The following is a 64,505-nucleotide window of genomic DNA, read 5'->3' as shown; positions in this document are numbered from 1 at the left end:
TTAGTATATATTTATACTCATTCTTTAAAATATATTTTTTTTTTTTTTTTAAACCCTGTGTAGATTATTCGCCCTACTCATATATCTTCTTTTTAATATTTTGTTGTGTTTTATGTACAACGTCAGAAGGAACTGGGCCACACTTGTAATTGTCAAAATTAGGAGTAAAACCCACAGTGCTTGAATATCTTCTGTGTGATCTACAATTTTGACGTTGTTCACGACATTAGCCGTGTTGTCTTTGGTCTGACTATCGTCAGATCCGAACCAACCCATAGTTGTTAATTGAACGATTATTATTATTTATTTTTATTTATTAAATTTTGATTAAAATTGTATATTGCTATAATTTCTTCCTACACGTATGTCTGTCCAAGAAAAGTTAGTTAGAGGGCATGTGTACGGTTTACAATGTTTTGCTCTATATAATTCAATACCGTACACATGTTTTTAGTAAAAGCCTAACAGAGATTAGTATTTTTCAAGCAGCGTTTTCACGCATCGGCTTGAGGTATTTATTCTTAATATTAAGGCAGATTGGGGCATTGGTATTAAATACAGCCTCAACTGCGTTATTGCGCACCACTGCACAATTTGGCTTCAATCGCTTCCAGATTTTTGGTTTGGTTAGTTTTCTCTTCCTCCGTAGTTGCCGTCTTTATTAGGTCCTTTATTAATCTCCGTTGTTGAAGAAGCTTGATCCTTTTGCCGCTTCTTTTCTTCTTTATTTTTGGTTTCGGCTGTCTTCTTGCCCTATACTCAGCTATTGTGAGTGGGCGTGGTCCATCGTTTGGACACACCTCTAGTGCCTCTTGTAGAGTAGGTGCGTCCCTTTGCTCGATAGGAGCAGAGTCCTCCAGTTTGCGGCTTCTGTTGTCGTCTGGGTTTGATCAATTGTCACAATTTTATTTTTTAATGGTCACTGTTCGCATTTTAACTTTTATATATTTCTTTTTATTATTGTTTTACAGGCTTAAGTGACCATGTCACGGTCGCCATGTAATAATTGTAATGCATTTTTGTGTTCTTTATATTACTTTTATTGAAATAGAGATTCAGTATGATATCAGTAAAATTGTAACTTCTGTTAAGACTCATTAATATTCAATTAGGACATGTTGAAGGCTCTTTGACGACTCTTTTACGACTGCCTTGTACTTGGTCTTGAAGAGTCCAAGCTAGCCAAATGCAATCCGTCTGCGCCGGCAGAGAGGCCGTCGGCAGAGACGTTGCTTTGCTCTTATGTACTTAACTTTGGCAGCGAGAGCGCCGCTGTCTAAGAGAGTCATGTGCACATAAAGATCGAGCAGTCGCGCATGCTAATTATGCCGACTCTGCACTTCTGGTCTGAATAGCATTCTTGTGTGGTCAGATTGCTGAGCACTCAAGATACCATATGCCTGGGAACTGAAAAGTCTTACATAAACATTGTTGCAAAAGTGCTACAATGTGATTGTTCCCAATGTTCTGATTTGATACAGTGCTTATTCGATATGTGTGCACATTACATAACTGCTAATTTTTGCTTCTCTGCCTTATAGGCAGGGCACCCCTTATATGCGCTGATGTGGTTTCCTTGGCAGTTTGAACAGGTGGCGGGGGTTGATCTTGGCTTAGTGCACTCACTAGACCAATGCTGGCCAGCGCACTTCATGCACCTTGGGGGCTTCATACATGTGTTCCTAGCATGCCTGAAGCCCTGGCACCTGAAACACTGGACCGGTTCCCTCGTCCTGTTTTTCCTTTCTATTTCCACTTTTTGTCCGCCAAGCTGTTTAATGGAGAGGGTCCGAAGGTGGCTTCCGTCCACGGCCGAGACAATTTCTATCTCATGCATCCGCATCGGGCCACCAGTTGCAGGATTTGTCATGTTCCTTGTGAACTTAGTCTGGAGGCCGAGCTTCTGCAGCTCGCTAGTGATCCACGAGAAAGGGGTAGAGGGGTGCAGGTGACGAATAACAACTCTGAAACCCCTTTCAGATTTATTCTGGTTTGAATAGAATGGGATACCACTTTTAGCTAGTATGTCTTTAATTGTTCTATGTGCAGTCAAGTCTTTCGCCTGAATAGTTACACCGTTTCCTATAGACGTTTTTGTTGTAAAACTGTCTACCCCTGCTGAGTAATTTAGCTTTTCCAGTAGTGGCACAATTTCCCTAACATTTTCTATATGAATAGGGGGGGCCCTGCGGCTCTGTGGCACTATTTGCCACGGGGGCAGTTCGGTAGCCGAATTTTTAGGGGGAGGGGGAGCAATTTCAGTTTGCACCGGTGCGCTGCGTGCAGTGGCCTTTTCACTCTCGACTGGGTAGCGGGGGGCTTTTATTTCCTCAACAATACTTTTGGCCGCCTTACTTTTAAAGATGGGGGTAGCTAGGGGGGGGAAAGGGTTTGGGGTCGCAAAGATGGTGGGCACACATGCTTTTTTATTAGGCGTTTTATAGCTTAAGCTATCCATGTCCATGTTGGTATTTGGGCGCTTGCCCGGGGTTTTCGTAATTGGTGCCGGATCAGAGGATGCCACTGGTCCTGGACCGGTTCCGGTCACCACTTCCGAAAAACTCATAGGCAGTGAGCCCATGCTATTGGGGGGTGAATTAAAAAGGTCCCGCTTGGCTGCAGGCCGGTTGAGGGTTCTGGATGCAGATGTGTTTCCCGTAGAGTGTGTGGTGGTAACTTTGGAATTTAGATTAGCCTGCACAGGGGAACTCAAAGAAGCGCCTTTCAGTTGAGGGGAGATGCTTTTCTTTTTTGGAATTCCCGCGAGAATGGTGGGTTTCTTTTTTAAGCTTAGTTTGGATATGTCAGGTTTAGGATAAAAGTTTTGGAAAATTGAATTGCGAGTTATAAATTTATGTTGGGTTTCACCTTGGTTGTGGTCCCTGCTATTGTCACATATATTGGTTAGTTTATATAGTGTGTCAGCATTTGCCAGCGCGGGACTTTTTGAGCGGCTGTGTGTGCTTATGTTAATAACCTTGCTTGTGTGTGTAGGTGAAAGAGAGTGAGGGGAAATGCTTTTAGAGCCAATTTTAGTAGATGTGCTGAGGTTTCTCTCGATGCTGTTGTCTTCATGTGTGGGGAAGGGGAAATTTCTAAGAGCGCCGCTCTTTTTGTCATCCGTGTTGGTATTAGTAATTTAAGCTGCGTTGGTGTTGTGAGCTGTTGTCAATTTTTTCCCCCTATTTGTATGTGGGATAGAAAGAGGGGAAACCGATGACCCATTTGAGACGCTACTTTTGGCGCCGGCTTGTTCTTTATTAGTATTAGTAAGGGAGAGCGGGTCTTTTTGGGCATTTTTGTTTTCTCTATTCTCTTTCCCCTTATATGTAAGTGAATTTATAATTTTTATAGCAGCCTCGGAAGGGTTTTTTAGACTGTTAATTGCAGAGTTGGAAGACAATTTTTTCATGTTTATTATACTAATATTGAACTGAGAGTTGTTAGAGTCATGGGACATGGGCGAAATTTCCAGGTAGAAAGGGGTATTTTGACTTTCTGGGCTCGAGAAAAGAGAGAGCGCCTCGTCATTTGAAGAAACGTCAGAGAGTATTACATGGGCCATAATATCTGCTGACTATATGTAAAGGAACGATACTTTTTGTGGTATAAATACCCTGACTTTTGTTTTGGCGGGTCCTTTGGTACAATTCCTTTTCTTTGCTAGTCCTTCTTTGCCTCTTTTTTGCGTTCTTCCTTCTTTGCGACGTTAGTGTTCTTCTTTATGGCTCTTCTTTCTGGTTCCTCTTTATAGCTCCTCTTTATGGTTCTTCTTTATGGATTTTCTTCTTTATTAAAATCTGCAGCTCGCTGAGTTTGTCGATTTGTCTCAAAATATTTCACCGAATTCACCGAAAATAATTGCTTTTTGGAATGTTTATTTTAATTGTTTATGAAAATTGATTTGTCGAACTGTTTCTGTATAAATTTTGCGGCCGGGAACTTTAGTCTTTTCACTTGTGGAGATTTTCACTTAAATGTCCCGTTTATTTTTCGTTTGCTTTGTACTTTCGATTGTATTTTAAATTGTAATTGTTATAAACAATTTTAAGCAATTTAAAATAATTATTTATTAATTTTGACGTTTCTGGTGAAAGTACGGAGACAGAATGATTTATTTCTGCCCCGCATCCACGCATTTATTTGCCTGTGATTACACAGAGTGCAATATCTAGGTACAATTATTTTCGTTTTTGAATTTGTACATTTGTGGGGATGAGTGTGAGGGTTGGACAGGTGTGGTAAGTATACATGTGTTGGTATTTTCTTACTTATAAACATTGCGTGGATGGTAACATTAACATATGGTTTTTAGTTTGTTTACATTTTGGTTTGTTTACATTTTGAAGTTCCAGGAAATTTACATTATTCAATTTAATTAAGTATAAAATTAGTTTTATTTCTATTTTAAGATGCCCCCGCCAGAAGGACGGAAGCATCGAACCTCGGGAGTCATTGCCGGTGGGGAATGGGAGTTTCTTTGTCCCAGTTATTTGCAGCCGCAGGCTGCGCGCGAATTTCGAAATTTCGAGTTGGGCCAGCATTTCTGGTAAGTAGTATTCATGGTGGAATTTTTGCCGGCTGTCAAATGTGGTACTTTTTACCACTACAGCGGCCGTTATTTTGCGTTTGAGTTTTCATTTTAGTTACAGCAGTTTCACCAGTCGTCAGATTTTATTTTCGTGTGCAGATCCCGCGCCGCCGTCAATTTAGATTTCCTTGGGTCCGCTGGCAACATTTGGCGATGGAGTCTGCTTATTTTGGGCAGAGAAAACATCGCTTTCGGTGGAGTTTGTTGTTGCCAGCAGCACCGCGTCTGCCAGATAAATTGCAGGAGGCCGCCAACCCGCCCATGGGTCTCATCGCCAGCCGTCAAAAGGTCCAAAGCGCAGTGGATTCCCGCGCCGCCGTCTTGTTCCAAGGTCCAGGGAGTTGCTGCATTTCAGCTGGAGTTCTTCAATGCGCAGTGGATTCCCGCGCCGCCGTCTTATTCCAGGGTCAAGGAAGTTGCTGCATTTCAGCTGGAGTTCATCAGTGTAACGGCGAGAAAGTCGTCATTGGTTTGGAGTCACCAGGGTCGTCGCTTCTGTGGGTCATCTCGCCAGGGAAAAGGAAGCATCTTATGGTCGCCGGGCCAAGATGCTTTGCTTTGGGCCGTCGCTCGTAAAAGTCCATGGAATTGGATGCAGAAAATTGGATTAGATAAGTATATCTATGTGTTTAGTTTTGTTTTGTCTGATTTTAGTTTTTGTCTTTTCTTTTTCAGGTCCAGATTGTCCAGGATTTTTCAGATTTGTCCGGTGGGATTTGGGAAGGAAAACATTGCCATGGATTTATGATAATCATCGTTTGGGAGGTTCGTATATGTCAGTAGGTTTGTATATACATTTAGTTTTCTGTTGTAGTTAATTTATTTTGTTCTTTTTCAGGGATTTTGTCTGTATACCGTTGCTGCCAGGAAAAAGTCGAATTCGAGGGTCACGATTTTGACCTTTTGCCGGGTCAGCAGCGCCGCACTTAGGACTCGGAAGGACGAGGGGGCATCCCAGTATGGAAACGGCATCAAAACATTATACGTTTTTTATGTTTTGGATGCAAAAATCGTCGTTTTCCATTTCACCGGGTCGGGAAATGGTAAGTTGCGTAGCTTTGTGTTTTTATAAATTTGTTTTATAAAGTGTTTTGTAATTTTTCAGGGACTTTGTCTGTATACCGTTGCTGCCAGAAAATGTCAAATTCAAGGGTCGCGAAATTGACCCTTTGTCAGGCCAGCAGCGCCGCACCTAGAGTTCAGAAGGACAAAGGGGCACCCCGATATGGAGACGGCATCTAAACATTATAGGTTTTTAATGTTTTAGGTGCCAAAAACTTCATTTTCCGTTGCGCCTAGTAGGGAAGTAGTAGGTTGCGTAGTTTTATGCTTTTATTAATTTGTTATTCTTTTTCAGGGACATTGTCAGTATAATCACCGCTACCAGGAAAAATTCGAATTTAAGGGTCACGATTTTGACCTTTTGCCGGGTCGGCAGCGCCGCGCCAAGGGTCAATAAAATCGAGGGAGCTTCTTGACATAGGGACGGCATCAAAACATTGTGAATTTTTATATATAATATTATTATATAGTACTCTGTTTTATGTTTTGATTAAATTATTTCAATCTTTAACAAAGATTTTGTCATTATTGCATTTCTGAGGGAAAAAAGTCAAATTCAGGGGTTACGATTTCGACCTTTTGCCGGGTCGGCAGCACCACGCCTAGGGTCTGTAAAAACGTGGGGGAATCCCAATAAGGAGACTGCGTCAAAACATTGTATGTTTTTTGTGTTCTAAATGCCAAAAAGTTAGTTTTTCAATTACGCCAAGTTGGGTCGTCCTTTGTCGTCCAGTATGGCTTTCGTAGAGATTTCAGCTGTTGTTTCAGGACATTGTTTCTGGGCATTTCAAAGGATCTGCAGCAAAAAGTTCAGAAAAGTGACGTTTTGCATACGCTGCTGCAATGAGTCGACTTAAATTCATCATGTTTATGCCGCGCGTTGATCCTTCTCCTGTCCATCTACTTCCAGATTAATCTGTGCGGGTCCTAGTGGGTGGCATCCTTCACGTCTTCTTCGTAGGGGTCAGCAGGAATACATCGTCAAGAGGTTTTTAGTCCGGATTGCTTGCTGGTGAGTGTCGTTTTAATATTTTATATAATATTATATATAGTTATTTCCTTGTTTACAGGTTGTCAAGAGGGAGATTTGGCGAGTTTCTGCCACTAGGACATAGTTGCTAAAAACGCCGTCGGAGTCTTTTTCTTTTCAGTCTTTTAACAGTTTTGTTTTAATTACAGTTACATCGACGTTTCCATGTCTGGGTCATTTTGTCTTCCTTGTATAATTAAAGCCATTAAAATATCAATCTTCTTTTCCAAATTGTCGACTCTATTTGCTAGTTTAATGACTGGGTCGTCGGGGTGACTATTTTTCGGAAGAGTGTTGGTATTTTGGGGTGAGGGCGTTGTCTCCTTCACAATCCTTGGCTTCAGGTTTGCCATAGCAGCTCTACTCGTTGTCGGGGGGCTGTCGTGATTTCCCTGTTTGCGCTCCATTTTTTCGTTCGTTATTGTTGCTTTTTGCGTCCATTATTGTCCTAATTTTGTGAAAATCTATTCTATTAACTGCTAATTTTTGCTTCTCTGCCTTATAGGCAGGGCACCCCTTATATGCGCTGATGTGGTTTCCTTGGCAGTTTGAACAGGTGGCGGGGGTTGATCTTGGCTTAGTGCACTCACTAGACCAATGCTGGCCAGCGCACTTCATGCACCTTGGGGGCTTCATACATGTGTTCCTAGCATGCCTGAAGCCCTGGCACCTGAAACACTGGACCGGTTCCCTCGTCCTGTTTTTCCTTTCTATTTCCACTTTTTGTCCGCCAAGCTGTTTAATGGAGAGGATCCGAAGGTGGCTTCCGTCCACGGCCGAGACAATTTCTATCTCATGCATCCGCATCGGGCCACCAGTTGCAGGATTTGTCATGTTCCTTGTGAACTTAGTCTGGAGGCCGAGCTTCTGCAGCTCGCTAGTGATCCACGAGCAAGGGGTAGAGGGGTGCAGGTGACGAATAACAACTCTGAAACCCCTTTCAGATTTATTCTGGTTTGAATAGAATGGGATACCACTTTTAGCTAGTATGTCTTTAATTGTTCTATGTGCAGTCAAGTCTTTCGCCTGAATAGTTACACCGTTTCCTATAGACGTTTTTGTTGTAAAACTGTCTACCCCTGCTGAGTAATTTAGCTTTTCCAGTAGTGGCACAATTTCCCTAACATTTTCTATATGAATAGGGGGGGCCCTGCGGCTCTGTGGCACTATTTGCCACGGGGGCAGTTCGGTAGCCGAATTTTTAGGGGGAGGGGGGGCAATTTCAGTTTGCACCGGTGCGCTGCGTGCAGTGGCCTTTTCACTCTCGACTGGGTAGCGGGGGGCTTTTATTTCCTCAACAATACTTTTGGCCGCCTTACTTTTAAAGATGGGGGTAGCTAGGGGGGGGAAAGGGTTTGGGGTCGCAAAGATGGTGGGCACACATGCTTTTTTATTAGGCGTTTTATAGCTTAAGCTATCCATGTCCATGTTGGTATTTGGGCGCTTGCCCGGGGTTTTCGTAATTGGTGCCGGATCAGAGGATGCCACTGGTCCTGGACCGGTTCCGGTCACCACTTCCGAAAAACTCATAGGCAGTGAGCCCATGCTATTGGGGGGTGAATTAAAAAGGTCCCGCTTGGCTGCAGGCCGGTTGAGGGTTCTGGATGCAGATGTGTTTCCCGTAGAGTGTGTGGTGGTAACTTTGGAATTTAGATTAGCCTGCACAGGGGAACTCAAAGAAGCGCCTTTCAGTTGAGGGGAGATGCTTTTCTTTTTTGGAATTCCCGCGAGAATGGTGGGTTTCTTTTTTAAGCTTAGTTTGGATATGTCAGGTTTAGGATAAAAGTTTTGGAAAATTGAATTGCGAGTTATAAATTTATGTTGGGTTTCACCTTGGTTGTGGTCCCTGCTATTGTCACATATATTGGTTAGTTTATATAGTGTGTCAGCATTTGCCAGCGCGGGACTTTTTGAGCGGCTGTGTGTGCTTATGTTAATAACCTTGCTTGTGTGTGTAGGTGAAAGAGAGTGAGGGGAAATGCTTTTAGAGCCAATTTTAGTAGATGTGCTGAGGTTTCTCTCCATGCTGTTGTCTTCATGTGTGGGGAAGGGGAAATTTCTAAGAGCGTTTAGTTTTGTTTTGTCTGATTTTAGTTTTTGTCTTTTCTTTTTCAGGTCCAGATTGTCCAGGATTTTTCAGATTTGTCCGGTGGGATTTGGGAAGGAAAACATTGCCATGGATTTATGATAATCATCGTTTGGGAGGTTCGTATATGTCAGTAGGTTTGTATATACATTTAGTTTTCTGTTGTAGTTAATTTATTTTGTTCTTTTTCAGGGATTTTGTCTGTATACCGTTGCTGCCAGGAAAAAGTCGAATTTAAGGGTCACGATATTGACCTCTTGCCGGGTCGGCAGCGCCGCTCCCAGGATACAGGAGGACGAGGGGGCATTCCAACATGGAAACGGCATTAAAACATTGTACGTTTTTAATGTTTTAGGTGCAAAAAATAATCATTTTCCTTGCGCCGAGTCGGGAAGTAGTAAGTTGCGTAGTTTACGCTTTTATTAATTTATTTTGTTCTTTTTCAGGGATATTTTAGTATACTGTTGCTACCAGGAAAAAGTCGAATTCGAGGGTCACGATTTTGACCTTTTGCCGGGTCAGCAGCGCCGCACTTAGGACTCGGAAGGACGAGGGGGCATCCCAGTATGGAAACGGCATCAAAACATTATACGTTTTTTATGTTTTGGATGCAAAAATTGTCGTTTTCCATTTCACCGGGTCGGGAAATGGTAAGTTGCGTAGCTTTGTGTTTTTATAAATTGTTTTGTAATTTTTCAGGGACTTTGTCTGTATACCGTTGCTGCCAGAAAATGTCAAATTCAAGGGTCGCGAAATTGACCCTTTGTCAGGCCAGCAGCGCCGCACCTAGAGTTCAGAAGGACAAAGGGGCACCCCGATATGGAGACGGCATCTAAACATTATAGGTTCTTAATGTTTTAGGTGCCAAAAACTTCATTTTCTGTTGCGCCTAGTAGGGAAGTAGTAGGTTGCGTAGTTTTATGCTTTTATTAATTTGTTATTCTTTTTCAGGGACATTGTCAGTATAATCACCGCTACCAGGAAAAATTCGAATTTAAGGGTCACGATTTTGACCTTTTGCCGGGTCGGCAGCGCCGCGCCAAGGGTCAATAAAATCGAGGGAGCTTCTTGACATAGGGACGGCATCAAAACATTGTGAATTTTTATATATATTATTATATAGTACTCTGTTTTATGTTTTGATTAAATTATTTCAATCTTTAACAAAGATTTTGTCATTATTGCATTTCTGAGGGAAAAAAGTCAAATTCAGGGGTTACGATTTCGACCTTTTGCCGGGTCGGCAGCACCACGCCTAGGGTCTGTAAAAACGTGGGGGAATCCCAATAAGGAGACTGCGTCAAAACATTGTATGTTTTTTGTGTTCTAAATGCCAAAAAGTTAGTTTTTCAATTACGCCAAGTTGGGTCGTCCTTTGTCGTCCAGTATGGCTTTCGTAGAGATTTCAGCTGTTGTTTCAGGACATTGTTTCTGGGCATTTCAAAGGATCTGCAGCAAAAAGTTCAGAAAAGTGACGTTTTGCATACGCTGCTGCAATGAGTCGACTTAAATTCATCATGTTTATGCCGCGCGTTGATCCTTCTCCTGTCCATCTACTTCCAGATTCATCTGTGCGGGTCCTAGTGGGTGGCATCCTTCACGTCTTCTTCGTAGGGGTCAGCAGGAATACATCGTCAAGAGGTTTTTAGTCCGGATTGCTTGCTGGTGAGTGTCGTTTTAATATTTTATATAATATTATATATAGTTATTTCCTTGTTTACAGGTTGTCAAGAGGGAGATTTGGCGAGTTTCTGCCACTAGGACATAGTTGCTAAAAACGCCGTCGGAGTCTTTTTCTTTTCAGTCTTTTAACAGTTTTGTTTTAATTACAGTTACATCGACGTTTCCATGTCTGGGTCATTTTGTCTTCCTTGTATAATTAAAGCCATTAAAATATCAATCTTCTTTTCCAAATTGTCGACTCTATTTGCTAGTTTAATGACTGGGTCGTCGGGGTGACTATTTTTCGGAAGAGTGTTGGTATTTTGGGGTGAGGGCGTTGTCTCCTTCACAATCCTTGGCTTCAGGTTTGCCATAGCAGCTCTACTCGTTGTCGGGGGGCTGTCGTGATTTCCCTGTTTGCGCTCCATTTTTTTTTCTACATTTTTCTGTTCCTTATGCACATTTTGATCATTTCGAAGCCTGTTCTGGAATTTTTCCAGATGTCTTTGCGCTGAGTTTCTAGTCATGTTTGGGGCCTTGACCTTGGCCCTGCCATTTGTGGAGGACTTGTTTGCATTCCGGCGCCATTTATTTAGGCGTTTTTGGATGGCAGCTTCATGTGAAGAAAAGTGTGGTAGATTTGGTCTACTATCCTTCACATTTTGCCGGAACGGGTTCATTGCAGACTTCCTGGCGGCTTCCTTTCGGGCTTCGGCCATTTCGGTACTATAAGGTAGTCGGGGGGTCTTGTTGAAAAGGGGGGGGGCTGCCGTTCGTTATTGTTGCTTTTTGCGTCCATTATTGTCCTAATTTTGTGAAAATCTATTCTATTAACTGCTAATTTTTGCTTCTCTGCCTTATAGGCAGGGCACCCCTTATATGCGCTGATGTGGTTTCCTTGGCAGTTTGAACAGGTGGCGGGGGTTGATCTTGGCTTAGTGCACTCACTAGACCAATGCTGGCCAGCGCACTTCATGCACCTTGGGGGCTTCATACATGTGTTCCTAGCATGCCTGAAGCCCTGGCACCTGAAACACTGGACCGGTTCCCTCGTCCTGTTTTTCCTTTCTATTTCCACTTTTTGTCCGCCAAGCTGTTTAATGGAGAGGATCCGAAGGTGGCTTCCGTCCACGGCCGAGACAATTTATATCTCATGCATCCGCATCGGGCCACCAGTTGCAGGATTTGTCATGTTCCTTGTGAACTTAGTCTGCAGGCCGAGCTTCTGCAGCTCGCTAGTGATCCACGAGCAAGGGGTAGAGGGGTGCAGGTGACGAATAACAACTCTGAAACCCCTTTCAGATTTATTCTGGTTTGAATAGAATGGGATACCACTTTTAGCTAGTATGTCTTTAATTGTTCTATGTGCAGTCAAGTCTTTCGCCTGAATAGTTACACCGTTTCCTATAGACGTTTTTGTTGTAAAACTGTCTACCCCTGCTGAGTAATTTAGCTTTTCCAGTAGTGGCACAATTTCCCTAACATTTTCTATATGAATAGGGGGGGCCCTGCGGCTCTGTGGCACTATTTGCCACGGGGGCAGTTCGGTAGCCGAATTTTTAGGGGGAGGGGGGGCAATTTCAGTTTGCACCGGTGCGCTGCGTGCAGTGGCCTTTTCACTCTCGACTGGGTAGCGGGGGGCTTTTATTTCCTCAACAATACTTTTGGCCGCCTTACTTTTAAAGATGGGGGTAGCTAGGGGGGGGAAAGGGTTTGGGGTCGCAAAGATGGTGGGCACACATGCTTTTTTATTAGGCGTTTTATAGCTTAAGCTATCCATGTCCATGTTGGTATTTGGGCGCTTGCCCGGGGTTTTCGTAATTGGTGCCGGATCAGAGGATGCCACTGGTCCTGGACCGGTTCCGGTCACCACTTCCGAAAAACTCATAGGCAGTGAGCCCATGCTATTGGGGGGTGAATTAAAAAGGTCCCGCTTGGCTGCAGGCCGGTTGAGGGTTCTGGATGCAGATGTGTTTCCCGTAGAGTGTGTGGTGGTAACTTTGGAATTTAGATTAGCCTGCACAGGGGAACTCAAAGAAGCGCCTTTCAGTTGAGGGGAGATGCTTTTCTTTTTTGGAATTCCCGCGAGAATGGTGGGTTTCTTTTTTAAGCTTAGTTTGGATATGTCAGGTTTAGGATAAAAGTTTTGGAAAATTGAATTGCGAGTTATAAATTTATGTTGGGTTTCACCTTGGTTGTGGTCCCTGCTATTGTCACATATATTGGTTAGTTTATATAGTGTGTCAGCATTTGCCAGCGCGGGACTTTTTGAGCGGCTGTGTGTGCTTATGTTAATAACCTTGCTTGTGTGTGTAGGTGAAAGAGAGTGAGGGGAAATGCTTTTAGAGCCAATTTTAGTAGATGTGCTGAGGTTTCTCTCCATGCTGTTGTCTTCATGTGTGGGGAAGGGGAAATTTCTAAGAGCGCCGCTCTTTTTGTCATCCGTGTTGGTATTAGTAATTTCAGCTGCGTTGGTGTTGTGAGCTGTTGTCAATTTTTTCCCCCTATTTGTATGTGGGATAGAAAGAGGGGAAACCGATGACCCATTTGAGACGCTACTTTTGGCGCCGGCTTGTTCTTTATTAGTATTAGTAAGGGAGAGCGGGTCTTTTTGGGCATTTTCGTTTTCTCTATTCTCTTTCCCCTTATATGTAAGTGAATTTATAATTTTTATAGCAGCCTCGGAAGGGTTTTTAGACTGTTAATTGCAGAGTTGGAAGACAATTTTTTCATGTTTATTATACTAATATTGAACTGAGAGTTGTTAGAGTCATGGGACATGGGCGAAATTTCCAGGTAGAAAGGGGTATTTTGACTTTCTGGGCTCGAGAAAAGAGAGAGCGCCTCGTCATTTGAAGAATCGTCAGAGAGTATTACATGGGCCATAATATCTGCTGACTATATGTAAAGGAACGATACTTTTTGTGGTATAAATACCCTGACTTTGGTTTTGGCGGGTCCTTTGGTACAATTCCTTTTCTTTGCTAGTCCTTCTTTGCCTCTTTTTTGCGTTCTTCCTTCTTTGCGACGTTAGTGTTCTTCTTTATGGCTCTTCTTTCTGGTTCCTCTTTATAGCTCCTCTTTATGGTTCTTCTTTATGGATTTTCTTCTTTATTAAAATCTGCAGCTCGCTGAGTTTGTCGATTTGTCTCAAAATATTTCACCGAATTCACCAAAAATAATTGCTTTTTGACGTTTCTGGTGAAAGTACGGAGACAGAATGATTTATTTCTGCCCCGCATCCACGCATTTATTTGCCTGTGATTACACAGAGTGCAATATCTAGGTACAATTATTTTCGTTTTTGAATTTGTACATTTGTGGGGATGAGTGTGAGGGTTGGACAGGTGTGGTAAGTATACATGTGTTGGTATTTTCTTACTTATAAACATTGCGTGGATGGTAACATTAACATATGGTTTTTAGTTTGTTTACATTTTGGTTTGTTTACATTTTGAAGTTCCAGGAAATTTACATTATTCAATTTAATTAAGTATAAAATTAGTTTTATTTCTATTTTCAGATGCCCCCGCCAGAAGGACGGAAGCATCGAACCTCGGGAGTCATTGCCGGTGGGGAATGGGAGTTTCTTTGTCCCAGTTATTTGCAGCCGCAGGCTGCGCGCGAATTTCGAAATTTCGAGTTGGGCCAGCATTTCTGGTAAGTAGTATTCATGGTGGAATTTTTGCCGGCTGTCAAATGTGGTACTTTTTACCACTACAGCGGCCGTTATTTTGCGTTTGAGTTTTCATTTTAGTTACAGCAGTTTCACCAGTCGTCAGATTTTATTTTCGTGTGCAGATCCCGCGCCGCCGTCAATTTAGATTTCCTTGGGTCCGCTGGCAACACTTGGCGATGGAGTCTGCTTATTTTGGGCAGAGAAAACATCGCTTTCGGTGGAGTTTGTTGTTGCCAGCAGCACCGCGTCTGCCAGATAAATTGCAGGAGGCCGCCAACCCGCCCATGGGTCTCATCGCCAGCCGTCAAAAGGTCCAAAGCGCAGTGGATTCCCGCGCCGCCGTCTTGTTCCAAGGTCCAGGGAGTTGCTGCATTTCAGCTGGAGTTCTTCAATGCGCAGTGGATTCCCGCGCCGCCGTCTTATTCCAGGGTCAAGGAAGTTGCTGCATTTCAGCTGGAGTTCATCAGTGTAACGGCGAGAAAGTCGTCATTGGTTTGGAGTCACCAGGGTCGTCGCTTCTGTGGGTCATCTCGCCAGGGAAAAGGAAGCATCTTATGGTCGCCGGGCCAAGATGCTTTGCTTTGGGCCGTCGCTCGTAAAAGTCCATGGAATTGGATGCAGAAAATTGGATTAGATAAGTATATCTATGTGTTTAGTTTTGTTTTGTCTGATTTTAGTTTTTGTCTTTTCTTTTTCAGGTCCAGATTGTCCAGGATTTTTCAGATTTGTCCGGTGGGATTTGGGAAGGAAAACATTGCCATGGATTTATGATAATCATCGTTTGGGAGGTTCGTATATGTCAGTAGGTTTGTATATACATTTAGTTTTCTGTTGTAGTTAATTTATTTTGTTCTTTTTCAGGGATTTTGTCTGTATACCGTTGCTGCCAGGAAAAAGTCGAATTTAAGGGTCACGATATTGACCTCTTGCCGGGTCGGCAGCGCCGCTCCCAGGATACAGGAGGACGAGGGGGCATTCCAACATGGAAACGGCATTAAAACATTGTACGTTTTTAATGTTTTAGGTGCAAAAAATAATCATTTTCCTTGCGCCGAGTCGGGAAGTAGTAAGTTGCGTAGTTTACGCTTTTATTAATTTTTTTTTTCTTTTTCAGGGATATTTTAGTATACTGTTGCTACCAGGAAAAAGGGTTCGAGGGTCACGATTTTGACCTTTTGCCGGGTCAGCAGCGCCGCACTTAGGACTCGGAAGGACGAGGGGGCATCCCAGTATGGAAACGGCATCAAAACATTATACGTTTTTTATGTTTTGGATGCAAAAATCGTCGTTTTCCATTTCACCGGGTCGGGAAATGGTAAGTTGCGTAGCTTTGTGTTTTTATAAATTGTTTTGTAATTTTTCAGGGACTTTGTCTGTATACCGTTGCTGCCAGAAAATGTCAAATTCAAGGGTCGCGAAATTGACCCTTTGTCAGGCCAGCAGCGCCGCACCTAGAGTTCAGAAGGACAAAGGGGCACCCCGATATGGAGACGGCATCTAAACATTATAGGTTTTTAATGTTTTAGGTGCCAAAAACTTCATTTTCTGTTGCGCCTAGTAGGGAAGTAGTAGGTTGCGTAGTTTTATGCTTTTATTAATTTGTTATTCTTTTTCAGGGACATTGTCAGTATAATCACCGCTACCAGGAAAAATTCGAATTTAAGGGTCACGATTTTGACCTTTTGCCGGGTCGGCAGCGCCGCGCCAAGGGTCAATAAAATCGAGGGAGCTTCTTGACATAGGGACGGCATCAAAACATTGTGAATTTTTATATATATTATTATATAGTACTCTGTTTTATGTTTTGATTAAATTATTTCAATCTTTAACAAAGATTTTGTCATTATTGCATTTCTGAGGGAAAAAAGTCAAATTCAGGGGTTACGATTTCGACCTTTTGCCGGGTCGGCAGCACCACGCCTAGGGTCTGTAAAAACGTGGGGGAATCCCAATAAGGAGACTGCGTCAAAACATTGTATGTTTTTTGTGTTCTAAATGCCAAAAAGATAGTTTTTCAATTACGCCAAGTTGCGTCGTCCTTTGTCGTCCAGTATGGCTTTCGTAGAGATTTCAGCTGTTGTTTCAGGAGGGGGGGGGCTTCTCTGCCTTATAGGCAGGGCACCCCTTATATGCGCTGATGTGGTTTCCTTGGCAGTTTGAACAGGTGGCGGGGGTTGATCTTGGCTTAGTGCACTCACTAGACCAATGCTGGCCAGCGCACTTCATGCACCTTGGGGGCTTCATACATGTGTTCCTAGCATGCCTTAAGCCCTGGCACCTGAAACACTGGACCGGTTCCCTCGTCCTGTTTTTCCTTTCTATTTCCACTTTTTGTCCGCCAAGCTGTTTAATGGAGAGGATCCGAAGGTGGCTTCCGTCCACGGCCGAGACAATTTATATCTCATGCATCCGCATCGGGCCACCAGTTGCAGGATTTGTCATGTTCCTTGTGAACTTAGTCTGCAGGCCGAGCTTCTGCAGCTCGCTAGTGATCCACGAGCAAGGGGTAGAGGGGTGCAGGTGACGAATAACAACTCTGAAACCCCTTTCAGATTTATTCTGGTTTGAATAGAATGGGATACCACTTTTAGCTAGTATGTCTTTAATTGTTCTATGTGCAGTCAAGTCTTTCGCCTGAATAGTTACACCGTTTCCTATAGACGTTTTTGTTGTAAAACTGTCTACCCCTGCTGAGTAATTTAGCTTTTCCAGTAGTGGCACAATTTCCCTAACATTTTCATATGAATAGGGGGGCCCTGCGGCTCTGTGGCACTATTTGCCACGGGGGCAGTTCGGTAGCCGAATTTTTAGGGGGAGGGGGGGCAATTTCAGTTTGCACCGGTGCGCTGCGTGCAGTGGCCTTTTCACTCTCGACTGGGTAGCGGGGGGCTTTTATTTCCTCAACAATACTTTTGGCCGCCTTACTTTTAAAGATGGGGGTAGCTAGGGGGGGGAAAGGGTTTGGGGTCGCAAAGATGGTGGGCACACATGCTTTTTTATTAGGCGTTTTATAGCTTAAGCTATCCATGTCCATGTTGGTATTTGGGCGCTTGCCCGGGGTTTTCGTAATTGGTGCCGGATCAGAGGATGCCACTGGTCCTGGACCGGTTCCGGTCACCACTTCCGAAAAACTCATAGGCAGTGAGCCCATGCTATTGGGGGGTGAATTAAAAAGGTCCCGCTTGGCTGCAGGCCGGTTGAGGGTTCTGGATGCAGATGTGTTTCCCGTAGAGTGTGTGGTGGTAACTTTGGAATTTAGATTAGCCTGCACAGGGGAACTCAAAGAAGCGCCTTTCAGTTGAGGGGAGATGCTTTTCTTTTTTGGAATTCCCGCGAGAATGGTGGGTTTCTTTTTTAAGCTTAGTTTGGATATGTCAGGTTTAGGATAAAAGTTTTGGAAAATTGAATTGCGAGTTATAAATTTATGTTGGGTTTCACCTTGGTTGTGGTCCCTGCTATTGTCACATATATTGGTTAGTTTATATAGTGTGTCAGCATTTGCCAGCGCGGGACTTTTTGAGCGGCTGTGTGTGCTTATGTTAATAACCTTGCTTGTGTGTGTAGGTGAAAGAGAGTGAGGGGAAATGCTTTTAGAGCCAATTTTAGTAGATGTGCTGAGGTTTCTCTCCATGCTGTTGTCTTCATGTGTGGGGAAGGGGAAATTTCTAAGAGCGCCGCTCTTTTTGTCATCCGTGTTGGTATTAGTAATTTCAGCTGCGTTGGTGTTGTGAGCTGTTGTCAATTTTTTCCCCCTATTTGTATGTGGGATAGAAAGAGGGGAAACCGATGACCCATTTGAGACGCTACTTTTGGCGCCGGCTTGTTCTTTATTAGTATTAGTAAGGGAGAGCGGGTCTTTTTGGGCATTTTCGTTTTCTCTATTCTCTTTCCCCTTATATGTAAGTGAATTTATAATTTTTATAGCAGCCTCGGAAGGGTTTTTTAGACTGTTAATTGCAGAGTTGGAAGACAATTTTTTCATGTTTATTATACTAATATTGAACTGAGAGTTGTTAGAGTCATGGGACATGGGCGAAATTTCCAGGTAGAAAGGGGTATTTTGACTTTCTGGGCTCGAGAAAAGAGAGAGCGCCTCGTCATTTGAAGAATCGTCAGAGAGTATTACATGGGCCATAATATCTGCTGACTATATGTAAAGGAACGATACTTTTTGTGGTATAAATACCCTGACTTTGGTTTTGGTACAATTCCTTTTCTTTGCTAGTCCTTCTTTGCCTCTTTTTTGCGTTCTTCCTTCTTTGCGACGTTAGTGTTCTTCTTTATGGCTCTTCTTTCTGGTTCCTCTTTATAGCTCCTCTTTATGGTTCTTCTTTATGGATTTTCTTCTTTATTAAAATCTGCAGCTCGCTGAGTTTGTCGATTTGTCTCAAAATATTTCACCGAATTCACCAAAAATAATTGCTTTTTGACGTTTCTGGTGAAAGTACGGAGACAGAATGATTTATTTCTGCCCCGCATCCACGCATTTATTTGCCTGTGATTACACAGAGTGCAATATCTAGGTACAATTATTTTCGTTTTTGAATTTGTACATTGGTGGGGATGAGTGTGAGGGTTGGACAGGTGTGGTAAGTATACATGATTTGGTATTTTCTTACTTATAAACATTGCGTGGATGGTAACATTAACATATGGTTTTTGTTTGTTTACATTTTTAGAATTTCAGGCAATTTGCATAAGTCAATTTATTTGAGTTTAAAATTACTTTTATTTATATTTTCAGGTACCCCCGCCAGAAGGACGGAAGCACCGAGCCTCAGGAGTCTTTGCCGATGGGGAATGGGAGCTGTTTGTCCCAGTTGTTTGCAGCTGCAGGCTGCGCGCAACTTTCGAATTTGAGTTGGGCCAGCGTTTCTGGTAAGTAGAGTTAATGGTGGGATTTTTGCTGTCAAATGTGGTACTTTTTACCACCACAGCGGCCGTTAATTTTGCTTTTGAGTTTTCATTTTAGTTTCAGCAGTTTCACCAGTCGTCAGAGTTTCTTTTTTGTGTGCAGATCCCGCGCCGCCGTCAATTTAGATTTCCTTGGGTCCGCTGGCAACACTTGGCGATGGAGTCTGCTTATTTTGGGCAGAGAAAACATCGCTTTCGGTGGAGTCTGTTGTTGCCAGCAGCACCGCGTCTGTCAGTTAGTTTGCAGGAGGCTGCCAACCCGCCCATGGGTCTCATCGCCAGCCGTCAAAGGTCCAAAGCGCAGTGGATTCCCGCGCCGCCGTCTTATTCCAAGGTCCAGGGAGTTGCTGCATTTCAGCTGGAGTTCTTCATTGCGTAGTGGATTCCCGCGCCGCCGTCTTATGCCAGGGTCCAGGGAGTTGCTGCACTTCAGCTGGAGTTCATCAAGGTATCGGCGAGAGCGTCGTCATTTCTTTGGAGTCACCAGGGTCGTCGCTTCTGTGGGTCGTCTCGCCAGGGAAAGGAAGCATCTTATGGACGCCTGGCCAAGATGCTTTGCTTTGGGCCGTCGCTCGTAAATGTCCATGGAATTGGATGCAGAAGATTGGATTAGATAAGTATATCTATGTGTTTAGTTTTGTTTTGTCTGATTTTAGTTTTTGTCTTTTCTTTTGCAGGTCCAAATTGTCCAGGATTTTTCAAATTTGTCCGGTGGGATTTGTGAAGGAAAACATTGACTTGGATTTATAAGGAGCATCGTGGGAGGTTCGTATATGTCAGTAGGTTTGTATATGCATTTAGTTTTCTGTTGTTATTAATTTATTTTGTTCTTTTTCAGGGATATTTCAGGGATCGATTTTATGGTCACGATATTGACCTTTTGCCGGGTCGGCAGCGCCGCACCCAGGATACAGGAGGACGAGGGGGCATTCCAACATGGAAACGGCATTTAAACATTATACGTTTTTAATGTTTTAGGTGCAAAAATAATCATTTTCCTTGCGCCGAGTCGGGAAGTAGTAAGTTGCGTAGTTTACGCTTTTATTAATTTATTTTGTTCTTTTTCAGGGATATTTTAGTATACTGTTGCTACCAGGAAAAATTCGAGGGTCACGATTTTGACCTTTTGCCGGGTCAGCAGCGCCGCACTTAGGACTCGGAAGGACGAGGGGGCATCCCAGTATGGAAACGGCATCAAAACATTATACGTTTTTTATGTTTTGGATGCCAAGATCGTCGTTTTCCATTTCACCGGGTCGGGAAGTAGTAAGTTGCGTAGCTTTGTGTTTTTATAAATTTGTTTTATAATTTGTTTTTTAATTTTTCAGGGACTTTGTCTGTATACCGTTGCTGCCAGAAAATGTCATATTCAAGGGTCGCGAAATTAACCCTTTGCCGGGTCAGCATCGCCGCACCTAGAGTTCGGAAGGACGAGAGGGCACCCCAACATGGAGACGGCATCTAAACATTATAGGTTTTTAATGTTTTAGGTGCAAACAACTTCGTTTTCCGTTGCGCCTAGTAGGGGAGTAGTAGGTTGCGTAGTTTTATGCTTTTATTAATTTGTTATTCTTTTTCAGGGATATTGCCAGTATAATCGTTGCTACCAGGAAAAAGTCGAATATAAGGGTCACGATTTTGACCTTTTGCCGGGTCGGCAGCGCCGCGCCAAGGGTCAATAAAATCGAGGGAGCTTCAATACATTGTGAATTTTTATATATATTATTATATAGTACTCTGATTTATGCTTTGATTAAATTATTTCAATCTTTAACAAAGATTTTGTCGGTATTGCATTTCTGAGGGAAAAAAGTCAATTTCAGGGGTTACGATTTCGACCTTTTGCCGGGTGGGCAGCACCACGCCTAGGGTCTGCAAAAACGTGGGGGAATCCCAATAAGGAGACTGCATCAAAACATTGTATGTTTTTTGTGTTCTAAATGCCAAATAGTTAGTTTATCTATTACGCCAAGTCGGGTCGACTTTTGTCGTTGAGTACGGTTTTCGGGGAGATTGCAGCTGTTATTTCAGGACATTTCAAAGGATTTGCAGCAAAAGTTCAGATAAGTGACGTTGTGCATGCGCTGCAATGAGTCGACTTCGATTCATCATGTTTTTGCCGCACGTTGATCCTTCACGTGTCCATCTACTTCTAGATACATCTTTGCCGGTCCTAGTGGATGACGTCCTTCACTTGCGCTTCGTCGGGGTCAGCAGGGATGCGTCGTCGAGGGGGTCATCAGGATAGAGATGAAGACACTTTGCTGGCGCTTAAGTATTATTATTTCAGTGAAATAACTCGCATCCACGGCTTTAATGTAGATTTTAAGAATATTCCATGTAGCCTGTTTATTCCTATTTTGTAGTATGAGCTGCATTTTTGGGGAACGGTTTGTGTCGACTTTTGTTAGGGTTCGTAGTCAGGGATAACCAGTTTGATCACTGTGGGGGGTTGGCCGAGCATTAGCTCTATGACCCTTTCTCTGGTGATCATTCCTTTTTTGTACATTTTGCTGAATTTGTTTATGAGTAATTCGCACCATCTATCCGGTGGTCCTTTCTCCAGGGCTTTTTTCCTTTCTGCTTTTTCTCTTTCCTTCCTTTCCTCCTCTGCTTTACAGTCTCTCGCTTCCATTTCTTCATCCTCCAGTTGGAGAAGAGTAGGAAGGGTCTGTCTATAGTCGTATCTTATTTTAGAGACTATTTCTAGTTCCTCTATATCCGTGTAGCTGTATAGTGATTTGTACGTGGGTTCGTCAGGAGGCTTTGGGATGTTTTGTAGGAGAGGCAGTAGGTATGTTGTATATTGATTTACATACCTAGTTCTACTTGCTGCCAGTCTAATGGGCTTAAAGGATTTTGTCAGCAGTTCTTTTATTAGTGGATTTTCATGGTCGGCAATAGAGTTGGCGTATCGTTTGCTGGCTTGGTCAAATACTTCTTCGAAAGATTTTATTTTATACTTTTCCCTAATTGCTGATTGTTTGGTGTATCTGTTTGCTTTAATGATCCTTCTTATGAGTTTGTTTTCTAGGGTTTGTATTTTTTTGGTTTGGGTGGCTGATGTGAGGGACCCCCAGATCGCAATGGCATAGTGCCATATGGGGGAGATAATTTGCTTCCACAGGAGTAGTTTTGTCCTTTTAGGTAGGTGGCTGTTTTTACCTATAAGCCATTCCAATCTTTTATATGCAGCTATGATTTTTCCTTTTAGCAAGATGAGGTGCGCCCCAAATGTCAACCTGCGGTCGAGCATCACTCCAAGGTAGCCTTGTTTGCAGAGTTTGATGGCTCTTTGCCCATCAACGATAGGGGTGGTGTGAACATTTTCTGATATGTTTTTGAGGGAAAATAAGACGTGGCCTGTTTTCTTTCCGTTTATTGCAATATCCCATTTTTTTGCCCATCTGCAGAATTTGTTTATATACGTTTGATTAATGTTGATTGCGGACCGAGTATTATTTGAACGGCTTATAATTATAGTATCGTCTGCGTAGGTTGCGAGGATAATATTCTTAGGGTGGTAGTCAGGCAGTGATATGTTGCGGATATATCCTTTAATGATGGTGAATGGCATGTCCGACGTGTATATAGAGTAGAGGACTGGTCCCAGGATACTACCTTGAGGCACCCCGGCATTAATGGTGCCGATTCTAGAGCAGGTTTCATTGTTGATTCTGACTTGGAAGGTCCTGCCTGTTAGGTATGATTCAAGTACATTGAATAGTTGTTTAGGGATAAGTTTGATAAGTTTGAGAAGCAGGCCGTCATGCCATACTCTATCGAAAGCTTCCGTGATGTCCAGAAAGGTGGCTGAGCATACCTCCTTGTCCTCGTAGGCTTTTAAGATGAATTGTGTGACTCTGGCTAGTTGGTGTTCCGCCCCGTGGCCTTTTCTAAAACCGAATTGGTGATTTGGGATTGCTTTAGAAAAGGATTCGATATTGTATAGACGGTTTAGTATGATACGTTCAAATATTTTGGATAGGCCAGAGAGCAGACTAATGGGTCGGTAGGAATTAAGAAGAGAAGGCGATTTTCCGGGTTTTAAGATCATAGTAATGCATGCATGCTTCCATTTTTTGGGAAAATGGCCGGTATTGAGTATTTTATTGTAGATAAGGATAAGGTAGATCCTGGCCTTTTTTGGAAGGTTACTTATGACTTTATTACTAATGTTGTCGGCGCCCGGGGCTTTCTTAGATTCAAGTGATTTGATCAGCAGATCCAGTTCGGCAAGAGTGCGCTGGTGCCTGTTTCTATCCGTGGCTTCAGTGACTTAAATTTGTCCAGTTCTTTTTTGATGATTTCCCTGTCCTCAATGCTGTTTCTAAGGTTTGCTTTAAAACGCGATTCCAGGTGGGAGGCGAAGGCTTCGGCTCTTTCATCAAGCGTTTTGGTCCAGGGGCTGGCTGTCCTCATACTTGTGCAGTCATCGTCCTTTTTTAGTGGCCAGATGGGTTGCGGCTGTTTTTTGACATTGTTGGTCCATTTCCATAGTTTCTGCATTCTATATCTGTCTGTTGTGTCGATGAGCTGTAATTCATTGTTGATTTGGCTTGTTCTGAGTTTTCTTATTTCTTTTGCCAGCTGGTTTTGCGCTGACTTGAACCATTTTGTAGCCTCTTCCGTTCCTGCTGCTCTAAGAATCCTGTTTAATTCCTTTTTTTCATCTAGAAGCCGAGTGGTAGCTTCGTCCAGACTGAGGTTGTTTTCCCTTCTTCGGGAGTTTTCCCTTGGGTTGTTAAAGGGGCGGTTTTTGGGGGTGGCTTCGTTGGCTGCAGTTTTTATATTGTTGAGAAAGATATCAATGCAGTCATCGATGTCTTGTCCAGTCCGTATCTCCGTATTTAGCAGCATTTTATCTTCCAGGATTCTCTTGAATTTTTCCATGTTTGTGTTCCTTTTTAATAAAGAATTGCTTACTTTTTTGAGTTGTAGGTTTGCTTCTTCTAGATCAAGGATTATTTGGATCGGGAGGTGGTCAGAACTGAGGTCGTCGGAGGAGAAAGTCCTTGTGATTCGTCTACGGAGGCCCTTGCATATAGCGAAGTCGAGGGCGGATGGCTGTTTTCTTCTGTCAAAAGGGAAATGGGTGGCTTGTCCGGTGGCAACTACGTCAAGGAGTTTGTTTGCCATGATTGCTTGCATTAGTGACCTACCCCTTGCGCAAGAAGAGTAGTTTCCCCAACATCTATGCTTGCTGTTTCAGTCACCGCTGAGGATAAAGTTGGACTTGCCATCCAGCAGCGTTTCAAAGTGGCTGAAGAGTTTATGGAAATTTTCGTGGGTCCATTTATAAACTGGCGGGCAATAGATTGGGGCAACAATTGCCATATTTGCACGGATGCCATTTGAGGGGATTAGGGCTATGGGTGCACTTTGTATAAAGTCTGTTTCAATGGGATTTAGACAGGTGTGTCGGACAGTTTGGCGCCTTTTCTGTGTGCTGTTGGGTTTTGGGCGAGGTAGGTGTGGAAGCCTTCGAAGTTAAGCATAGTAGAATTCCGTTCTAGCTTGGTTTCTGTTACCAGCATGATCTGGATACCCTCTTTTTTTATGTAGGCTTCTAGTTCGTCTTTTTTATTGGTAACTCCGCATGAGTTCCAATACCCTATTTTAAGGGTATTGATAGTATGTGTGTTGTTTATGTTTAATGTCATGGTGCTACTTATTTTTGCGAGGAACTTAGAAGTTTAGGAGGACATGGGGTGTGCTGTGGTCAGGTTTTTGTTATTTTCTAAGCATTTGAAAAAGAGTTCCATAAGTGTGTCAATTTTCTTTTCCATTTCCAGTACGCGTTGCGCCAGGTTTAGGCTGTGGTCGTCAGGGAGTCCTCTTTGCAAGTGCTTATGCACGTCCTCGGTCTCATCGGCGGTTAATTTTAAGGTCCTTGTCTTGAAATTAGTTTTGGCAGCTCTACTTGTTGTCGGCGGGCTACCATCATCACCCCTCCTGGGGCTTGTCTTAATTTCGTCGCGGGCGTGTTCTATAGCATCCCTCCTTTCCTTGCGGAGTTTGTCGTTGAAGGCCTCAAGGTGTCTTTGTGCCGGGTTTTTTGTCGTTTTTGTGGGTCGCGGCTTGGGGTTGTCCTTCGAGTTGGTCCTGTTTTTTGTGGTCGCTTTGTCCGCGTGTCGGCGCCATTTATTCAGCCGTTTTTGGATGGCAGCTTCATGTGTAGAAAATCGTGTTTGGTTTGGCCTATCGTCCTTCGCATTTTGCCGGAACGGGTTTGATGTAGTTTTCCTGGCGGCTTCCTTCCGAGATTTGGCCATTTCGGAACTATATGGTAGGTGGGGGGTCTTGTTGAATGGGGGGGGGGGGGGGGCTGCTGTTCGTGTTTATTGGTTTTTACGTCCATTGTTGTCCTAATTTTGTGAAAATCTATCCTGTTGACTGCTAATTTTTGCTTCTCTGCCTTATAGGCAGGGCACCCTTTGTATGCGCTGATGTGGTTTCCTTGGCAGTTTGAACAGGTGGCGGGGGTTGATCTAGGCTTGGTGCATTCACTAGACCAATGCTGGCCAGCGCACTTCATGCACCTTGGGGGCTTCATACATGTGTTCCTAGCATGCCTGAATCCCTGGCACCTGAAACACTGGACCGGTTCCCTCGTCCTGTTTTTCCTTTCGATTTCCACTTTTTGTCCGCCTAGCTGTTTAATGGAGAGGATCCGAAGGTGGCTTCCGTCCATGGCCGAGACGATTTCTATCTCATGCATCCGCATCGGGCCACCAGTTGCAGGGTTTGTCATGTTCCTTGTGAACTTAGTCTGGTGGCCGAGCTTCTGCAGCTCGCTGGTGATCCACGAGCAAGGGGTAGAGGGGTGCAGGTGACGAATAACAACTCTGAAACCCCTTTCAGATTTATTCTGGTTTGAATAGAATGGGATACCACTTTTAGCTAGTATGTCTTTAATTGTTCTATGTGCAGTCAAGTCTTTCGCCTGAATAGTTACACCGTTTCCTATAGACGTTTTTGTTGTAAAACTGTCTACCCCTGCTGAGTAATTTAGCTTTTCCAGAAGTGGCACGATTTCCCTAACATTTTCTATATGAATAGGGGGGGCCCTGCGGCTCTGTGGCACTATTTGCCACGGGGGCAGTTCGGTAGCCGAATTTTTAGGGGGAGGGGGGGCAATTTCAGTTTGCGCCGGTGCGCTGCGTGCAGTGGCCTTTTCACTCTCGACTGGGTAGCGGGGGGCTTTTATTTCCTCAACAATACTTTTGGCCGCCTTACTTTTAAAGATGGGGGTAGCTAGGGGGGGGAAAAGGTTTGGGGTCGCAAAGATGGTGGGCACACATGCTTTTTTATTAGGCGTTTTATAACTTAAGCTGTCCATGTCCATGTTGGTATTTGGGCGCTTGCCCGGGGTTTTCGTAATTGGTGCCGGATCAGAGGATGCCACTAGTCCTGGACCGGTTCCGGCCACCACTTCCGAAAAACTCATAGGCTGTGCGCCCGTGCTATTGGGGGGTGAATTAAAAAGGTCCCGCTTGGCTGCAGGCCGGTTGAGGGTTCTGGATGCAGATGTGTTTCCCATAGAGTGTGTGGTGGTAACTTTGGAATTTAAATTAGCCTGCACAGGGGAACTCAAAGAAGCGCCTTTCGGTTGAGGGGAGATGCTTTTCTTTTTTGAAGTTTCCGCGAGAATGGTGGGTTTCTTTTTTAAGCTTAGTTTGGAAATGTCAGGTTTAGGGTACATGTTTTGGAAAAATGTATTGCGAGTTATAAATTTATATTGGGTTTCACCTTGGTTGTGGTCCCTGCTATTGTCATATATATTGGCTAGTTTGTATAGTGTGTCGGCATTTGCAAGCGCGGGACTTTTTGAGCGGCTGTTTGTGCTTGTGTTAATAACCTTGCTTGTGTGTGTAGGTGAAAGAGAGTGAGGGGAAATGGTTTTGGAGCCAATTTTAGTAGATGTGCTGAGGTTTCTCTCCATGCTGTTGTCTTCATGTGTGGGGAAAGGGAAATTTCTAAGAGCGTCGCTCTTTTTGTCATCCGTGTTGGTATTAGTAATTTCGGCTGCATTGGTGTTGTGAGCTGTTGTCAATTTTTTTCCCCTATTTGTATGTGTGATAGAAAGAGGGGAAACCGCTGGCCCATTTGAGACGCTACTTTTGGCGCCGGCTGTTTCTTTATTAGTATTAGTAAGGGAGAGCGGGTCTTTTTGGGCATTTTCGTTTTCTCTATTCTCTTTCCCCTTATATGTAAGTGAATTTATAATTTTTATAGCAGCCTCGGAAGGGTTTTTTAGACTGTTAATTGCAGAGTTGGAAGACGATTTTTTCATGTTTATTATACTGATATTAAACTGAGAGTTGTTAGAATTATGGGACATGGGCGAGATTTCCAGGTAGAAAGGGGTATTTTGTCTTTCTGGGCTCGAGAAAAGAGAGAGCACCTCGTCATTTAAAGGGTCGTCAGAGAGTATTTCATGGGCCATAATATCTGCTGACTATATGTAAAGGAACGATACTTTTTGTGGTATAAATACCCTGGCTTTGGTTTTGGCGGGTCCTTTGGTACAATTCCTTTTCTTTGCTAGTCCTTCTTTGCCTCCTTTTTTTTTTTGCGTTCTTCCTTCTTTGCGACGTTAGGGTTCTTCTTTATGGTTTTTCTTTATGGTTCCTCTTTATAGCTCCTCTTTATGGTTCTTCTTTATGGCTCCTCTTCTTTATTAAAATCTGCAGCTCGCTGAGTTTGTCGATTTGTCTCAAAGTATTTCACCGAAATCACCGAATTTATATGCTTTTTTAAAATGTTTATTTTAATTGTTTATGAAAATTGTTTGTCGAATTGTTTCTGTATGAATTTTACAGCCGGGAATTTTTTTTGTCTTTTCACTTGTGGAGATTTTCACTTAAATGTCCCGTTTATTTTTCGTTTGCTTTGTACTTTCGATTGTATTTTAAATTGTAATTGTTATAAACAATTTTAAGCAATTTAAAATAATTATTTATTAACTTTTTTTTTGACGTTTCTGGTGAAAGTACGGAGACAGAATGATTTATTTCTGCCCCGCATCCACGCATTTATTTGCCTGTGATTACACAGAGTGCAATATCTAGGTACAATTATTTTCGTTTTTGAATTTGTACATTTGTGGGGATGAGTGTGAGGGTTGGACAGGTGTGGTAAGTGACACATGTGTTGGTATTTTCTTACTTATAAACATTGCGTGGATGGTAACATTAACATATGGTTTTTAGTTTGTTTACATTTTGGTTTGTTTACATTTTGAAGTTCCAGGAAATTTACATTATTCAATTTAATTAAGTATAAAATTAGTTTTATTTCTATTTTCAGATGCCCCCGCCAGAAGGACGGAAGCATCGAACCTCGGGAGTCATTGCCGGTGGGGAATGGGAGTTTCTTTGTCCCAGTTATTTGCAGCCGCAGGCTGCGCGCGAATTTCGAAATTTCGAGTTGGGCCAGCATTTCTGGTAAGTAGTATTCATGGTGGAATTTTTGCCGGCTGTCAAATGTGGTACTTTTTACCACTACAGCGGCCGTTATTTTGCGTTTGAGTTTTCATTTTAGTTACAGCAGTTTCACCAGTCGTCAGATTTTATTTTCGTGTGCAGATCCCGCGCCGCCGTCAATTTAGATTTCCTTGGGTCCGCTGGCAACATTTGGCGATGGAGTCTGCTTATTTTGGGCAGAGAAAACATCGCTTTCGGTGGAGTTTGTTGTTGCCAGCAGCACCGCGTCTGCCAGATAAATTGCAGGAGGCCGCCAACCCGCCCATGGGTCTCATCGCCAGCCGTCAAAAGGTCCAAAGCGCAGTGGATTCCCGCGCCGCCGTCTTGTTCCAAGGTCCAGGGAGTTGCTGCATTTCAGCTGGAGTTCTTCAATGCGCAGTGGATTCCCGCGCCGCCGTCTTATTCCAGGGTCAAGGAAGTTGCTGCATTTCAGCTGGAGTTCATCAGGGTAACGGCGAGAAAGTCGTCATTGGTTTGGAGTCACCAGGGTCGTCGCTTCTGTGGGTCATCTCGCCAGGGAAAAGGAAGCATCTTATGGTCGCCGGGCCAAGATGCTTTGCTTTGGGCCGTCGCTCGTAAAAGTCCATGGAATTGGATGCAGAAAATTGGATTAGATAAGTATATCTATGTGTTTAGTTTTGTTTTGTCTGATTTTAGTTTTTGTCTTTTCTTTTTCAGGTCCAGATTGTCCAGGATTTTTCAGATTTGTCCGGTGGGATTTGGGAAGGAAAACATTGCCATGGATTTATGATAATCATCGTTTGGGAGGTTCGTATATGTCAGTAGGTTTGTATATACATTTAGTTTTCTGTTGTAGTTAATTTATTTTGTTCTTTTTCAGGGATTTTGTCTGTATACCGTTGCTGCCAGGAAAAAGTCGAATTTAAGGGTCACGATATTGACCTCTTGCCGGGTCGGCAGCGCCGCTCCCAGGATACAGGAGGACGAGGGGGCATTCCAACATGGAAACGGCATTAAACATTGTACGTTTTTAATGTTTTAGGTGCAAAAAATAATCATTTTCCTTGCGCCGAGTCGGGAAGTAGTAAGTTGCGTAGTTTACGCTTTTATTAATTTATTTTGTTCTTTTTCAGGGATATTTTAGTATACTGTTGCTACCAGGAAAAAGTCGAATTCGAGGGTCACGATTTTGACCTTTTGCCGGGTCAGCAGCGCCGCACTTAGGACTCGGAAGGACGAGGGGGCATCCCAGTATGGAAACGGCATCAAAACTTATACGTTTTTTATGTTTTGGATGCAAAAATCGTCGTTTTCCATTTCACCGGGTCGGGAAATGGTAAGTTGCGTAGCTTTGTGTTTTTATAAATTTGTTTTATAAATTGTTTTGTAATTTTTCAGGGACTTTGTCTGTATACCGTTGCTGCCAGAAAATGTCAAATTCAAGGGTCGCGAAATTGACCCTTTGTCAGGCCAGCAGCGCCGCACCTAGAGTTCAGAAGGACAAAGGGGCACCCCGATATGGAGACGGCATCTAAACATTATAGGTTTTTAATGTTTTAGGTGCCAAAAACTTTATTTTCCGTTGCGCCTAGTAGGGAAGTAGTAGGTTGCGTAGTTTTATGCTTTTATTAATTTGTTATTCTTTTTCAGGGACATTGTCAGTATAATCACCGGTCACGATTTTGACCTTTTGCCGGGTCGGCAGCGCCGCGCCAAGGGTCAATAAAATCGAGGGAGCTTCTTGACATAGGGACGGCATCAAAACATTGTGAATTTTTATATATATTATTATATAGTACTCTGTTTTATGTTTTGATTAAATTATTTCAATCTTTAACAAAGATTTTGTCATTATTGCATTTCTGAGGGAAAAAAGTCAAATTCAGGGGTTACGATTTCGACCTTTTGCCGGGTCGGCAGCACCACGCCTAGGGTCTTTAAAAACGTGGGGAATCCCAATAAGGAGACTGCGTCAAAACATTGTATGTTTTTTGTGTTCTAAATGCCAAAAAGTTAGTTTTTCAATTACGCCAAGTTGGGTCGTCCTTTGTCGTCCAGTATGGCTTTCGTAGAGATTTCAGCTGTTGTTTCAGGACATTGTTTCTGGGCATTTCAAAGGATCTGCAGCAAAAAGTTCAGAAAAGTGACGTTTTGCATACGCTGCTGCAATGAGTCGACTTAAATTCATCATGTTTATGCCGCGCGTTGATCCTTCTCCTGTCCATCTACTTCCAGATTCATCTGTGCGGGTCCTAGTGGGTGGCATCCTTCACGTCTTCTTCGTAGGGGTCAGCAGGAATACATCGTCAAGAGGTTTTTAGTCCGGATTGCTTGCTGGTGAGTGTCGTTTTAATATTTTATATAATATTATATATAGTTATTTCCTTGTTTACAGGTTGTCAAGAGGGAGATTTGGCGAGTTTCTGCCACTAGGACATAGTTGCTAAAAACGCCGTCGGAGTCTTTTTCTTTTCAGTCTTTTAACAGTTTTGTTTTAATTACAGTTACATCGACGTTTCCATGTCTGGGTCATTTTGTCTTCCTTGTATAATTAAAGCCATTAAAATATCAATCTTCTTTTCCAAATTGTCGACTCTATTTGCTAGTTTAATGACTGGGTCGTCGGGGTGACTATTTTTCGGAAGAGTGTTGGTATTTTGGGGTGAGGGCGTTGTCTCCTTCACAATCCTTCGCTTCAGGTTTGCCATAGCAGCTCTACTCGTTGTCGGGGGGCTGTCGTGATTTCCCTGTTTGCGCTTCATTTTTTTTCTACATTTTTCTGTTCCTTATGCACATTTTGATCATTTCGAAGCCTGTTCTGGAATTTTTCCAGATGTCTTTGCGCTGAGTTTCTAGTCATGTTTGGGGCCTTGACCTTGGCCCTGCCATTTGTGGAGGACTTGTTTGCATTCCGGCGCCATTTATTTAGGCGTTTTTGGATGGCAGCTTCATGTGAAGAAAAGTGTGGTAGATTTGGTCTACTATCCTTCACATTTTGCCGGAACGGGTTCATTGCAGACTTCCTGGCGGCTTCCTTTCGGGCTTCGGCCATTTCGGTACTATAAGGTAGTCGGGGGGTCTTGTTGAAAAGGGGGGGGGGGGCTGCCGTTCGTTATTGTTGCTTTTTGCGTCCATTATTGTCCTAATTTTGTGAAAATCTATTCTATTAACTGCTAATTTTTGCTTCTCTGCCTTATAGGCAGGGCACCCCTTATATGCGCTGATGTGGTTTCCTTGGCAGTTTGAACAGGTGGCGGGGGTTGATCTTGGCTTAGTGCACTCACTAGACCAATGCTGGCCAGCGCACTTCATGCACCTTGGGGGCTTCATACATGTGTTCCTAGCATGCCTGAAGCCCTGGCACCTGAAACACTGGACCGGTTCCCTCGTCCTGTTTTTCCTTTCTATTTCCACTTTTTGTCCGCCAAGCTGTTTAATGGAGAGGATCCGAAGGTGGCTTCCGTCCACGGCCGAGACAATTTCTATCTCATGCATCCGCATCGGGCCACCAGTTGCAGGATTTGTCATGTTCCTTGTGAACTTAGTCTGGAGGCCGAGCTTCTGCAGCTCGCTAGTGATCCACGAGCAAGGGGTAGAGGGGTGCAGGTGACGAATAACAACTCTGAAACCCCTTTCAGATTTATTCTGGTTTGAATAGAATGGGATACCACTTTTAGCTAGTATGTCTTTAATTGTTCTATGTGCAGTCAAGTCTTTCGCCTGAATAGTTACACCGTTTCCTATAGACGTTTTTGTTGTAAAACTGTCTACCCCTGCTGAGTAATTTAGCTTTTCCAGTAGTGGCACAATTTCCCTAACATTTTCATATGAATAGGGGGGGCCCTGCGGCTCTGTGGCACTATTTGCCACGGGGGCAGTTCGGTAGCCGAATTTTTAGGGGGAGGGGGGGCAATTTCAGTTTGCACCGGTGCGCTGCGTGCAGTGGCCTTTTCACTCTCGACTGGGTAGCGGGGGGCTTTTATTTCCTCAACAATACTTTTGGCCGCCTTACTTTTAAAGATGGGGGTAGCTAGGGGGGGAAAGGGTTTGGGGTCGCAAAGATGGTGGGCACACATGCTTTTTTATTAGGCGTTTTATAGCTTAAGCTATCCATGTCCATGTTGGTATTTGGGCGCTTGCCCGGGGTTTTCGTAATTGGTGCCGGATCAGAGGATGCCACTGGTCCTGGACCGGTTCCGGTCACCACTTCCGAAAAACTCATAGGCAGTGAGCCCATGCTATTGGGGGGTGAATTAAAAAGGTCCCGCTTGGCTGCAAGCCGCTTGAGGGTTCTGGATGCAGATGTGTTTCCCGTAGAGTGTGTGGTGGTAACTTTGGAATTTAGATTAGCCTGCACAGGGGAACTCAAAGAAGCGCCTTTCAGTTGAGGGGAGATGCTTTTCTTTTTTGGAATTCCCGCGAGAATGGTGGGTTTCTTTTTTAAGCTTAGTTTGGATATGTCAGGTTTAGGATAAAAGTTTTGGAAAATTGAATTGCGAGTTATAAATTTATGTTGGGTTTCACCTTGGTTGTGGTCCCTGCTATTGTCACATATATTGGTTAGTTTATATAGTGTGTCAGCATTTGCCAGCGCGGGACTTTTTGAGCGGCTGTGTGTGCTTATGTTAATAACCTTGCTTGTGTGTGTAGGTGAAAGAGAGTGAGGGGAAATGCTTTTAGAGCCAATTTTAGTAGATGTGCTGAGGTTTCTCTCCATGCTGTTGTCTTCATGTGTGGGGAAGGGGAAATTTCTAAGAGCGCCGCTCTTTTTGTCATCCGTGTTGGTATTAGTAATTTCAGCTGCGTTGGTGTTGTGAGCTGTTGTCAATTTTTTCCCCCTATTTGTATGTGGGATAGAAAGAGGGGAAACCGATGACCCATTTGAGACGCTACTTTTGGCGCCGGCTTGTTCTTTATTAGTATTAGTAAGGGAGAGCGGGTCTTTTTGGGCATTTTCGTTTTCTCTATTCTCTTTCCCCTTATATGTAAGTGAATTTATAATTTTTATAGCAGCCTCGAAAGGGTTTTTTAGACTGTTAATTGCAGAGTTGGAAGACAATTTTTTCATGTTTATTATACTAATATTGAACTGAGAGTTGTTAGAGTCATGGGACATGGGCGAAATTTCCAGGTAGAAAGGGGTATTTTGACTTTCTGGGCTCGAGAAAAGAGAGAGCGCCTCGTCATTTGAAGAATCGTCAGAGAGTATTACATGGGCCATAATATCTGCTGACTATATGTAAAGGAACGATACTTTTTGTGGTATAAATACCCTGGCTTTGGTTTTGGCGGGTCCTTTGGTACAATTCCTTTTCTTTGCTAGTCCTTCTTTGCCTCTTTTTTGCGTTCTTCCTTCTTTGCGACGTTAGTGTTCTTCTTTATGGCTCTTCTTTCTGGTTCCTCTTTATAGCTCCTCTTTATGGTTCTTCTTTATGGATTTTCTTCTTTATTAAAATCTGCAGCTCGCTGAGTTTGTCGATTTGTCTCAAAATATTTCACCGAATTCACCGAAAATAATTGCTTTTTGGAATGTTTATTTTAATTGTTTATGAAAATTGATTTGTCGAACTGTTTCTGTATAAATTTTGCGGCCGGGAACTTTAGTCTTTTCACTTGTGGAGATTTTCACTTAAATGTCCCGTTTATTTTTCGTTTGCTTTGTACTTTCGATTGTATTTTAAATTGTAATTGTTATAAACAATTTTAAGCAATTTAAAATAATTATTTATTAACTTTTTGACGTTTCTGGTGAAAGTACGGAGACAGAATGATTTATTTCTGCCCCGCATCCACGCATTTATTTGCCTGTGATTACACAGAGTGCAATATTTAGGTACAATTATTTTCATTTTTGAATTTGTACATTGGTGAGATGAGTGTGGGGGGTTGGACAGGTGTGGTAAGTATAAATGCGTTGGTATTTTCTTACTTTTAAGACATTGCGTGGATGGTAACATTAACATATGGCTTTGCTTTGTTTACATTTTAGAATTTCAGGAAATTTACATAGGTCAGTTTAATTGAGTTTAAAATTAATTTTTGTTTCTATTTTCAGGTATTTTCGCCAGAAGGACGGAAGCACCGAGCCACAGGAGTCATTGCCGGTGGGGAATGGGAGCTGTTTGTCCCAGTTGTTTGCAGCTGCAGGCTGCGCGCTAATTTCGAATTTGAGTTGGGCCAGCGTTTCTGGTAAGTAGAGTTAATGGTGGGATTTTTGCCGGCTGTCAAATGTGGTACTTTTTACCACCACAGCGGCCGTTAATTTTGCTTTTGAGTTTTCATTTTAGTTTCAGCAGTTTCACCAGTCGTCAGAGTTTCTTTTTTGTGTGCAGATCCCGCGCCGCCGTCAATTTAGATTTCCTTGGGTCCGCTGGCAACACTTGGCGATGGAGTCTGCTTATTTTGGGCAGAGAAAACATCGCTTTCGGTGGAGTCTGTTGTTGCCAGCAGCACCGCGTCTGTCAGTTAGTTTGCAGGAGGCTGCCAACCCGCCCGTGGGTCTCATCGCCAGCCGTCAAAGGTCCAAAGCGCAGTGGATTCCCGCGCCGCCGTCTTATTCCAAGGTTTTGACGTTTCTGGTGAAAGTACGGAGACAGAATGATTTATTTCTGCCCCGCATCCACGCATTTATTTGCCTGTGATTACACAGAGTGCAATATCTAGGTACAATTATTTTCGTTTTTGAATTTGTACATTGGTGGGGATGAGTGTGAGGGTTGGACAGGTGTGGTAAGTATACATGATTTGGTATTTTCTTAATTATAAACATTGCGTGGATGGTAACATTAACATATGGTTTTTGTTTGTTTACATTTTTAGAATTTCAGGCAATTTGCATAAGTCAATTTATTTGAGTTTAAAATTACTTTTATTTATATTTTCAGGTACCCCCGCCAGAAGGACGGAAGCACCGAGCCTCAGGAGTCTTTGCCGATGGGGAATGGGAGCTGTTTGTCCCAGTTGTTTGCAGCTGCAGGCTGCGCGCAACTTTCGAATTTGAGTTGGGCCAGCGTTTCTGGTAAGTAGAGTTAATGGTGGGATTTTTGCCGGCTGTCAAATGTGGTACTTTTTACCACCACAGCGGCCGTTAATTTTGCTTTTGAGTTTTCATTTTAGTTTCAGCAGTTTCACCAGTCGTCAGAGTTTCTTTTTTGTGTGCAGATCCCGCGCCGCCGTCAATTTAGATTTCCTTGGGTCCGCTGGCAACACTTGGCGATGGAGTCTGCTTATTTTGGGCAGAGAAAACATCGCTTTCGGTGGAGTCTGTTGTTGCCAGCAGCACCGCGTCTGTCAGTTAGTTTGCAGGAGGCTGCCAACCCGCCCGTGGGTCTCATCGCCAGCCGTCAAAGGTCCAAAGCGCAGTGGATTCCCGCGCCGCCGTCTTATTACAAGGTTTTGACGTTTCTGGTGAAAGTACGGAGACAGAATGATTTATTTCTGCCCCGCATCCACGCATTTATTTGCCTGTGATTACACAGAGTGCAATATCTAGGTACAATTATTTTCGTTTTTGAATTTGTACATTGGTGGGGATGAGTGTGAGGGTTGGACAGGTGTGGTAAGTATACATGATTTGGTATTTTCTTAATTATAAACATTGCGTGGATGGTAACATTAACATATGGTTTTTGTTTGTTTACATTTTTAGAATTTCAGGCAATTTGCATAAGTCAATTTATTTGAGTTTAAAATTACTTTTATTTATATTTTCAGGTACCCCCGCCAGAAGGACGGAAGCACCGAGCCTCAGGAGTCTTTGCCGATGGGGAATGGGAGCTGTTTGTCCCAGTTGTTTGCAGCTGCAGGCTGCGCGCAACTTTCGAATTTGAGTTGGGCCAGCGTTTCTGGTAAGTAGAGTTAATGGTGGGATTTTTGCCGGCTGTCAAATGTGGTACTTTTTACCACCACAGCGGCCGTTAATTTTGCTTTTGAGTTTTCATTTTAGTTTCAGCAGTTTCACCAGTCGTCAGAGTTTCTTTTTTGTGTGCAGATCCCGCGCCGCCGTCAATTTAGATTTCCTTGGGTCCGCTGGCAACACTTGGCGATGGAGTCTGCTTATTTTGGGCAGAGAAAACATCGCTTTCGGTGGAGTCTGTTGTTGCCAGCAGCACCGCGTCTGTCAGTTAGTTTGCAGGAGGCTGCCAACCCGCCCATGGGTCTCATCGCCAGCCGTCAAAGGTCCAAAGCGCAGTGGATTCCCGCGCCGCCGTCTTATTCCAAGGTCCAGGGAGTTGCTGCATTTCAGCTGGAGTTCTTCATTGCGTAGTGGATTCCCGCGCCGCCGTCTTATGCCAGGGTCCAGGGAGTTGCTGCACTTCAGCTGGAGTTCATCAGGGTATCGGCGAGAGCGTCGTCATTTCTTTGGAGTCACCAGGGTCGTCGCTTCTGTGGGTCGTCTCGCCAGGGAAAGGAAGCATCTTATGGACGCTTTGGGCCGTCGCTCGTAAATGTCCATGGAATTGGATGCAGAAGATTGGATTAGATAAGTATATCTATGTGTTTAGTTTTGTTTTGTCTGATTTTAGTTTTTGTCTTTTCTTTTGCAGGTCCAAATTGTCCAGGATTTTTCAAATTTGTCCGGTGGGATTTGTGAAGGAAAACATTGACTTGGATTTATAAGGAGCATCGTGGGAGGTTCGTATATGTCAGTAGGTTTGTATATGCATTTAGTTTTCTGTTGTTATTAATTTATTTTGTTCTTTTTCAGGGATATTTCAGGGATCGATTTTATGGTCACGATATTGACCTTTTGCCGGGTCGGCAGCGCCGCACCCAGGATACAGGAGGACGAGGGGGCATTCCAACATGGAAACGGCATTTAAACATTATACGTTTTTAATGTTTTAGGTGCAAAAATAATCATTTTCCTTGCGCCGAGTCGGGAAGTAGTAAGTTGCGTAGTTTACGCTTTTATTAATTTATTTTGTTCTTTTTCAGGGATATTTTAGTATACTGTTGCTACCAGGAAAAAGTCGAATTCGAGGGTCACGATTTTGACCTTTTGCCGGGTCAGCAGCGCCGCACTTAGGACTCGGAAGGACGAGGGGGCATCCCAGTATGGAAACGGCATCAAAACATTATACGTTTTTTACCGGGTCGGGAAGTAGTAAGTTGCGTAGCTTTGTGTTTTATAAATTTGTTTATAATTTGTTTTTTAATTTTTCAGGGACTTTGTCTGTATACCGTTGCTGCCAGAAAATGTCATATTCAAGGGTCGCGAAATTAACCCTTTGCCGGGTCAGCAGCGCCGCACCTAGAGTTCGGAAGGACGAGGGGCACCCCAACATGGAGACGGCATCTAAACATTATAGGTTTTTAATGTTTTAGGTGCAAACAACTTCGTTTTCCGTTGCGCCTAGTAGGGGAGTAGTAGGTTGCGTAGTTTTATGCTTTTATTAATTTGTTATTCTTTTTCAGGGATATTGCCAGTATAATCGTTGCTACCAGGAAAAAGTCGAATATAAGGGTCACGATTTTGACCTTTTGCCGGGTCGGCAGCGCCGCGCCAAGGGTCAATAAAATCGAGGGAGCTTCAAAACATTGTGAATTTTTATATATATTATTATATAGTACTCTGATTTATGTTTTGATTAAATTATTTCAATCTTTAACAAAGATTTTGTCGGTATTGCATTTCTGAGGGAAAAAAGTCAATTTCAGGGGTTACGATTTCGACCTTTTGCCGGGTAGGCAGCACCACGCCTAGGGTCTGCAAAAACGTGGGGGAATCCCAATAAGGAGACTGCATCAAAACATTGTATGTTTTTTGTGTTCTAAATGCCAAATAGTTAGTTTATCTATTACGCCAAGTCGGGTCGACTTTTGTCGTTGAGTACGGTTTTCGGGGAGATTGCAGCTGTTATTTTTTGACGTTTCTGGTGAAAGTACGGAGACAGAATGATTTATTTCTGCCCCGCATCCACGCATTTATTTGCCTGTGATTACACAGAGTGCAATATCTAGGTACAATTATTTTCGTTTTTGAATTTGTACATTTGTGGGGATGAGTGTGAGGGTTGGACAGGTGTGGTAAGTATACGTGTGTTGGTATTTTCTTACTTATAAACATTGCGTGGATGGTAACATTAACATATGGTTTTTAGTTTGTTTACATTTTGGTTTGTTTACATTTTGAAGTTCCAGGAAATTTACATTATTCAATTTAATTAAGTATAAAATTAGTTTTATTTCTATTTTCAGATGCCCCTGCCAGAAGGACGGAAGCATCGAACCTCGTGAGTCATTGCCGGTGGGGAATGGGAGTTTCTTTGTCCCAGTTATTTGCAGCCGCAGGCTGCGCGCGAATTTCGAAATTTCGAGTTGGGCCAGCATTTCTGGTAAGTAGTATTCATGGTGGAATTTTTGCCGGCTGTCAAATGTGGTACTTTTTACCACTACAGCGGCCGTTATTTTGCGTTTGAGTTTTCATTTTAGTTACAGCAGTTTCACCAGTCGTCAGATTTTATTTTCGTGTGCAGATCCCGCGCCGCCGTCAATTTAGATTTCCTTGGGTCCGCTGGCAACATTTGGCGATGGAGTCTGCTTATTTTGGGCAGAGAAAACATCGCTTTCGGTGGAGTTTGTTGTTGCCAGCAGCACCGCGTCTGCCAGATAAATTGCAGGAGGCCGCCAACCCGCCCATGGGTCTCATCGCCAGCCGTCAAAAGGTCCAAAGCGCAGTGGATTCCCGCGCCGCCGTCTTGTTCCAAGGTCCAGGGAGTTGCTGCATTTCAGCTGGAGTTCTTCAATGCGCAGTGGATTCCCGCGCCGCCGTCTTATTCCAGGGTCAAGGAAGTTGCTGCATTTCAGCTGGAGTTCATCAGGGTAACGGCGAGAAAGTCGTCATTGGTTTGGAGTCACCAGGGTCGTCGCTTCTGTGGGTCATCTCGCCAGGGAAAAGGAAGCATCTTATGGTCGCCGGGCCAAGATGCTTTGCTTTGGGCCGTCGCTCGTAAAAGTCCATGGAATTGGATGCAGAAAATTGGATTAGATAAGTACCATATATCTATGTGTTTAGTTTTGTTTTGTCTGATTTTAGTTTTTGTCTTTTCTTTTTCAGGTCCAGATTGTCCAGGATTTTTCAGATTTGTCCGGTGGGATTTGGGAAGGAAAACATTGCCATGGATTTATGATAATCATCGTTTGGGAGGTTCGTATATGTCAGTAGGTTTGTATATACATTTAGTTTTCTGTTGTAGTTAATTTATTTTGTTCTTTTTCAGGGATTTTGTCTGTATACCGTTGCTGCCAGGAAAAAGTCGAATTTAAGGGTCACGATATTGACCTCTTGCCGGGTCGGCAGCGCCGCTCCCAGGATACAGGAGGACGAGGGGCATTCCAACATGGAAACGGCATTAAAACATTGTACGTTTTTAATGTTTTAGGTGCAAAAATAATCATTTTCCTTGCGCCGAGTCGGGAAGTAGTAAGTTGCGTAGTTTACGCTTTTATTAATTTATTTTGTTCTTTTTCAGGGATATTTTAGTATACTGTTGCTACCAGGAAAAAGTCGAATTCGAGGGTCACGATTTTGACCTTTTGCCGGGTCAGCAGCGCCGCACTTAGGACTCGGAAGGACGAGGGGGCATCCCAGTATGGAAACGGCATCAAAACATTATACGTTTTTTATGTTTGGATGCAAAAATCGTCGTTTTCCATTTCACCGGGTCGGGAAATGGTAAGTTGCGTAGCTTTGTGTTTTTATAAATTTGTTTTATAAATTGTTTTTTAATTTTTCAGGGACTTTGTCTGTATACCGTTGCTGCCAGAAAATGTCAAATTCAAGGGTCGCGAAATTGACCCTTTGTCAGGCCAGCAGCGCCGCACCTAGAGTTCAGAAGGACAAAGGGGCACCCCGATATGGAGACGGCATCTAAACATTATAGGTTTTTAATGTTTTAGGTGCCAAAAACTTCATTTTCCGTTGCGCCTAGTAGGGAAGTAGTAGGTTGCGTAGCTTTATGCTTTTATTAATTTGTTATTCTTTTTCAGGGACATTGTCAGTATAATCACCGCTACCAGGAAAAATTCGAATTTAAGGGTCACGATTTTGACCTTTTGCCGGGTCGGCAGCGCCGCGCCAAGGGTCAATAAAATCGAGGGAGCTTCTTGACATAGGGACGGCATCAAAACATTGTGAATTTTTATATATATTATTATATAGTACCTGTTTATGTTTTGATTAAATTATTTCAATCTTTAACAAAGATTTTGTCATTATTGCATTTCTGAGGAAAAAAGTCAATTCAGGGGTTACGATTTCGACCTTTTGCCGGGTCGGCAGCACCACGCCTAGGGTCTGTAAAAACGTGGGGGAATCCCAATAAGGAGACTGCGTCAAAACATTGTATGTTTTTTGTGTTCTAAATGCCAAAAAGTTAGTTTTTCAATTACGCCAAGTTGGGTCGTCCTTTGTCGTCCAGTATGGCTTTCGTAGAGATTTCAGCTGTTGTTTCAGGACATTCTTTCTGGGCATTTCAAAGGATCTGCAGCAAAAAGTTCAGAAAAGTGACGTTTTGCATACGCTGCTGCAATGAGTCGACTTAAATTCATCATGTTTATGCCGCGCGTTGATCCTTCTCCTGTCCATCTACTTCCAGATTCATCTGTGCGGGTCCTAGTGGGTGGCATCCTTCACGTCTTCTTCGTAGGGGTCAGCAGGAATACATCGTCAAGAGGTTTTTAGTCCGGATTGCTTGCTGGTGAGTGTCGTTTAATATTTTATATAATATTATATATAGTTATTTCCTTGTTTACAGGTTGTCAAGAGGGAGATTTGGCGAGTTTCTGCCACTAGGACATAGTTGCTAAAACGCCGTCGGAGTCTTTTTCTTTTCAGTCTTTAACAGTTTTGTTTTAATTACAGTTACATCGACGTTTCCATGTCTGGGTCATTTTGTCTTCCTTGTATAATTAAAGCCATTAAAATATCAATCTTCTTTTCCAAATTGTCGACTCTATTTGCTAGTTTAATGACTGGGTCGTCGGGGTGACTATTTTTCGGAAGAGTGTTGGTATTTTGGGGTGAGGGCGTTGTCTCCTTCACAATCCTTGGCTTCAGGTTTGCCATAGCAGCTCTACTCGTTGTCGGGGGGCTGTCGTGATTTCCCTGTTTGCGCTCCATTTTTTTTTCTACATTTTTGTGTTCCTTATGCACATTTTGATCATTTCGAAGCCTGTTCTGGAATTTTTCCAGATGTCTTTGCGCTGAGTTTCTAATCATGTTTGGGGCCTTGACCTTGGCCCTGCCATTTGTGGAGGACTTGTTTGCATTCCGGCGCCATTTATTTAGGCGTTTTTGGATGGCAGCTTCATGTGAAGAAAAGTGTGGTAGATTTGGTCTACTATCCTTCACATTTTGCCGGAACGGGTTCATTGCAGACTTCCTGGCGGCTTCCTTTCGGGCTTCGGCCATTTCGGTACTATAAGGTAGTCGGGGGGTCTTGTTGAAAAGGGGGGGGGGGGGGGGGCTGCCGTTCGTTATTGTTGCTTTTTGCGTCCATTATTGTCCTAATTTTGTGAAAATCTATTCTATTAACTGCTAATTTTTGCTTCTCTGCCTTATAGGCAGGGCACCCCTTATATGCGCTGATGTGGTTTCCTTGGCAGTTTGAACAGGTGGCGGGGGTTGATCTTGGCTTAGTGCACTCACTAGACCAATGCTGGCCAGCGCACTTCATGCACCTTGGGGGCTTCATACATGTGTTCCTAGCACGCCTGAAGCCCTGGCACCTGAAACACTGGACCGGTTCCCTCGTCCTGTTTTTCCTTTCTATTTCCACTTTTTGTCCGCCAAGCTGTTTAATGGAGAGGATCCGAAGGTGGCTTCCGTCCACGGCCGAGACAATTTCTATCTCATGCATCCGCATCGGGCCACCAGTTGCAGGATTTGTCATGTTCCTTGTGAACTTAGTCTGGAGGCCGAGCTTCTGCAGCTCGCTAGTGATCCACGAGCAAGGGGTAGAGGGGTGCAGGTGACGAATAACAACTCTGAAACCCCTTTCAGATTTATTCTGGTTTGAATAGAATGGGATACCACTTTTAGCTAGTATGTCTTTAATTGTTCTATGTGCAGTCAAGTCTTTCGCCTGAATAGTTACACCGTTTCCTATAGACGTTTTTGTTGTAAAACTGTCTACCCCTGCTGAGTAATTTAGCTTTTCCAGTAGTGGCACAATTTCCCTAACATTTTCTATATAATAGGGGGGGCCCTGCGGCTCTGTGGCACTATTTGCCACGGGGGCAGTTCGGTAGCCGAATTTTTAGGGGGAGGGGGGGCAATTTCAGTTTGCACCGGTGCGCTGCGTGCAGTGGCCTTTTCACTCTCGACTGGGTAGCGGGGGGCTTTTATTTCCTCAACAATACTTTGGGTTTGCCCCGGGGTTTTCGTAATTGGTGCCGGATCAGAGGATGCCACTGGTCCTGGACCGGTTCCGGTCACCACTTCCGAAAAACTCATAGGCAGTGAGCCCATGCTATTGGGGGTGAATTAAAAAGGTCCCGCTTGGCTGCAGGCCGGTTGAGGGTTCTGGATGCAGATGTGTTTCCCGTAGAGTGTGTGGTGGTAACTTTGGAATTTAGATTAGCCTGCACAGGGGAACTCAAAGAAGCGCCTTTCAGTTGAGGGGAGATGCTTTTCTTTTTTGGAATTCCCGCGAGAATGGTGGGTTTCTTTTTTAAGCTTAGTTTGGATATGTCAGGTTTAGGATAAAGTTTTGGAAAATTGAATTGCGAGTTATAAATTTATGTTGGGTTTCACCTTGGTTGTGGTCCCTGCTATTGTCACATATATTGGTTAGTTTATATAGTGTGTCAGCATTTGCCAGCGCGGGACTTTTTGAGCGGCTGTGTGTGCTTATGTTATAACCTTGCTTGTGTGTGTAGGTGAAAGAGAGTGAGGGGAAATGCTTTTAGAGCCAATTTTAGTAGATGTGCTGAGGTTTCTCTCCATGCTGTTGTCTTCATGTGTGGGGAAGGGAAATTTCTAAGAGCGCCGCTCTTTTTGTCATCCGTGTTGGTATTAGTAATTTCAGCTGCGTTGGTGTTGTGAGCTGTTGTCAATTTTTTCCCCCTATTTGTATGTGGGATAGAAAGAGGGGAAACCGATGACCCATTTGAGACGCTACTTTTGGCGCCGGCTTGTTCTTTATTAGTATTAGTAAGGGAGAGCGGGTCTTTTTGGGCATTTTGTTTTCTCTATTCTCTTTCCCCTTATATGTAAGTGAATTTATAATTTTTATAGCAGCCTCGGAAGGGTTTTTTAGACTGTTAATTGCAGAGTTGGAAGACAATTTTTTCATGTTTATTATACTAATATTGAACTGAGAGTTGTTAGAGTCATGGACATGGGCGAAATTTCCAGGTAGAAAGGGGTATTTTGACTTTCTGGGCTCGAGAAAAGAGAGAGCGCCTCGTCATTTGAAGAATCGTCAGAGAGTATTACATGGGCCATAATATCTGCTGACTATATGTAAAGGAACGATACTTTTTGTGGTATAAATACCCTGCTTTGGTTTTGGCGGTCCTTTGGTACAATTCCTTTTCTTTGCTAGTCCTTCTTTGCCCTTTTTTGCGTTCTTCCTTCTTTGCGACGTTAGTGTTCTTCTTATGGCTCTTCTTTCTGGTTCCTCTTTATAGCTCCTCTTTATGGTCTTCTTTATGGATTTTCTTCTTTATTAAAATCTGCAGCTCGCTGAGTTTGTCGATTTGTCTCAAAATATTTCACCGAATTCACCGAAAATATTGCTTTTTGGAATGTTTATTTTAATTGTTTATGAAAATTGATTTGTCGAACTGTTTCTGTATAAATTTTGCGGCCGGGAACTTTAGTCTTTCACTTGTGGAGATTTCACTTAAATGTCCCGTTTATTTTCGTTTGCTTTGTACTTTCGATTGATTTTAAATTGTAATTGTTATAAACAATTTTAAGCAATTTAAAATAATTATTTATTAACTTTTTTGACGTTCTGGTGAAAGTACGGAGACAGAATGATTTATTTCTGCCCCGCATCCACGCATTTATTTGCCTGTGATTACACAGAGTGCAATATTCTAGGTACAATTATTTCATTTTTGAATTTGTACATTGTGAGATGAGTGTGGGGTTGGACAGGTGTGGTAAGTATAATGGTTGGTATTTTCTTACTTTTAAACATTGCGTGGATGGTAACATTAACATATGGCTTTGCTTTGTTTACATTTGTAGAATTCAGGAAATTTACATTAGTCAGTTTAATTGAGTTAAATTAATTTTTGTTTCTATTTTCAGGATTTTCGCCAGAAGGACGGAAGCACCGACCACGGAGTCATTGCCGGTGGGGAATGGGAGTGTTTGTCCCAGTTGTTTGCAGCTGCAGGCTGCGCGCTAATTTCGAATTTGAGTTGGGCCAGCGTTTCTGGTAAGTAGAGTTAATGGTGGATTTTGCCGGCTGTCAAATGTGGTACTTTTTACCACACAGCGGCCGTTAATTTTGCTTTTGAGTTTTCATTTTAGTTCAGCAGTTTCACCAGTCGTCAGAGTTCTTTTTTGTGTGCAGATCCCGCGCCGCCGTCAATTTAGATTTCCTTGGGTCCGCTGGCAACACTTGGCGATGGAGTCTGCTTATTTTGGGCAGAGAAAACATCGCTTTCGGTGGAGTCTGTTGTTGCCAGCAGCACCGCGTCTGTCAGTTAGTTTGCAGGAGGCTGCCAACCCGCCCGTGGGTCTCATCGCCAGCCGTCAAAGGTCCAAAGCGCAGTGGATTCCCGCGCCGGCCGTCTTATTCCAAGGTTTTGACGTTTCTGGTGAAAGTACGGAGACAGAATGATTTATTTCTGCCCGCATCCACGCATTTATTTGCCTGTGATTACACAGAGTGCAATATCTAGGTACAATTATTTTCGTTTTGAATTGTACATTGGTGGGGATGAGTGTGAGGGTTGGACAGGTGTGGTAAGTATACATGATTTGGTATTTTCTAATTATAAACATTGCGTGGATGGTAACATTAACATTGGTTTTTGTTTGTTTACATTTTTAGAATTTCAGGCAATTTGCATAAGTCAATTTATTTGATTTAAAATTACTTTATTTATATTTCAGGTACCCCCGCCAGAAGGACGGAAGCACCGAGCCTCAGGAGTCTTGCCGATGGGGAATGGAGCTGTTTGTCCCAGTTGTTTGCAGCTGCAGGCTGCGCGCAACTTTCGAATTTGAGTTGGGCCAGCGTTTCTGGTAAGTAGAGTTAATGGTGGGATTTTTGCCGGCTGTCAAATGTGTACTTTTTACCACCACGCGGCCGTTAATTTGCTTTTGAGTTTTCATTTTAGTTTCAGCAGTTTCACCAGTCGTCAGAGTTTCTTTTTTGTGTGCAGATCCCGCGCCGCCGTCAATTTAGATTTCCTTGGGTCCGCTGGCAACACTTGGCGATGGAGTCTGCTTATTTTGGGCAGAGAAAACATCGCTTTCGGTGGAGTCTGTTGTTGCCAGCAGCACCGCGTCTGTCAGTTAGTTTGCAGGAGGCTGCCAACCCGCCCGTGGTCTCATCGCCAGCCGTCAAAGGTCCAAAGCGCAGTGGATTCCCGCGCCGCCGTCTTATTACAAGGTTTTGACGTTTCTGGTGAAAGTACGGAGACAGAATGATTTATTTCTGCCCCGCATCCACGCATTTATTTGCCTGTGATTACACAGAGTGCAATATCTAGGTACAATTATTTCGTTTTTGAATTTGTACATTGGTGGGGATGAGTGTGAGGGTTGGACAGGTGTGGTAAGTATACATGATTTGGTATTTTCTTAATTATAAACATTGCGTGGATGGTAACATTAACATATGGTTTTGTTTGTTTACATTTTTAGAATTTCAGGCAATTTGCATAAGTCAATTTATTTGAGTTTAAAATTACTTTTATTTATATTTTCAGGTACCCCCGCCAGAAGGACGGAAGCACCGAGCCTCAGGAGTCTTTGCCGATGGGGAATGGGAGCTGTTTGTCCCAGTTGTTTGCAGCTGCAGGCTGCGCGCAACTTCGAATTTGAGTTGGGCCAGCGTTTCTGGTAAGTAGAGTTAATGGTGGGATTTTGCCGGCTGTCAAATGTGGTACTTTTTACCACCACAGCGGCCGTTAATTTTGCTTTTGAGTTTTCATTTTAGTTTCAGCAGTTTCACCAGTCGTCAGAGTTTCTTTTTTGTGTGCAGATCCCGCGCCGCCGTCAATTTAGATTTCCTTGGGTCCGCTGGCAACACTTGGCGATGGAGTCTGCTTATTTTGGGCAGAGAACATCGCTTTCGGTGGAGTCTGTTGTTGCCAGCAGCACCGCGTCTGTCAGTTAGTTTGCAGGAGGCTGCCAACCCGCCCATGGGTCTCATCGCCAGCCGTCAAAGGTCCAAAGCGCAGTGGATTCCCGCGCCGCCGTCTTATTCCAAGGTCCAGGGAGTTGCTGCATTTCAGCTGGAGTTCTTCATTGCGTAGTGGATTTCCGCGCCGCCGTCTTATGCAGGGTCCAGGGAGTTGCTGCACTTCAGCTGGAGTTCATCAGGGTATCGGCGAGAGCGTCGTCATTTCTTTGGAGTCACCAGGGTCGTCGCTTCTGTGGGTCGTCTCGCCAGGGAAAGGAAGCATCTTATGGACGCTTTGGGCCGTCGCTCGTAAATGTCCATGGAATTGGATGCAGAAGATTGGATTAGATAAGTATATCTATGTGTTTAGTTTTGTTTTGTCTGATTTTAGTTTTTGTCTTTTCTTTTGCAGGTCCAAATTGTCCAGGATTTTTCAAATTTGTCCGGTGGGATTTGTGAAGGAAAACATTGACTTGGATTTATAAGGAGCATCGTGGGAGGTTCGTATATGTCAGTAGGTTTGTATATGCATTTAGTTTTCTGTTGTTATTAATTTATTTTGTTCTTTTTCAGGGATATTTCAGGGATCGATTTTATGGTCACGATATTGACCTTTTGCCGGGTCGGCAGCGCCGCACCCAGGATACAGGAGGACGAGGGGCATTCCAACATGGAAACGGCATTTAAACATTATACGTTTTAATGTTTTAGGTGCAAAATAATCATTTTCCTTGCGCCGAGTCGGGAAGTAGTAAGTTGCGTAGTTTACGCTTTTATTAATTTATTTTGTTCTTTTTCAGGGATATTTTAGTATACTGTTGCTACCAGGAAAAAGTCGAATTCGAGGGTCACGATTTTGACCTTTTGCCGGGTCAGCAGCGCCGCACTTAGGACTCGGAAGGACGAGGGGGCATCCCAGTATGGAAACGGCATCAAAACATTATACGTTTTTTACCGGGTCGGGAAGTAGTAAGTTGCGTAGCTTTGTGTTTTTATAAATTTGTTTTATAATTTGTTTTTTAATTTTTCAGGGACTTTGTCTGTATACCGTTGCTGCCAGAAAATGTCATATTCAAGGGTCGCGAAATTAACCCTTTGCCGGGTCAGCAGCGCCGCACCTAGAGTTCGGAAGGACGAGGGGGCACCCCAACATGGAGACGGCATCTAAACATTATAGGTTTTAATGTTTTAGGTGCAAACAACTTCGTTTTCCGTTGCGCCTAGTAGGGAGTAGTAGGTTGCGTAGTTTATGCTTTTATTAATTTGTTATTCTTTTCAGGGATATTGCCATATAATCGTTGCTACCAGGAAAAAGTCGAATATAAGGGTCACGATTTTGACCTTTTGCCGGGTCGGCAGCGCCGCGCCAAGGGTCAATAAAATCGAGGGAGCTTCAAAACATTGTGAATTTTTATATATATTATTATATAGTACTCTGATTTATGTTTTGATTAAATTATTTCAATCTTTAACAAGATTTTGTCGGTATTGCATTTCTGAGGGAAAAAAGTCAATTTCAGGGGTTACGATTTCGACCTTTTGCCGGGTAGGCAGCACCACGCCTAGGGTCTGCAAAACGTGGGGGAATCCCAATAAGGAGACTGCATCAAAACATTGTATGTTTTTTGTGTTCTAAATGCCAAATAGTTAGTTTATCTATTACGCCAAGTCGGGTCGACTTTTGTCGTTGAGTACGGTTTCGGGAGATTGCAGCTGTTATTTTTTGACGTTTCTGGTGAAAGTACGGAGACAGAATGATTTATTTCTGCCCCGCATCCACGCATTTATTTGCCTGTGATTACACAGAGTGCAATATCTAGGTACAATTATTTTCGTTTTTGAATTTGTACATTTGTGGGGATGAGTGTGAGGGTTGGACAGGTGTGGTAAGTATACATGTGTTGGTATTTTCTTACTTATAAACATTGCGTGGATGGTAACATTAACATATGGTTTTTAGTTTGTTTACATTTTGGTTTGTTTACATTTTGAAGTTCCAGGAAATTTACATTATTCAATTTAATTAAGTATAAAATTAGTTTTATTTCTATTTTCAGATGCCCCGCCAGAAGGACGGAAGCATCGAACCTCGGAGTCATTGCCGGTGGGGAATGGGAGTTTCTTTGTCCAGTTATTTGCAGCCGCAGGCTGCGCGCGAATTTCGAAATTTCGAGTTGGGCCAGCATTTCTGGTAAGTAGTATTCATGGTGGAATTTTTGCCGGCTGTCAAATGTGGTACTTTTTACCACTACAGCGGCCGTTATTTTGCGTTTGAGTTTTCATTTTAGTTACAGCAGTTTCACCAGTCGTCAGATTTTATTTTCGTGTGCAGATCCCGCGCCGCCGTCAATTTAGATTTCCTTGGGTCCGCTGGCAACATTTGGCGATGGAGTCTGCTTATTTTGGGCAGAGAAAACATCGCTTTCGGTGGAGTTTGTTGTTGCCAGCAGCACCGCGTCTGCCAGATAAATTGCAGGAGGCCGCCAACCCGCCCATGGGTCTCATCGCCAGCCGTCAAAAGGTCCAAAGCGCAGTGGATTCCCGCGCCGCCGTCTTGTTCCAAGGTCCAGGGAGTTGCTGCATTTCAGCTGGAGTTCTTCAATGCGCAGTGGATTCCCGCGCCGCCGTCTTATTCCAGGGTCAAGGAAGTTGCTGCATTTCAGCTGGAGTTCATCAGGGTAACGGCGAGAAAGTCGTCATTGGTTTGGAGTCACCAGGGTCGTCGCTTCTGTGGGTCATCTCGCCAGGGAAAAGGAAGCATCTTAAGGTCGCCGGGCCAAGATGCTTTGCTTTGGGCCGCCGCTCGTAAAAGTCCATGGAATTGGATGCAGAAAATTGGATTAGATAAGTATATATCTATGTGTTTAGTTTTGTTTTGTCTGATTTTAGTTTTTGTCTTTTCTTTTCAGGTCCAGATTGTCCAGGATTTTTCAGATTTGTCCGGTGGGATTTGGGAAGGAAAACATTGCCATGGATTTATGATAATCATCGTTTGGGAGGTTCGTATATGTCAGTAGGTTTGTATATACATTTAGTTTTCTGTTGTAGTTAATTTATTTTGTTCTTTTTCAGGGATTTTGTCTGTATACCGTTGCTGCCAGGAAAAAGTCGAATTTAAGGGTCACGATATTGACCTCTTGCCGGTCGGCAGCGCCGCTCCCAGGATACAGGAGGACGAGGGGGCATTCCAACATGGAAACGGCATTAAAACATTGTACGTTTTTAATGTTTTAGGTGCAAAAAATAATCATTTTCCTTGCGCCGAGTCGGGAAGTAGTAAGTTGCGTAGTTTACGCTTTTATTAATTTATTTTGTTCTTTTTCAGGGATATTTTAGTATACTGTTGCTACCAGAAAAAAAAGTCGAATTCGAGGGTCACGATTTTGACCTTTTGCCGGGTCAGCAGCGCCGCACTTAGGACTCGGAAGGACGAGGGGGCATCCCAGTATGGAAACGGCATCAAAACATTATACGTTTTTTATGTTTTGGATGCAAAAATCGTCGTTTTCCATTTCACCGGGTCGGGAAATGGTAAGTTGCGTAGCTTTGTGTTTTTATAAATTTGTTTTATAAATTGTTTTGTAATTTTTCAGGGACTTTGTCTGTATACCGTTGCTGCCAGAAAATGTCAAATTCAAGGGTCGCGAAATTGACCCTTTGTCAGGCCAGCAGCGCCGCACCTAGAGTTCAGAAGGACAAAGGGGCACCCCGATATGGAGACGGCATCTAAACATTATAGGTTTTTAATGTTTTAGGTGCCAAAAACTTCATTTTCCGTTGCGCCTAGTAGGGAAGTAGTAGGTTGCGTAGTTTATGCTTTTATTAATTTGTTATTCTTTTTCAGGGACATTGTCAGTATAATCACCGCTACCAGGAAAAATTCGAATTTAAGGGTCACGATTTTGACCTTTTGCCGGGTCGGCAGCGCCGCGCCAAGGGTCAATAAAATCGAGGGAGCTTCTTGACATAGGGACGGCATCAAAACATTGTGAATTTTTATATATATTATTATATAGTACTCTGTTTTATGTTTTGATTAAATTATTTCAATCTTTAACAAAGATTTTGTCATTATTGCATTTCTGAGGGAAAAAAGTCAAATTCAGGGGTTACGATTTCGACCTTTTGCCGGGTCGGCAGCACCACGCCTAGGGTCTGTAAAAACGTGGGGGAATCCCAATAAGGAGACTGCGTCAAAACATTGTATGTTTTTTGTGTTCTAAATGCCAAAAAGTTAGTTTTTCAATTACGCCAAGTTGGGTCGTCCTTTGTCGTCCAGTATGGCTTTCGTAGAGATTTCAGCTGTTGTTTCAGGACATTGTTTCTGGGCATTTCAAAGGATCTGCAGCAAAAAGTTCAGAAAAGTGACGTTTTGCATACGCTGCTGCAATGAGTCGACTTAAATTCATCATGTTTATGCCGCGCGTTGATCCTTCTCCTGTCCATCTACTTCCAGATTCATCTGTGCGGGTCCTAGTGGGTGGCATCCTTCACGTCTTCTTCGTAGGGGTCAGCAGGAATACATCGTCAAGAGGTTTTTAGTCCGGATTGCTTGCTGGTGAGTGTCGTTTTAATATTTTATATAATATTATATATAGTTATTTCCTTGTTTACAGGTTGTCAAGAGGGAGATTTGGCGAGTTTCTGCCACTAGGACATAGTTGCTAAAAACGCCGTCGGAGTCTTTTTCTTTTCAGTCTTTTAACAGTTTTGTTTTAATTACAGTTACATCGACGTTTCCATGTCTGGGTCATTTTGTCTTCCTTGTATAATTAAAGCCATTAAAATATCAATCTTCTTTTCCAAATTGTCGACTCTATTTGCTAGTTTAATGACTGGGTCGTCGGGGTGACTATTTTTCGGAAGAGTGTTGGTATTTTGGGGTGAGGGCGTTGTCTCCTTCACAATCCTTGGCTTCAGGTTTGCCATAGCAGCTCTACTCGTTGTCGGGGGGCTGTCGTGATTTCCCTGTTTGCGCTCCATTTTTTTTTCTACATTTTTTGTTCCTTATGCACATTTTGATCATTTCGAAGCCTGTTCTGGAATTTTTCCAGATGTCTTTGCGCTGAGTTTCTATCATGTTTGGGGCCTTGACCTTGGCCCTGCCATTTGTGGAGGACTTGTTTGCATTCCGGCGCCATTTATTTAGGCGTTTTTGGATGGCAGCTTCATGTGAAGAAAAGTGTGGTAGATTTGGTCTACTATCCTTCACATTTTGCCGGAACGGGTTCATTGCAGACTTCCTGGCGGCTTCCTTTCGGGCTTCGGCCATTTCGGTACTATAAGGTAGTCGGGGGGTCTTGTTGAAAAGGGGGGGGGGGGGGGGGGGCTGCCGTTCGTTATTGTTGCTTTTTGCGTCCATTATTGTCCTAATTTTGTGAAAATCTATTCTATTAACTGCTAATTTTTGCTTCTCTGCCTTATAGGCAGGGCACCCCTTATATGCGCTGATGTGGTTTCCTTGGCAGTTTGAACAGGTGGCGGGGGTTGATCTTGGCTTAGTGCACTCACTAGACCAATGCTGGCCAGCGCACTTCATGCACCTTGGGGGCTTCATACATGTGTTCCTAGCATGCCTGAAGCCCTGCACCTGAAACACTGGACCGGTTCCCTCGTCCTGTTTTTCCTTTCTATTTCCACTTTTTGTCCGCCAAGCTGTTTAATGGAGAGGATCCGAAGGTGGCTTCCGTCCACGGCCGAGACAATTTCTATCTCATGCATCCGCATCGGGCCACCAGTTGCAGGATTTGTCATGTTCCTTGTGAACTTAGTCTGGAGGCCGAGCTTCTGCAGCTCGCTAGTGATCCACGAGCAAGGGGTAGAGGGGTGCAGGTGACGAATAACAACTCTGAAACCCCTTTCAGATTTATTCTGGTTTGAATAGAATGGGATACCACTTTTAGCTAGTATGTCTTTAATTGTTCTATGTGCAGTCAAGTCTTTCGCCTGAATAGTTACACCGTTTCCTATAGACGTTTTTGTTGTAAAACTGTCTACCCCTGCTGAGTAATTTAGCTTTTCCAGTAGTGGCACAATTTCCCTAACATTTTCTATATAAATAGGGGGGGCCCTGCGGCTCTGTGGCACTATTTGCCACGGGGGCAGTTCGGTAGCCGAATTTTTAGGGGGAGGGGGGGCAATTTCAGTTTGCACCGGTGCGCTGCGTGCAGTGGCCTTTTCACTCTCGACTGGGTAGCGGGGGGCTTTTATTTCCTCAACAATACTTTGGTTTGCCCGGGGTTTTCGTAATTGGTGCCGGATCAGAGGATGCCACTGGTCCTGGACCGGTTCCGGTCACCACTTCCGAAAAACTCATAGGCAGTGAGCCCATGCTATTGGGGGGTGAATTAAAAAGGTCCCGCTTGGCTGCAGGCCGGTTGAGGGTTCTGGATGCAGATGTGTTTCCCGTAGAGTGTGTGGTGGTAACTTTGGAATTTAGATTAGCCTGCACAGGGGAACTCAAAGAAGCGCCTTTCAGTTGAGGGGAGATGCTTTTCTTTTTTGGAATTCCCGTGAGAATGGTGGGTTTCTTTTTTAAGCTTAGTTTGGATATGTCAGGTTTAGGATAAAAGTTTTGGAAAATTGAATTGCGAGTTATAAATTTATGTTGGGTTTCACCTTGGTTGTGGTCCCTGCTATTGTCACATATATTGGTTAGTTTATATAGTGTGTCAGCATTTGCCAGCGCGGGACTTTTTGAGCGGCTGTGTGTGCTTATGTTAATAACCTTGCTTGTGTGTGTAGGTGAAAGAGAGTGAGGGGAAATGCTTTTAGAGCCAATTTTAGTAGATGTGCTGAGGTTTCTCTCCATGCTGTTGTCTTCATGTGTGGGGAAGTGGAAATTTCTAAGAGCGCCGCTCTTTTTGTCATCCGTGTTGGTATTAGTAATTTCAGCTGCGTTGGTGTTGTAAGCTGTTGTCAATTTTTTCCCCCTATTTGTATGTGGGATAGAAAGAGGGGAAACCGATGACCCATTTGAGACGCTACTTTTGGCGCCGGCTTGTTCTTTATTAGTATTAGTAAGGGAGAGCGGGTCTTTTTGGGCATTTTTGTTTTCTCTATTCTCTTTCCCCTTATATGTAAGTGAATTTATAATTTTTATAGCAGCCTCGGAAGGGTTTTTTAGACTGTTAATTGCAGAGTTGGAAGACAATTTTTTCATGTTTATTATACTAATATTGAACTGAGAGTTGTTAGAGTCATGGGACATGGGCGAAATTTCCAGGTAGAAAGGGGTATTTTGACCTTCTGGGCTCGAGAAAAGAGAGAGCGCCTCGTCATTTGAAGAAACGTCAGAGAGTATTACATGGGCCATAATATCTGCTGACTATATGTAAAGGAACGATACTTTTTGTGGTATAAATACCCTGACTTTGGTTTTGGCGGGTCCTTTGGTACAATTCCTTTTCTTTGCTAGTCCTTCTTTGCCACTTTTTTGCGTTCTTCCTTCTTTGCGACGTTAGTGTTCTTCTTTATGGCTCTTCTTTCTGGTTCCTCTTTATAGCTCCTCTTTATGGTTCTTTATGGATTTTCTTCTTTATTAAAATCTGCAGCTCGCTGAGTTTGTCGATTTGTCTCAAAATATTTCACCGAATTCACCGAAAATAATTGCTTTTTGGAATGTTTATTTTAATTGTTTATGAAAATTGATTTATCGAACTGTTTCTGTATAAATTTTGCGGCCGGGAACTTTAGTCTTTTCACTTGTGGAGATTTTCACTTAAATGTCCCGTTTATTTTTCGTTTGCTTTGTACTTTCGATTGTATTTTAAATTGTAATTGTTATAAACAATTTTAAGCAATTTAAAATAATTATTTATTTGTTTTTGACGTTTCTGGTGAAAGTACGGAGACAGAATGATTTATTTCTGCCCCGCATCCACGCATTTATTTGCCTGTGATTACACAGAGTGCAATATCTAGGTACAATTATTTTCGTTTTTTAATTTGTACATTTGTGGGGATGAGTGTGAGGGTTGGACAGGTGTGGTAAGTATACATGTGTTGGTATTTTCTTACTTATAAACATTGCGTGGATGGTAACATTAACATATGGTTTTTAGTTTGTTTACATTTTGGTTTGTTTACATTTTGAAGTTCCAGGAAATTTACATTATTCAATTTAATTAAGTATAAAATTAGTTTTATTTCTATTTTCAGATGCCCCCGCCAGAAGGACGGAAGCATCGAACCTCGGGAGTCATTGCCGGTGGGGAATGGGAGTTTCTTTGTCCCAGTTATTTGCAGCCGCAGGCTGCGCGCGAATTTCGAAATTTCGAGTTGGGCCAGCATTTCTGGTAAGTAGTATTCATGGTGGAATTTTTGCCGGCTGTCAAATGTGGTACTTTTTACCACTACAGCGGCCGTTATTTTGCGTTTGAGTTTTCATTTTAGTTACAGCAGTTTCACCAGTCGTCAGATTTTATTTTCGTGTGCAGATCCCGCGCCGCCGTCAATTTAGATTTCCTTGGGTCCGCTGGCAACATTTGGCGATGGAGTCTGCTTATTTTGGGCAGAGAAAACATCGCTTTCGGTGGAGTTTGTTGTTGCCAGCAGCACCGCGTCTGCCAGATAAATTGCAGGAGGCCGCCAACCCGCCCATGGGTCTCATCGCCAGCCGTCAAAAGGTCCAAAGCGCAGTGGATTCCCGCGCCGCCGTCTTGTTCCAAGGTCCAGGGAGTTGCTGCATTTCAGCTGGAGTTCTTCAATGCGCAGTGGATTCCCGCGCCGCCGTCTTATTCCAGGGTCAAGGAAGTTGCTGCATTTCAGCTGGAGTTCATCAGGGTAACGGCGAGAAAGTCGTCATTGTTTGGAGTCACCAGGGTCGTCGCTTCTGTGGGTCATCTCGCCAGGGAAAAGGAAGCATCTTATGGTCGCCGGGCCAAGATGCTTTGCTTTGGGCCGTCGCTCGTAAAAGTCCATGGAATTGGATGCAGAAAATTGGATTAGATAAGTATATCTATGTGTTTAGTTTTGTTTTGTCTGATTTTAGTTTTTGTCTTTTCTTTTTCAGGTCCAGATTGTCCAGGATTTTTCAGATTTGTCCGGTGGGATTTGGGAAGGAAAACATTGCCATGGATTTATGATAATCATCGTTTGGGAGGTTCGTATATGTCAGTAGGTTTGTATATACATTTAGTTTTCTGTTGTAGTTAATTTATTTTGTTCTTTTTCAGGGATTTTGTCTGTATACCGTTGCTGCCAGGAAAAAGTCGAATTTAAGGGTCACGATATTGACCTCTTGCCGGGTCGGCAGCGCCGCTCTTAGGATACAGGAGGACGAGGGGGCATTCCAACATGGAAACGGCATTAAAACATTGTACGTTTTTAATGTTTTAGGTGCAAAAAATAATCATTTTCCTTGCGCCGAGTCGGGAAGTAGTAAGTTGCGTAGTTTACGCTTTTATTAATTTATTTTGTTCTTTTTCAGGGATATTTTAGTATACTGTTGCTACCAGGAAAAAGTCGAATTCGAGGGTCACGATTTTGACCTTTTGCCGGGTCAGCAGCGCCGCACTTAGGACTCGGAAGGACGAGGGGGCATCCCAGTATGGAAACGGCATCAAAACATTATACGTTTTTTATGTTTTGGATGCAAAAATCGTCGTTTTCCATTTCACCGGGTCGGGAAATGGTAAGTTGCGTAGCTTTGTGTTTTTATAAATTTGTTTTATAAATTGTTTTTTAATTTTTCAGGGACTTTGTCTGTATACCGTTGCTGCCAGAAAATGTCAAATTCAAGGGTCGCGAAATTGACCCTTTGTCAGGCCAGCAGCGCCGCACCTAGAGTTCAGAAGGACAAAGGGGCACCCCGATATGGAGACGGCATCTAAACATTATAGGTTTTTAATGTTTTAGGTGCCAAAAACTTCATTTTCCGTTGCGCCTAGTAGGGAAGTAGTAGGTTGCGTAGCTTTATGCTTTTATTAATTTGTTATTCTTTTTCAGGGACATTGTCAGTATAATCACCGCTACCAGGAAAAATTCGAATTTAAGGGTCACGATTTTGACCTTTTGCCGGGTCGGCAGCGCCGCGCCAAGGGTCAATAAAATCGAGGGAGCTTCTTGACATAGGGACGGCATCAAAACATTGTGAATTTTTATATATATTATTATATAGTACTCTGTTTTATGTTTTGATTAAATTATTTCAATCTTTAACAAAGATTTTGTCATTATTGCATTTCTGAAGGAAAAAAGTCAAATTCAGGGGTTACGATTTCGACCTTTTGCCGGGTCGGCAGCACCACGCCTAGGGTCTGTAAAAACGTGGGGGAATCCCAATAAGGAGACTGCGTCAAAACATTGTATGTTTTTTGTGTTCTAAATGCCAAAAAGTTAGTTTTCAATTACGCCAAGTTGGGTCGTCCTTTGTCGTCCAGTATGGCTTTCGTAGAGATTTCAGCTGTTGTTTCAGGACATTGTTTCTGGGCATTTCAAAGGATCTGCAGCAAAAAGTTCAGAAAAGTGACGTTTTGCATACGCTGCTGCAATGAGTCGACTTAAATTCATCATGTTTATGCCGCGCGTTGATCCTTCTCCTGTCCATCTACTTCCAGATTCATCTGTGCGGGTCCTAGTGGGTGGCATCCTTCACGTCTTCTTCGTAGGGGTCAGCAGGAATACATCGTCAAGAGGTTTTTAGTCCGGATTGCTTGCTGGTGAGTGTCGTTTTAATATTTTATATAATATTATATATAGTTATTTCCTTGTTTACAGGTTGTCAAGAGGGAGATTTGGCGAGTTTCTGCCACTAGGACATAGTTGCTAAAAACGCCGTCGGAGTCTTTTTCTTTTCAGTCTTTTTTTTTGACGTTTCTGGTGAAAGTACGGAGACAGAATGATTTATTTCTGCCCCGCATCCACGCATTTATTTGCCTGTGATTACACAGAGTGCAATATTTAGGTACAATTATTTTCATTTTTGAATTTGTACATTGGTGAGATGAGTGTGGGGGGTTGGACAGGTGTGGTAAGTATAAATGCGTTGGTATTTTCTTACTTTTAAGACATTGCGTGGCGTGGATGGTAACATTAACATATGGCTTTGCTTTGTTTACATTTTAGAATTTCAGGAAATTTACATAGGTCAGTTTAATTGAGTTTAAAATTAATTTTTGTTTCTATTTTCAGGTATTTTCGCCAGAAGGACGGAAGCACCGAGCCACAGGAGTCATTGCCGGTGGGGAATGGGGGTTATTTGTCCCAGTTCTTTGCAGCCGCAGGCTGCGCGCTAATTTCGAATTTGAGTGGGGCCGGCGTTTCTGGTAAGTATCATTCATGGTGGAAATTTTTGCCAGCTGTTGTTGTTTTGCTTTTGAGTTTTCATTTTGGTTTCAGCAGTTTCACCAGTCGTCATTGTTTAAGCTTCGTATGGAGATCCCGCGCTGCCGTCAATTTTGATTTCCTTGGAGCCGCTGGCAACGTTTGGCGATGGGGTCTGCTTATTTTGGGCAGAGAAGTCGTCGCTTTCGGTGGAGTCTGTTGTTGCCAGCGGCGCCGCGTCTGCCAGATAGTTTGCTGGAGGCTGCCAACCCGCCCGTGGGTCTCATCGCCAGCCGTCAAAGGTCCAAAGCGCAGTGGATTCCCGCGCCGCCGTCTTATTCCAAGGTTTTGACGTTTCTGGTGAAAGTACGGAGACAGAATGATTTATTTCTGCCCCGCATCCACGCATTTATTTGCCTGTGATTACACAGAGTGCAATATCTAGGTACAATTATTTTCGTTTTTGAATTTGTACATTGGTGGGGATGAGTGTGAGGGTTGGACAGGTGTGGTAAGTATACATGATTTGGTATTTTCTTAATTATAAACATTGCGTGGATGGTAACATTAACATATGGTTTTTGTTTGTTTACATTTTTAGAATTTCAGGCAATTTGCATAAGTCAATTTATTTGAGTTTAAAATTACTTTTATTTATATTTTCAGGTACCCCCGCCAGAAGGACGGAAGCACCGAGCCTCAGGAGTCTTTGCCGATGGGGAATGGGAGCTGTTTGTCCCAGTTGTTTGCAGCTGCAGGCTGCGCGCAACTTTCGAATTTGAGTTGGGCCAGCGTTTCTGGTAAGTAGAGTTAATGGTGGGATTTTTGCCGGCTGTCAAATGTGGTACTTTTTACCACCACAGCGGCCGTTAATTTTGCTTTTGAGTTTTCATTTTAGTTTCAGCAGTTTCACCAGTCGTCAGAGTTTCTTTTTTGTGTGCAGATCCCGCGCCGCCGTCAATTTAGATTTCCTTGGGTCCGCTGGCAACACTTTGCGATGGAGTCTGCTTATTTTGGGCAGAGAAAACATCGCTTTCGGTGGAGTCTGTTGTTGCCAGCAGCACCGCGTCTGTCAGTTAGTTTGCAGGAGGCTGCCAACCCGCCCATGGGTCTCATCGCCAGCCGTCAAAGGTCCAAAGCGCAGTGGATTCCCGCGCCGCCGTCTTATTCCAAGGTCCAGGGAGTTGCTGCATTTCAGCTGGAGTTCTTCATTGCGTAGTGGATTCCCGCGCCGCCGTCTTATGCCAGGGTCCAGGGAGTTGCTGCACTTCAGCTGGAGTTCATCAGGGTATCGGCGAGAGCGTCGTCATTTCTTTGGAGTCACCAGGGTCGTCGCTTCTGTGGGTCGTCTCGCCAGGGAAAGGAAGCATCTTATGGACGCCTGGCCAAGATGCTTTGCTTTGGGCCGTCGCTCGTAAATGTCCATGGAATTGGATGCAGAAGATTGGATTAGATAAGTATATCTATGTGTTTAGTTTTGTTTTGTCTGATTTTAGTTTTTGTCTTTTCTTTTGCAGGTCCAAATTGTCCAGGATTTTTCAAATTTGTCCGGTGGGATTTGTGAAGGAAAACATTGACTTGGATTTATAAGGAGCATCGTGGGGAGCATAAGGAGGTTCGTATATGTCAGTAGGTTTGTATATGCATTTAGTTTTCTGTTGTTATTAATTTATTTTGTTCTTTTTCAGGGATATTTTTAGGGATCGATTTTATGGTCACGATATTGACCTTTTGCCGGGTCGGCAGCGCCGCACCCAGGATACAGGAGGACGAGGGGGCATTCCAACATGGAAACGGCATTTAAACATTATACGTTTTTAATGTTTTAGGTGCAAAAATAATCATTTTCCTTGCGCCGAGTCGGGAAGTAGTAAGTTGCGTAGTTTACGCTTTTATTAATTTATTTTGTTCTTTTTCAGGGATATTTTAGTATACTGTTGCTACCAGGAAAAATTCGAGGGTCACGATTTTGACCTTTTGCCGGGTCAGCAGCGCCGCACTTAGGACTCGGAAGGACGAGGGGGCATCCCAGTATGGAAACGGCATCAAAACATTATACGTTTTTTATGTTTTGGATGCCAAGATCGTCGTTTTCCATTTCACCGGGTCGGGAAGTAGTAAGTTGCGTAGCTTTGTGTTTTTATAAATTTGTTTTATAATTTGTTTTTTAATTTTTCAGGGACTTTGTCTGTATACCGTTGCTGCCAGAAAATGTCATATTCAAGGGTCGCGAAATTAACCCTTTGCCGGGTCAGCAGCGCCGCACCTAGAGTTCGGAAGGACGAGGGGGCACCCCAACATGGAGACGGCATCTAAACATTATAGGTTTTTAATGTTTTAGGTGCAAACAACTTCGTTTTCCGTTGCGCCTAGTAGGGGAGTAGTAGGTTGCGTAGTTTTATGCTTTTATTAATTTGTTATTCTTTTTCAGGGATATTGCCAGTATAATCGTTGCTACCAGGAAAAAGTCGAATATAAGGGTCACGATTTTGACCTTTTGCCGGGTCGGCAGCGCCGCGCCAAGGGTCAATAAAATCGAGGGAGCTTCAAAACATTGTGAATTTGTATATATATTATTATATAGTACTCTGATTTATATTTTGATTAAATTATTTCAATCTTTAACAAAGATTTTGTCGGTATTGCATTTCTGAGGGAAAAAAGTCAATTTCAGGGGTTACGATTTCGACCTTTTGCCGGGTCGGCAGCACCACGCCTAGGGTCTGCAAAAACGTGGGGGAATCCCAATAAGGAGACTGCATCAAAACATTGTATGTTTTTTGTGTTCTAAATGCCAAATAGTTAGTTTTTCAATTACGCCAAGTCGGGTCGACTTTTGTCGTTGAGTACGGTTTTCGGGGAGATTGCAGCTGTTATTTCAGGACATTTCAAAGGATTTGCAGCAAAAGTTCAGATAAGTGACGTTTTGCATGCGCTGCAATGAGTCGACTTCGATTCATCATGTTTTTGCCGCACGTTGATCCTTCACGTGTCCATCTACTTCTAGATACATCTTTGCCGGTCCTAGTGGATGACGTCCTTCACTTGCGCTTCGTCGGGGACAGCAGGGGTACTTCGTCCGGGTTTCGCAGGTCATCAGGATAGAGATGAAGACACTTTGCTGGCGCTTAAGTATTATTATTTCAGTGAAATAACTCGCATCCACGGCTTTAATGTAGATTTTAAGAATATTCCATGTAGCCTGTTTATTCCTATTTTGTAGTATGAGCTGCATTTTTGGGGAACGGTTTGTGTCGACTTTTGTTAGGGTTCGTAGTCAGGGATAACCAGTTTGATCACTGTGGGGGGTTGGCCGAGCATTAGCTCTATGACCCTTTCTCTGGTGATCATTCCTTTTTTGTACATTTTGCTGAATTTGTTTATGAGTAATTCGCACCATCTATCCGGTGGTCCTTTCTCCAGGGCTTTTTTCCTTTCTGCTTTTTCTCTTTCCTTCCTTTCCTCCTCTGCTTTACAGTCTCTCGCTTCCATTTCTTCATCCTCCAGTTGGAGAAGAGTAGGAAGGGTCTGTCTATAGTCGTATCTTATTTTAGAGACTATTTCTAGTTCCTCTATATCCGTGTAGCTGTATAGTGATTTGTACGTGGGTTCGTCAGGAGGCTTTGGGATGTTTTGTAGGAGAGGCAGTAGGTATGTTGTATATTGATTTACATACCTAGTTCTACTTGCTGCCAGTCTAATGGGCTTAAAGGATTTTGTCAGCAGTTCTTTTATTAGTGGATTTTCATGGTCGGCAATAGAGTTGGCGTATCGTTTGCTGGCTTGGTCAAATACTTCTTCGAAAGATTTTATTTTATACTTTTCCCTAATTGCTGATTGTTTGGTGTATCTGTTTGCTTTAATGAGCCTTCTTATGAGTTTGTTTTCTAGGGTTTGTATTTTTTTGGTTTGGGTGGCTGATGTGAGGGACCCCCAGATCGCAATGGCATAGTGCCATTTGGGGGAGATAATTTGCTTCCACAGGAGTAGTTTTGTCCTTTTAGGTAGGTGGCTGTTTTTACCTATAAGCCATTCCAATCTTTTATATGCAGCTATGATTTTTCCTTTTAGCAAGATGAGGTGCGCCCCAAATGTCAACCTGCGGTCGAGCATCACTCCAAGGTAGCCTTGTTTGCAGAGTTTGATGGCTCTTTGCCCATCAACGATAGGGGTGGTGTGAACATTTTCTGATATGTTTTTGAGGGAAAATAAGACGTGGCCTGTTTTCTTTCCGTTTATTGCAATATCCCATTTTTTTGCCCATCTGCAGAATTTGTTTATATACGTTTGATTAATGTTGATTGCGGACCGAGTATTATTTGAACGGCTTATAATTATAGTATCGTCTGCGTAGGTTGCGAGGATAATATTCTTAGGGTGGTAGTCAGGCAGTGATATGTTGCGGATATATCCTTTAATGATGGGGAATGGCATGTCCGACGTGTATATAGAGTAGAGGACTGGTCCCAGGATACTACCTTGAGGCACCCCGGCATTAATGGTGCCGATTCTAGAGCAGGTTTCATTGTTGATTCTGACTTGGAAGGTCCTGCCTGTTAGGTATGATTCAAGTACATTGAATAGTTGTTTAGGGATAAGTTTGGTAATACTCTATCGAAAGCTTCCGTGATGTCCAGAAAGGTGGCTGAGCATACCTCCTTGTCCTCGTAGGCTTTTAAGATGAATTGTGTGACTCTGGCTAGTTGGTGTTCCGCCCCGTGGCCTTTTCTAAAACTGCATTGGTGATTTGGGATTGCTTTAGAAAAGGATTCGATATTGTATAGACGGTTTAGTATGATACGTTCAAATATTTTGGATAGGCCAGAGAGCAGACTAATGGGTCGGTAGGAATTAAGAAGAGAAGGCGATTTTCCGGGTTTTAAGATCATAGTAATGCATGCATGCTTCCATTTTTTGGGAAAATGGCCGGTATTGAATATTTTATTGTAGATAAGGATAAGGTAGATCCTGGCCTTTTTTGGAAGGTTACTTATGACTTTATTACTAATGTTGTCGGCGCCCGGGGCTTTCTTAGATTCAAGTGATTTGATCAGCAGATCCAGTTCGGCAAGAGTGACAGGTTTAAGTCCGCTGGTGCCTGTTTCTATCCGTGGCTTCAGTGACTTAAATTTGTCCAGTTCTTTTTTGATGATTTCCCTGTCCTCAATGCTGTTTCTAAGGTTTGCTTTAAAACGCGATTCCAGGTGGGAGGCGAAGGCTTCGGCTCTTTCATCAAGCGTTTTGGTCCAGGGGCTGGCTGTCCTCATACTTGTGCAGTCATCGTCCTTTTTTAGTGGCCAGATGGGTTGCGGCTGTTTTTTGACATTGTTGGTCCATTTCCATAGTTTCTGCATTCTATATCTGTCTGTTGTGTCGATGAGCTGTAATTCATTGTTGATTTGGCTTGTTCTGAGTTTTCTTATTTCTTTTGCCAGCTGGTTTTGCGCTGACTTGAACCATTTTGTAGCCTCTTCCGTTCCTGCTGCTCTAAGAATCCTGTTTAATTCATTTTTTTCATCTAGAAGCCGAGTGGTAGCTTCGTCCAGACTGAGGTTGTTTTCCCTTCTTCGGGAGTTTTCCCTTGGGTTGTTAAAGGGGCGGTTTTTGGGGGTGGCTTCGTTGGCTGCAGTTTTTATATTGTTGAGAAAGATATCAATGCAGTCATCGATGTCTTGTCCAGTCCGTATCTCCGTATTTAGCAGCATTATCTTCCAGGATTCTCTTGAATTTTTCCATGTTTGTGTTCCTTTTTAATAAAGAATTGCTTACTTTTTTGAGTTGTAGGTTTGCTTCTTCTAGATCAAGGATTATTTGGATCGGGAGGTGGTCAGAACTGAGGTCGTCGGAGGAGAAAGTCCTTGTGATTCGTCTACGGAGGCCCTTGCATATAGCGAAGTCTAGGGCGGATGGCTGTTTTCTTCTGTCAAAAGGGAAATGGGTGGCTTGTCCGGTGGCAACTACGTCAAGGAGTTTGTTTGCCATGATTGCTTGCATTAGTGACCTACCCCTTGCGCAAGAAGAGTAGTTTCCCCAACATCTATGCTTGCTGTTTCAGTCACCGCTGAGGATAAAGTTGGACTTGCCATCCAGCAGCGTTTCAAAGTGGCTGAAGAGTTTATGGAAATTTTCGTGGGTCCATTTATAAACTGGCGGGCAATAGATTGGGGCAACAATTGCCATATTTGCACGGATGCCATTTGAGGGGATTAGGGCTATGGGTGCACTTTGTATAAAGTCTGTTTCAATGGGATTTAGACAGGTGTGTCGGACAGTTTGGCTGACAATGGTGGCCGTGCCGCCTTTTCTGTGTGCTGTTGGGTTTTGGGCGAGGTAGGTGTGGAAGCCTTCGAAGTTAAGCATAGTAGAATTCCGTTCTAGCTTGGTTTCTGTTACCAGCATGATCTGGATACCCTCTTTTTTTATGTAGGCTTCTAGTTCGTCTTTTTTATT

General features: G+C 43.2%; 1 protein-coding gene, 1 long non-coding RNA gene and 2 pseudogenes across 2 annotated transcripts; 1 reads left to right on the top strand and 3 right to left on the bottom strand.

The window, feature by feature from the left end:
• Nucleotides 1-6,578: 6,578 nt before the first annotated feature.
• On the bottom strand, nt 6,579-31,725 carry LOC122756580. The gene is made up of 2 exons (XM_044006675.1): nt 31,236-31,725; nt 6,579-7,091 (listed from the first exon to the last, which is right to left on the bottom strand). Exons 1-2 carry the CDS (start codon nt 31,523-31,525, stop codon nt 6,833-6,835), a joined length of 549 nt encoding a protein of 182 aa, XP_043862610.1. The 5' UTR covers nt 31,526-31,725; the 3' UTR covers nt 6,579-6,832.
• Nucleotides 31,726-36,895: 5,170 nt separating this feature from the next.
• On the top strand, nt 36,896-37,340 carry LOC120457543. Its single transcript, XR_005616998.1, has 3 exons — nt 36,896-36,959; nt 37,020-37,125; nt 37,181-37,340. It is a non-coding gene; the product is annotated as an uncharacterized LOC120457543 (long non-coding RNA).
• A 3,818-nt stretch (nt 37,341-41,158) lies between these two features.
• LOC122756582 lies at nt 41,159-42,946 on the bottom strand (annotated as a pseudogene).
• A 7,666-nt stretch (nt 42,947-50,612) lies between these two features.
• LOC122756581 lies at nt 50,613-53,121 on the bottom strand (annotated as a pseudogene).
• Nucleotides 53,122-64,505: the final 11,384 nt, after the last annotated feature.

Source organism: Drosophila santomea, unplaced genomic scaffold (genome assembly GCF_016746245.2).
Source record: "Drosophila santomea strain STO CAGO 1482 unplaced genomic scaffold, Prin_Dsan_1.1 Segkk26_quiver_pilon_scaf, whole genome shotgun sequence".
In the NCBI taxonomy this organism is placed as follows: Eukaryota; Metazoa; Arthropoda; class Insecta; order Diptera; family Drosophilidae; genus Drosophila; species Drosophila santomea.
This window is presented reverse-complemented; position numbering and strand designations above follow the sequence as displayed.

What these genes read in the sequence shown, in the direction of transcription:
- LOC122756580 (XM_044006675.1), bottom strand. Translation starts at nt 31,525, where the DNA reads ATGGCCGAAGCCCGAAAGGAAGCCGCCAGGAAGTCTGCAATGAACCCG. An exon ending in CAGAAAAATGTAGAAAAAAA is followed by an intron (nt 7,092 to 31,235) that starts ATGAAGCGCAAA and finishes AACGAACGAAAA; the next exon opens with AATGGAGCGCAAACAGGGAA.